Consider the following 72,089-nt stretch of genomic DNA (forward strand, 5'->3'; position numbering starts at 1 on the left):
TGGGTTTGCAAAAGGTGGCAACTGCAGATCGCCCCCTTTCTGTGCTAACCTCGTATCTACAAAATCATAATTTTCAGTAAATCGATAAAAATGTTTAGAGTTACTTAACTTCTATGAAAAGTTATAACTTATTTGATACGATACTTATTGTAGATACAAGGTTTTTGAATTCGTACATGTAGATACGAGAAAAATTGAAACGATCTGAAAAAAATTCTATAATCATTATGAACATTGGATGTTTTGTTTTCCGTAACAGGAGGGCTAAGGAGTGTTTTTCACTAAAAATCTCAATTTCGAACAAAATGAAGTTACGAGGTTAACACAGAAAGGGGACGAGATTCAATGTATCACTGTTTCATTTCGAGCTAGTAAACGTATGTTCACTTTGTTTATTAAAGGGTTAGGGGTAGTCAGAATAAAAAAAAAAAATTTTGATTTTTTTTGCATTTTCTTAATACCTTAAAAATATTGTGTGAAAATTTGAAGTGTATCCGAGAAATACTTTTCGAGTTATTCAACAATTAACAAAGGGCGTTCGGGCGCTCCGGAGCTCAATAGCAAAACTTTAAATGCGTTTTTCTCAAAACTATGTTTTTTTTAGACCGTTGATCACTGTAACTTAAAAACCGCTTGGTAGATTTCAATAAAATGTCTACTGCTTTTGAAAAACATAAAAAACTCGTGCCTAATCGAAGGATTTTTTTTTCAAAACTTGCAATTTTTTTTCAAAAATTTCGATTTTTTTTCAAATATTTAATTTTTTTCAAAAATTTCGATTTTTTTAAACAATTAATTGTCGGTTTTTTGAAAAATATTGCCTAAGGCCGCACTATTGTTAATTTTGAAAAAAAAGACTTCGATCAGGCACAAGATTATCTATAAATAAAAGTCGAAACATGACGTATTAATGCTATGTGTTTATTTTCGTAAAATAAAGCAGCTAATTAGCAAAGCAGAGGCTGATCGACTTCGCCGGGGCCCGAAACATGGTAGTCTGCAGCACCAAATTCCAGCATAAGAAGATTCACCAAGCCACCTGGCTGTCTCCTGATCGAAAAACACGAAACCCCATCTATCATGTTGTGATAGATGGAAGACACGCTTCTAGTGTATTAGATGTACGTACGATCCGAGGACCCAACATCGACTCGGGCGCAACGCGAGCCATGTGGGATCGCTACAGAGAGCTGAAAAAGGAAGAGAGACGTATTATCCGACAGAAGAAACGAGAGGCCGAAATACGTGAGTGCGAGGAGCTTGAGATGCTGGCCAATAGGAACAACGCCCGAAAATTCTACCAGAAAGTTTGGCGGCTTACAGAAGGTTTTAAGACCGGGGCGTTTTCCTGTAAGAACAAAGACGGCGATCTGGTGACTGACGTACAGAGCAATCTTAAATTATGGAGAGAACACTTCTCGAACCTGTTAAACAGTGACAGCTGCGCATGTCACCGAGAATGTGAAGACGACGGAATGGACGTTTCGCTGCCCGATCATGACGAGGTGAGAATAGCGATAACGCGGCTAAAGAACAACAAAGCCGCGGTCGCCGACGGACTGCCGTCTGAGCTATTCAAACATGGCGGCGAGGAGCTGGTAAGGTGCATGCATCAGCTCCTATGCAAAATATGATCGGATGAAAGCATGCCTGCCGATTGGAATTTAAGTGTGCTCTGCCCAATCCATAAGAAGGGGGATCCTGCAATTTGTGCCAATTACCGCGGGATTAGTCTTCTAAATATCGCCTATAAGGTTCTAGCGAGCGTATTGTGTGAAAGGCTGAAGCCCACCGTCAACCAACTGATTGGACCTTATCAGTGTGGCTTCAGACCTGGAAAGTCTACCATCGACCAAATATTCTCAATACGCCAAATCTTGGAAAAGACCCATGAAAGGAGAATCGACACACACCATCTTTTCGTCGACTTCAAAGCTGCATTCGACAGTACGGAAAGGAGTTACCTGTATGCCGGGATGTCTGAATTTGGTATCCCCGCAAAACTAATACGGCTATGTAAGATGACGTTGCTCAACACCAACAGCGCCGTCAGACAGGGTGACTCCCTGTCGTGTGACTTCTTTAACCTGATGTTGGAGAGCATCGTGCGAGCCGCAGAACTTAATCGCTCAGGCACAATTTTTTATAAGAGCGTACAATTGCTGGCGTATGCCGATGATATTGACATCATCGGCCTTAACAACCGCGCTGTTAGTTCTGCCTTCTTCAAACTGGATAAAGAGGCAAAGCGAATGGGTTTGGTGGTGAACGAGGACAAAACGAAGTACCTCCTGTCTTCAAACAAACAGTCGGCGCACTCGCGTATCGGCACCCACGTCACTGTAGACAGGAACCAGCATTAGCACCGATAACAATGTCAGCCTTGATATCCAACGTAGAATCTCTCTTGCCAACAAGTGCTACTTTGGACTAAGTAGGCAACTGAGCAGTAAAGTCCTCTCACGATGAACAAAACTAACACTCTACAAGGCTCTAACACTCTACAAGGCTCTCATCCTGCCCGTCCTAACGTATGGCGCAGAAGCTTGGACGATGACAACATACGATGAAGCGACGCTTGGAGTGTTTGAGAGAAAGATTCTGCGTAAGATTTTTGGACCTTTGCACGTTGGCAACGGCGAATACCGCAGGCGACGGAACGATGAGCTGTATGAGCTTTACGACGACATGGACATAGCGCAGCGAATAAAGATCCAGTGGTTACATTGGCTGAGTCATGTCGTCCGAATGTATACAAACGCTCCGGCTCCGACTCTGAAAGTATTCGATGCGGTACCAGCTGGTGGTAGCAGAGGAAGAGGGCGGCCTCCTATGCGTTGGAGAGATCAGGTGGAGAAGGACTTGGCTACACTTGGTGTGTCCAACTGGCACTGGTTAGCACGAGAAAGAAACGACTGGCGCTCTTTGTTAAACTCGGCCAAAATCGCGTAAGCGGTTATAGCGCCAATTAAGAAGAAGAAGAATTTGCAAAAAAAAAATTATTGAAAATCATCATTTTTTCGGACCTCTGACTACGCCTAACCCCTTAAAAAATATACGCATTTATAAGTATAAAAAAAATTTAAAAAGTACTTCTCCTTCATAAAAATTCTGCCACACTGAACACCCTTCAGCGAGTGTGTGACGTCACACTAGCCTAGACTACCCCTAATTCGTTAATAATTTGAAAACTAATCAACTAAGTGTTTATACTTCTGCACCTATTCTCCTCGCGCATCTCTTGCCTCCGATTTGCTACTCTAAACATAACAAAATAAATTTATCAACTAAATATAAATAAAAAGTCAAATTTTTGTTTTCTTGCGTGAGTTTTGAGATAAATCCAAAAAATCATATTTATTCAAAACCACTTTTATAATAATGTTTTTTTTTACATTTTCTTTAAATAAAAATTTATAATTGAAAAAATATATGTATGTAAAAATACAAAATATTTGTTTAGCATTAATTGTGGATGTATGTATATGTAATGGTATTTATTCGCTTGTAAATAAATGTATAAAATAAAAATGATTGCTTCAAAAGTGCAAAAAATTATAATAATTGTAAATGTATGTCTGTACATATGTATAAAAAACAAACAAAAAAAGTTTGTAACATAAAATGCAATATAAAAATATATGTACATATATGCAACGCCATCATATCTGTATATCATTTCACATGTATGTTTGTATGTATGCAATAATGTAATGATGATGAAAAAAATAAAGTAAAACTAAAAAAATGAGTAAAAAATATTTATGTATATGCAAATATGTGCCGTTTTTTATTGTAATTGTGTCTATGTATATATGTATGTATGTATGTATGTATGATCGCAATGTGACAACACAAAACATAAACAAATTCAAAAAATACGCACAACTCCGTACTTAATGCTAAAAAAATATTGTATTTTAAATTTATTGCGATGAAAATTTTTCTACTATGTAATTATGATCGTAAAACACGTAAAAGAGCTGTTGAATTGTTTACTTTTTATTGAAATGAAATTTTAATTAAAAAACAAAATATTCGTTTGAACACATTGCAACTGCAAAACAGAGTTGAATTTTAATTTAATTTTTTTTGCGTTTCTAAAGCTACTGTTTTGCCCTAATTTTCCCCCACTCACTCACTTTCTTTGTGTCATGCGTTTTCTTACATTTTTCTTACATGCGTTTTTCGCTCCACTTTTGACGACGCCATTTCGCCCGTGAGGGTGTGTATGCAAATATAATTACATATTAATCAGATTTAAGTTGAAAATTACAACGGTTGCATAAAATATTACTTCATTATTTTTTTATATATACATAGTAAATATATTAAATAAAAATTATCCTGAAGAAAGTGGTAAATGTTGCTTTACATTAATTAAAAAATCAGTCCAGTCTACTAACTGAAGGTATATATGTTTATGTGTATGTGTGTATATACGCACGTAAATATGTGCACACACACAAAATAATAACCCTACGATTTAAAACATAACTAAACAGAAATCTTTTAAACGTGTAAATATTTCAATAAATAAGCAAACGTACGATAATTGAATAGTTAATTAATTTAAATGAAAAATTCTAACCAAAACGAAGCAAGTTATTATTATGAGAAACGGTGGTAAGTTCAAAAAATTGCTTATTTGTTTGTTGTTATTACTGCTTTTCTCTCACCAACATACCGTTGTTGTTGCACTACAACTAATTAACGGCGGCACGCGCTCTTACTGTCTTTGCCGCCTTGCTTCCTGCTTTGTGCTCTACAAAGGTGGCGGTGGCGGCGGCTGTGCCGCTGATGGATGATGATGATGACGCAAGTGTTGATGATGATGATGATAACTAAAATGGGGCGCGTGTTGGTGCTGGTGCTGGTGCGCGTGCGCGTGTTGATGGTGTGGCAGCTGCTGCGATTGCGGCTGCTCCTCCACGGGCACCATTTCGGACTGCAGTTGTGGCTGCGGCTGCTGCTGCAGCGGACGTTGATATGAATGCGTATTCATTGCTGCTGTATTGTGATAGTGATGATGATGGCGATGGTGATGATGATGCATGCCAGACTGGCCGCTTGCACCGCCTGTTGCCGCACCACGCCCCGCATCACCGTTCGCTTGCGGCGTTGCTGCTGCCGCTGCGCCAACTCCGCTACCATTCGAACGCATACAATTCAGCGGGAAATTGCTGAATTCCACCACAATCGGCGCTGCTGAAATTACGTTAACATTTTGTGTTGCATTAACGGTGCTGACACTGGGTATCGCTGTGCCGCTGCTGCTATTGCCACTGCCGTAGGTGCCGGTTGGTGCCGCGGTGGCTATCGCCAGCATAGCTGTTGGAAAGAGATGCTGTTGCTGTGGCTGCTGTTGTGTCGTGGCAGCTGAAACGCCGGTCTGTTGCTGCGTGTACGAGTGCTGATGTGGCAACGCATGCGCCAGTCGCTGCTGCGGTTGCTGCGCCTTCGTTTGTGATGTGTTCGTTGTGTGTGCTTTAGACGCCACGTGCGACGTTTGTGTTTGTCTGCCTCGCACTGCATGCTGCGTTGTTGTTGTGGTTGTCGCTGCTGCTGGTGCTGGTGCTGCTGCTGCATGACAGTGTTGATGTTGGTACTGTGCAGTTGGCTGTGATGCCCCTTGTAGTTGTGGTTCATCTAGTTGTTGTTGTTGTTGTTGATGCTGATGCGAATGCGGATGCTGCTGATGGTGGTGGTGATAGTAGGCCGTTTGGAGCTGATAGTGTTGCTCATACTGTTGCTGTAATTGCAACTGCATCTGCTGGTGGTGGAAAGCATCCGACAACGGCGTCACTGTATTCGCCCCAGCATAGTGCGGATGATGTGCTTGTGTCTGCGGCTGATGCCGGTGGTGGTATTGCTCTGTCGACGACGACGACGACAGCGGCGGCGGTGGCGGCGGTGGTGGTGGTGGTGGCGGCGGCGGTGCATAGGGTTGTGTATGCCGTTGTGTTCCTGCGCCACCAGATGCTGCTGCTGCCGCCGAATCACTTGCGCTCGCATAGTAATTGAAATTGTTGCTGTTTGTTGCTTCTGCGCTACTCGGCGGCGTGCTGCTTATGGATTTTGTTGCTGCCATACTATTCGATTTCCCATGTCTGCCGCAGCCGCCGCTGTTGTGTGAATTACTGTTGTTGGCATTGCTGCTGCCGCTGGCATTGCCGCTAGTATGATTGCTATTGTTTTGGCTATTACTGCTAGCAGCTTCTTTACCAGCCGCGGTTGGTGCCGAAATGCCCTCAAATTTGCTTGCGTTCGTGCCAGCAGCTGACGCAGCAACGGCTGAGGAGGTATCCGCTGTGTTTTTTGTTGCTGCATTGTCTATGGCGTTAGCTGTAGTCGTTGCCGATGATGTTGTCGGAGTCGTTGAATTATTTGTAGAAAAATAGTTGTCGATTTTGGGAGCTGATGATGAATGCGGCAAACTGAATGAATCAAGTCTTTGTCATTTGGAATTGCTTTGCAAAGCTGCATTAATTTGCGTCCACAACTCTTTCTTGCACGATTTCGATCTGGAATACAGATAATAATTTTTCGTTCTACATATCTATGAAACTAATCCTTCTTACGCACCTTTTGATTGACTGCAACCAATCTTTGAACTGACCACTGCCTTCGGGTGTGATTTGAAATGCGGCACGCGCTGCCAAGATTATACTAGCGAAATCCTCGTAATCGGCCTGGGTCAGATGGTATAACTTCTGGTGTATGCACTGAATGTACCTGCATTATCATGGAAAGTACAGAAAATTAAACAGTGTTCAGAACTAGAAAATTACAGCTATGAAGCGTCACTTACATCTGTTGACACTTTTGCACCAAGGGAGTTAGCGCCGAGCGCAAGTGCTGCATTACCAACTGATGATTGTTGCGTCCCAGATAGTGCGCCGAATCTATAGCCACATCGTGCAGCACAAACGGACTAACAATGGAATTGACCGCGCATATGCAGAATTGATGCAGGTATTGCGTGCCAAGTTTCTTTGAGATGCGCAGTAGCCATTTGACGTCTTCGCCGTAGGGTGGATTGCGGGCATACTTCGCTTGAGGACGATCATCGTGTACACGTCGCGCCAATGTCTCCATGGCCAACATGCCGACGTTGTAGGCGGCGAGCAGATAACGCAATTGAGTTGAGCTGCAAGAAAAAAAGCTGGTTTTTAGTGAAACTCACTTGCAGAATTATTTCCTAAAAAGATGTTTTTTTTTCAACTTACGTGAACTGATGCGGATGTCGTTGGCGCACAGGCGGTTGTGGCGGCGCAGCATGAACTGACGGCTGCTGTATCGACGGCGCTTGCACAAACGGCGGATACACGCCTTGTTGTTGTTGCTGCCGCATCTGGTGCTGGGCCATGGCGACGCTAGCTGCAGCAGCCGCTTGTGAGGGATGTTGTGGCGGTCCTTGTTGGTGCGCTGATTGCGCATAGTATGCCGCGGCTGCTGCAACTTGTTGCATATTCTGTGGCGGGCCACCTTGACCGGGTTGCGGGGGAAAGCCGGGTTGTTGTGCGCCTGCCGCACCACATTGTATCGCCTGGTACGCTTGCGGTGGCAACTGTTGCGGCGGCATTTGAGGTGGAAATCCACTGCCAGGCGCAGACGCCTGGTGCACATACGGAGGGGGCGGTTGAGCAGCGCCACCTGGCTGTAAGGGTGGCGCATTCTGTGGCTGCGTTTGCGGCGGTGGGTAACCCGGATATGCTTGCGGTGGCGGTGGACCAGCGGAAATGTACATTTGCATTTGATTGCCGGGGTAAGTGGTGATGTTGTGATGGTAGAGATTTTGACAGAAACTATATGGCGGGTATGGTGGCAGCCCAATGGACGCTAGTGTGGCAACACCTTGTTGGAAGGGTTGCGGCGCTGTGGTAACAACCACCTGACCGGGTTGACCAGGCGCATTAGGGCCACCCGGGGGCCCTGTTGCCATAACTGGCGGTGGACCGACCATACCGCCTGGTGCTTGCTGCTGCTGCTGTGCTTGTACTTGTGCCTGCATTTGTTGTTGCATTTCGTGGTGCTGATGCGACTCGATCAGCGCACTTAGGCTCACCGCCGAATGATCCAGATGATCGTCGTGCTGTTCATGATCGTTGTTCGGTGTGGTGTGGCCGTACAACTCGTACCAGTAACGCGCCACTTGGAACAGCACTTCGGGATAAACACCGCCACCCTTGGCTGCATTCTCCACAGTGATGCAGGCGCGCTCAAGCATGTGATCGCTCTGTTCTTTACATTGCAGGATGGCGCGTTGAATTTCTTGGGGATTGAGTGCGGCAGCATGTGGCAACACGGAAAGCGCCAGCTCGGCCGCCGGATATACCATATTGTTGTCCCAGCCACGTGAGGCGCGGTCGGCCATACCAGCTGCTTCGGGCGGCGTTAAGTGACCTTCCCAAGTGTCAATCAGAAAACTTATAGCCGGTGCACCAATTTCCATTGCTTGGCCCAGGATCCACGACACATGCGAGGAATAGGTGCGCGACAGCCAGTTGGGGCTGACCCAGTTGTGTAAGCCGAGCGCGTACAGGCCTAGCTGAAAGGCGCACATATGCAGCGCGCGATGCGGTCCGTGGTGATTTTGATTGGTGGTGGCTTGTGTGAAAAGTGACGTGGATGAATTTCCACCAGCTTTAATCAGTAAATTCTTTGCTAGCTCGAACAAGAAATGCGCGCTGGCTTCCGACGGCTGATTCGGTATTGAGGGAAAGGCGCGTTTGCCCTTATAACGGCTATCCTTGGAACGGCTGTTAGCGCCACCAGCAACGCCTGCTTGACCGCTAGGTCCGCCCATGGCTTGACAACTGCCACCGGCGCCAGTCAGTGTACCACTGCCGCCGCCTAGCGAAGACGAGACGCTCAGTGCGCCCATGCCCAACTCTAGTTCTGCGCTGGTTGAACTATGTGGGCGACTATTGCCGCCCACAGAGCCATAGTCTGAGAGGAACATATCGTTGAAATTGGCATTGTGTGCGCCGCCATTGATGCCACTACTGTACTCGTGATCCTCACGGCGCGACATGAACGACGCGGCGGTGCGCACCGGCGGATTGCTCGAATAATAGGATGGTAATAACGGTGATTTTAGCAAAACATGTATCTCGCGGTCCAGTAATTTTTCCATGATCTTCGCGATCTTACGAGGCTCATCCTTGTAGTAGCAGAGAAGTGTAAGCGCTAATTCGCCACGTTGACGACGTGTGCCCTCGCACAGCAGCGGATGTTCTGCCTCCGATACGTTTGCTTTTAGTCCCAATGCGGCGACAGCTGCTTCGAATCCTAAATTCTCGTCGGAAGGAAGCCGATACATCATGCTCATTAAGCGATTGCGTTGTTCCTTAACAGTTACCAGCGTCATGGCCAGCGCATCGAAGATAAACGTAGCCAAGTTGATGGGTAGTAATGCCTCGCCGCGCATTTTGAATGTACCGCTGCGCAGACATTCTGCACGTTCGCGTATAACCTGCACCTCTGGTTCGTTAAGTGGAATCCTTTTCAGTAGCGTGAGGATATCTGCTTCCTGGTTGGCCAGTTTCACTTCTAGCGGCTTTGTGCTGGCTGGTGGACGTGGCATTTCCAACGCAAACAAACAAATTCTGAAGGCAATATGAAAGTGCTCAGAGTTCTCCGACAGTACAGTGCACAGGAATGCACACTTCGACAAAGTGGAGGATGCCAATACAGTGAGGTGATGCGAGATGGGGTTGACATTCTTATTTTTGCCTTTCCGTTTCGGGATCTGTGGTAGTTCCACCATCAAGTTAGGTGGGTTTGCTAACATCTCTTCAGCCAGACGTACTGCCAATATGCACGCCTCCCGTCCATGTCCATGTGCGTGCAGACCCTCAGCACGCGCCAAAAGTATATCCCATGCGTCCTCTGTGGGGCGAACATTCGAAAATATGTGCGGCTTTTCATTAACAGACGTCGTCGCATGTTGAACTGCGCTCGATGTGGATGCTACGGGTTGACTACCGAATGCTGCTACTTTTGCGTGAGAAATGTTGACGGCCGGCGTTTGCTTATTGAATGTTAATGGTGTAGAAGCGACTGTAGAAGCCGGTGTAGCCGCTGACGCTGACGCAGCCGCTGCCGCCGATGTGCTTGCCACGGGTGTCAGTTCGCTCGATTTTACCACAGTCGGCGAGTCTTGTGCAGTGAACTCATCGCTGGATGAGGAGAAAGACTCATCTTTCGACATACGTCTAACGGCCGGAACTGCCATTTTATTGCTATTACTTTTCGCTGTAAGTTCGGGAGTTGTATCTATGCCAGCTGCTCCCATTAGCATCGAAGAGGAGGATGAGTTCGATGAGGAGCTTGAGGTGGATGAGGATGTGTCAGATGATAACGAAGTTGTTGTTTGATATGAAGAGCCACCACTTTTCCCAACGGTCCCCATAGTCGGAACATCGGTGACAGCAATCGTACCCAGCGCTTCGAATCCACGTGGAACACCTGTCTCCTCCAAACGCATTGCCATACCCACAATTCCGCCACTGACACCTACAGCGCCCGGGTGGGATGGTTCCAATGTCTGGCCACCCTCAGCACAGAGATTGTTACTGCTGCTATCGCCGCCAAAGTCTTCATTCTCGCAAAATCCCTCACTGCTGGCGCTGGAACGGTTGCCATCGCCACCTCCCCCACCACCGCTACCGGAAACACTACTCATCGGCAATCGTGGCAAATCAGCAATAGCCGAAGGCCCTCTAATGCTGGTAATGGTGACGCCGCCACCGGGAACTCCCGCTCCATGTCCATTGCCACACCCACTTGTTCCAGCATCCATACGTAGACCGCTGGCTTCAAGACTACTCAAAGCATTGCCAACGCCAACATTGCTCAATAAACCATCTGCTACCGAGGGCATTAACCCACCGGGAGCTCCTACTACACCAACCGCACCAAGACCTTGATGTAGACGCGCATGCACGCTGTCACTTGATGAGTTGCTCGAGTTGTTGCTGGACGAAATATAGAAGCGCTCGCGGAATGGACGCTCGTGGCGTTGCTTAAACGCTGCATGCATGCCGTGATCTGTGGATGAGCTGATGTAGTTGTAGTGTTTGTTGTTTGCCATTACAGCCTGCGTGGCATTCACTTGACCGCTGTTCGTTTCGCTTTTCGAATCGGTGTGCTTGAAGCAGGTGAAGGGTGAATAATATATAGGATTGGTATCGTGTGTATGCGTGATGCCCGCAATGGGATACTCCTCCCAGTCCAAATAGCAAGCTTCAATGGCCGGCTTGAAGCCAACAAACAACTCAGCATCAGACCTGAAAAAGCCGTTCAAATTATTTATAAACATATGTACATATAAAGGGTGATCAGATTGGAGGTACTTTTCCAATAGAGTATTTTGACAGATCACGCGTGACTACTGTCATGTCATTAATATTTCACCATAGAAAGATCTACATATGTCCTAACACCGTTAACAATCGCGCGCTCGGGCCAACTTATGGTGTTCAGCGATGAGACCCATTTTTGGCTTAATGGCTACTTCAATAAGCAATATTTGGGCTGCATTACATCTATTGAAAACATATTTCCTCAAAGACGAGGCCGGTACCACTGTAAATGACGAACGCTATCGCGTAATGATAAACCACTTTTTGATGCCGACTGTCAGAAATTGAAGCCCGTGATCTCCACAACACAAACTCATTTGGCTCCAACAAGACGGCTACGGCGCTACTTGCCGCTTGCCGTGAAACAATGGATTTATTGCATTGTCGTTTCGATGAGCAAATTATCTCTCGACTCGGCCAGTGGATTAGGCACCAAGATCGTGTGATATCACACCTTTGGACTTTTAATTGTGGGGCTATGCAAAGTCTAAATGCTTTGTGGATAAACCAGCTTCGATTGAGGCATTGGAAGCCAACATTACTAAAGTTTTTCACGAGATGCCTCCAAAGTCCTCCAGCGAGTCGCCAGTCATTCAAAATTGGTATTTAGGGATGGCCGAATTATGGCGCAGTTAGGGCAATATTTGAAAGGGATTATCTCTAAAAAATAAATGTGATGAATGGTTCTACCCAAAACAAAAATAATAAAGACTGCCCAATCAATTTGAATTTTATTATTATTTTTTTTTTTTTTTTTTCAATTTAAAATCCGATACCTCTGAATTAATCACCCTTTATATGCATTTTTTGGCAAAACAATAAAAAACAGAATAAGATTAATGTTAAATACAGATCGGGAACGGTAACGAGTTTAGGATAGAAATAAATACTGCAGTTGCGAGAGGAAGAGGGATATACAGCCATGGACAGATAAATAGCACAAATGTGAACCTTACACATATGTTAAGTTAAGTTTTTAGTACGAACTCTGCTTTGATCAAATAAATTTGTCTGTTTACATTTATTGCCATTATTAAGCTTATATTTATGCGAGGAATTTACCATTTTTTTTCGATGGAATTTTTTCCGTTCTATATTCATACTTATTGTTGTTTTGAAGTGAATACAAACATAGCACATTTTAACTTGTGCAGCGGGGAGTAAAACTTGAATATTGTTTCCGCGATTTTTAGTATAATATTTTGTTTCTCAAATAAAATTTTAAATTACTAAAAATGGGGCGTGGAAAACATTGCACGCCAGAGAAAAGAGCTCTCATATACCGTATGAGTCAAAACGGAAAAAGCTATGCCGAAATAGCTGAAATGATGATGTGCTCTCGGAAAATGGTTTATAGTGATCTTAATTTAGTTGAGAAACATTCATCCTATCTAAGCAAAAAACGGAAAGAAAACCAAAGCCGCGAAAAACCGATGTTAATGTGGATAGAGCTACAATACGCAAGAGCAAAGCAGATCCTTTTAAGTCGGCACGGCAAATAATGCTTGAAATAAATCAAGAATCTGGTCTACAGATGTCCAGAAAGCTTGTAGGAAGGCGACTTAACGAAGCTCAGCTGTTTGGCCGCATAAGCAGAAAAAAACCACTCAAAAAGACATATCAAACACCGACTTGCCTTTGCAAAAGCCCACAAAGACAATCTATTTGGAAAAAAGTACTTTGGACCGACGACACCAAAATAAACAGGATGGAACCAAATGGGAAAACTATTGTACGGCGTCCAAAAAATCAAGCGCTAAATCCTAGGTGCACAAAAAAAGACGATTAAACACGGCGTCGGAAGCATCATGGTTTGGGGAGCTTTTTCCTGGCATAGTGTTGGGCCGATTGTTCGCGTGGTTGGTAAAATGGATAGATTTCAGTATCTGGATATACTCCAAAATAAAATGGAGCCATTTGTGTTTGAGCCATTAAATTGGACATTTATGCAGGATAATGATCCAAAGCATACTGCAAAGATAGTAAAGCAATGGCTCAGAAGAGAAAAAATTAATGTACTGCGCCGGCCAGAGCCCTGATCTCAATCCTATAGAAAATTTGTGGAATGACGTTGAGGTCAAAATCGCTAACAAAAATTTTAAAAATTTTGATGATTTGTGGACCGCAGTTGCGGCGGCCGCCGTAGCTGAATGGGTTGGTGCGTGATTACCATTCGGAATTCACAGAGAGAATGTTAGTTCGAATCTCGGTGAAACCAAAATTAATAAAAACATTTTTCTAATAGCGGCCGCCCCTCGACAGGCAATGGCAAACCTCCGAGTGTATTTCTGCCATGAAAAAGCTCCTCATAAAAATATCTGCCGTTCGGAGTCGGCTTGAAACTGTAGGTCCCTCCATTTGTGGAATAACGTCAAAACGCACACCACAAATAGTAGGAGGAGCTCGGCCAAACACCCAAAAAGGGTGTACGCGCCAATTATATATATATATATAGTTGAGGAGGCTTGGTACTCGATTCCAAAGTAAAGATGCCACAAGCTTGTAGAAAGCATGGAGCGACGGGGTGAAGAAGTAATCAAAAACGGTGGATATAGTACAGGGTTGCCCACATTCGACGGACCCATGTGTTTTTTAGGCAGGCAACAGTCTTTGCGTCAATTGAATCTTATACGGGAATAAATGCAAATCAATGCGGATAATTCGTTCTAAAGTGGTCCGAGCAATGCCCAACTGCTGAGAACGGCGATTTTGAGATGTCCTTGGCGACGTCTCAACACTGGCCCGTACAAGAGCAATATTCTCATCCGATCGCCTTGGTCGTACCTTTCGTACAAACGTTTAATGGTGTTCTTAGAAGGCACACTTTTCACATTATTTAATTTTTTATACGCACGTTGAGTTTTCACAATTGACTTCTTTTGTTGTGTAAATGTAAATTTCAACAATTTGGGAGCGCTCGCGTGGCGTGTACTATTCCATAGTAAAAATCTGCTTGAACTGCCGTTTCCAACGCGCTATATCATTAAGCGATCTGACGTCTCTGTCAAAAGATACAGGGTTGCCAGATGGGCCCCTCGAATATTAACAACCCTGTACAAAATACTAATCTGGTAAAACAAACTATCTCATTTGTTTACTATTTTCGCTTTTATTTGGATTTTTTTAGGATGTTCTATTTATGTGTCCAGGAGGTTTCGTGAGTTATCAACGTTCTCGTAAATTGAATCAGCGCTGAACTTTTTTTTGACCATTTTTTTGTTTTAAAGTGGAAGTAAAGAAGTTTTTTATTTTTTATGTTGCTTTTTTCCCAATAAAAAAATAAATATTTAAAACCATATTCAACTCTTTGCTTTCAAAGTCTAAATGTGCTATTTATATGACCATGAATGTATGTATGTAGGTTTAAGGATACAGAGATAACGAGGGTAGAACAACGAACAGGGATAGGTTAGGTATAGATATCGGAACAGCAATAGAGATAAGTAAAGGAACAGGGGTAAGGATCGGGATAGGGTTAAGAATTTTTGTTAAGTATATCAATTTGTTTACCTTGAATTCTGTTGATGTTTGTTGCTGTACGATTGTGGCATCATGCGACACTTCACTACACGATCGAGTATCTTCAGATGCCACGCCGTGAATTGTGCGTGCAACATGTCACGCTCATCGGGCGCCAAGCCGGGATTCAGCGCTGCCAAACGCCACAACACCACAATCTCGTCACACAGTGAACTACATGCGTGTTGGAGGGCCGTCGAATTCGAATGTGTATTCGAGTGTTTGCCGCCGCCATGCCCATTGGAACCCATCATCAGCGACAATTTCGTTTGGAACCACCATATCAATATTTGATCGCACATCATGCATTCCTCGGTGATGATCTCCAGCAGCCGCACTGCATTGCGATCACAACGTCTATACATTTCACGTACAATCGACAATAGATTCCACATGCCTTCCGGCTCACGACCACGCAACGGACGCAACAATGAACTCCATTCGGAAGCAGCCGGTGGAGCAGAGTTTGTTAAATAATTTACATCACTGTAAAATAAATACAGAATACAGAATTTTAATATAAAACATAATAAAAAAAAAGTGGCTAACGCCGTTTGCCTTACCTAAAAACTATGGGTGCCGGTAGGCAAAATTTAATTAAAATACGCTTAATATTAGCATGCAACGTCTTCTCGTCCAAATACCAACTGGTCTGATCATGCACAGAAGCACCAGCTGTGGGATCAGGCGCGCCACACACTGTATTGATGGCAGTGGGCTGTGAGCTGAGCAGCTCATCGAGCAAACGTTGCGCTGTCGGTAGAATTTGTTGCGGCAATTCGCTGATTAAATATTGCGCGAATTTCTGCAATTGATCGCGTTGTAGGCGCGTCAATGATTCGGACACCGGTGCACGTAAACATACTTCTAGGGGCTGTGGACAAAAAAAGGAAATTATTAAACAAATTATAGTGAAGATAAAGGTACATTTGTGTATTGAATCAGTTGACTTACATTATGAATTCTATGCAAACAGACGGCGACCACATGCGAGCACCAGTAGGCGGGCGAGGTGCAGGTGCAATTGCACGACGATATGCGCCTACGATCGAAGGTAACAGCCACATTGAAGTGGGCACGTGGTGTTTGACCAACTACAGTGGCTGATAAATGAAAGCCTATGATAAAAGTTCGAGAATTAGTATTTTTTAAAGGCCATATATAAAAGGGCGATTCAAGTTCGAGTTTCCTTTTTAAATTCAAATAATTGGAAACCGCGTGCACGCCTGCAAATGTTGATTTTTTTTTGTTTTGTAAAATCTTGGCGTCTGTCTCGGTGAATGTTATATATATCTCAATAGGCGACAAATGATGCGTGACGACATTCGGAGGTGCACAGGTTCGAAACCCCAGGCACAAAACAGCAATCGATATAAAAAATTCTTTCTCAAAGCAGTCGCTCTTCGGCAGACAATGGCAAACCTCCGAGTGTATTTCATAAAAAACCATCTACCATTCGGACGCGACGTAAAATTGTAGCTACCTCGATTTGTGGGAAAAAACAACCAGACGCACACAACAAATATGAGGAGAGGCTCGGTCAAACACTCAAAAAAAGGTCTGAGCGGCAATTATATAACTAGATATAGCATATAGATACAGTTTCGGTTATAATCTTAGTAGTGCGTATGGCATTTTATTTAAGTGGCCACGTTTTTTTAACACAATAATTTTGCGCCATCCACTGTAAAATCCGTTAGATTAAGAAGTCGGCTTCAAATTATGCGATCACTTGTTAAACTTAACCTATTGGTTTCGTTAATTTTACATGAAATTTTAGTTGCAACGGCTTTTTAGTCAGTCAAAATCTTAGTAGTCTTAATATTATCGAGATTATCTCTGTGAGAATTAAAAAAAAACAGTGAGATAAGTTTATTTAATTGATATTCTGTAGCTAATGGCCAAATTTTTATTATTCCTCATTCAGTAATATCCAGAAGGAAAAATTGCACACCCGAGAAACGCGCCCTCATAAAAAAACTGATTGCTGATGTGGAAAAACTAATGTGAAAGTGCAAAATATCATTGGTTGCTCACCAACAATGGTACGTAATGCCATCAAGTACAAACCAAGTGGCAAAAAGCGTGGAAGAAAGCTAGCGATGTCGGCTAGAGAAGTTAAGTCTATCGTCAGATACTCAAAGCAGTTTCCATTTGCGGCTGCTACTGAGATAAAAGATGCCTTAAAAGTGTCTTCGAGCATTCAGACTGTTCGTCGGCGTTTGCGTGAGCACAACCTGGGTGCCCACAGTCCAAGTACGGGTGTTGACAAAACGCATGTAGAAAAGAGACTTCGATTCGCCAAAGAACATATAAATTGGCCTTCGACCAAATGGTGCAACGTTTTATGGTCGGACGCGTCGAAGATTGTCTTGTATGGTGTAAAGGGATAGCGCCAATATGTAAGACGACCACCTAATACCGAATACCAGCCAAAGTGTACAACAAAAACAATAAAGCCTGGTGGTTCTAGCATTATGGTCTGGGCATGCTTTTCTTGGCTAGGCGTGGAACCCATTTATTGGGTTAAGGAAATGATGACTGGCGCTTCATATGTTGATATACTCAAGGACATCATGCTGTCATATGCCAGAGACGAAATGCCACTTGTTTGGATGTTACAGAACCACGACAACGACCCCAAACACTCGTGCAAAGTTGCTAAAAGATGGTTTGAGGAGAGTCAGATCAACATAAGGGAATGGCCGCCGCAGTCACCAGACATAAACCCCATTGAAAATTTGTGGGTTGTTGTCAAGGAGGCAGTAGGCCAACGCAAGCCAACATCTAATACGCAACTATGGGAAACTGTAAAGAGCGTATGGGAGTCGATTTCGATTGAAAGATGCCAAAAACTTGTTGACTCAATGCAACGCCGTTGTGCTGCAATTCTAAAGAATAAGGGTCATGCAACAAAATACTAATTTAAATACTAAACAAAACCCCATGTAAAAATAAAAATAAAATCGCCATCATATAAAAGTGTTGTCAAAATTTTTCTTACAATTAGTTACACTACTAAGTTTTTGACCGCTCAAAATTCGCTGCAGTTTTTCTAAATATAATTTTACCTTACTGAAATAGAACAAATATTGGATTTTTCTGGGGACTTGTTTTCTTTTACATTTGGGCTATAAGAGGGAAAAAATAAATTTTTTTATGAAAGCGATTATACGCACTTTTTTAACGCATTCCATTTTACGTATGTGCACTACTAAGATTTTGACCGAAGCTGTATGTATATTAGTTTGGGGAAAAAGAAATCCACTATTTTCTCGCTAGATGGCTCAAACAATTTAAAGTTTATGCTCGTTGTCAAGGTGGCATTTCACACTAATTCTTTACCTGTTTCTTGTTCCTTCCATTCAGTTGTGAGTTACAATGGAAGACAACAAAGAGAAAATTCGGTACTTTTTACAGTTTTTCTTTGATAACGGCGAAAATGCGAAAATGCAAGCCCGGCCGCTGAAATTGTGAATGGTGTTTATGGTGCCCATACTGTAATAGTTGACTGTAATGTGCAATTTTTTTTACGCAAAAATAATGGATTTCTTTTTTCTAGTATATTTCATTGAGAGTGTGACGTCATCGAACCTTCTTAACATTGATGGTAATGACAAGTTTTGATCTTATTCAATGCTTTCCCTCATAGCAGCGACATTTTCAAATGAACGGCCGAGACGAACGTGCCACGCAGAAAATTTTTAATTCACTTTTTATTACCAGCAACATCAACCACAGATCCACCATTTTCGTTGTAAATTTTAATTATCTTTATGCGCTTATTTATATTTTAGCAAAGTATCATTTTCTTTGCAATATCTGTCAAAAGAGCCATCGGAATATAAAAAAAAAACTTGCTCAAAAAAGAAACTCCAACTTGAAAGACCCTGTAGAAAAAAGCAATTGCTTTTGTTGGTGTAATTTGTAAACAAACCAATTTGCAGTGTGTCTTTGACGGCGCGAGTCTTGAATAGTTGGTCGCCGCGATTAAATTCATCCGCTGAACTGTTAGCCAAACACGAGTAGAGACGTATGTCCTCTTCATTATCCGGGAAACTCCAAAACGCTATACGTAATTGCAGTTGCTCTGGCACGGGAGGAAACACGTGTTCAACCAATTCGAAGGGGATATATGAGGCGACACAGTGCGCAGCGAGCTCGGTGAGTGAAGGAACCTCTGGAAAGATAAAAAAGAAAAAAATGTATCATTATATTTATCGAGGTAAACATACAAACACTATAAACAATTGTTGGCGGGTGGACAAATAAAAAAACACTTGTTTTCAGCCGTGTTACGTTTATTTGTTGCTGCTAAGTGAATTTCATATAAATTTTCTGGCAATTTCACTGAAATCCACTCGAAAGTGAATTACAGAATCTGTCCACATTTTCAAATTTTACCAAAGTTTATATACAAGTATAATTTCCTAAAACTCCGCGAGTGAACAAAGGGCTACCAAAGTTTGTTAGGCATACTATCGTTGTTGTAGTAGCACAATCATTGCCCATGGATGCACGGGGAATGCTGCTGGATATAAATCCGAGTCGTTCCCGTAACGTAGAATCGACTGTCGTGGGAGCGGTAGGCATATTATCATATATTGGGTTGGGGAAAAAGAAATGTCGTATTTGTGATCAAAATTTGACGCTTTATTTAACGTACTTAGAATTATCCGATTCAAGTCAAATATGACCCGTTTTGCTCGCAAACTTGTTGCCATTTAGAAGGCAACTTCAGTATCCCCCCTTTATAAAACCCCCCTCCTTATTTGCAAAAAACTCAGACAACCAGTTTTCGCAAGCCTCTTTTGAGGCCAACTTGGTATCACCAAGGGACTATATGGTGGGTGCGATAGGACATCCCATCCGAGCTAGCTTCTGGCGGGTCATCAAAGATGTGTGAGGACGAGCGTTGTCCTGGTGGAACATAACACCATTCCTATTGACCAATTCTGGCCGCTTCTGGTCAATCGCCTGCTTCAAACGGTCAAGTTGCTCACAGTAGAGGACCGAATTAAGGGTCTGGCCATAGTTGAGCAGCTCATAGTGGATAATTCCCTTCCAATCCCACCAAACACACAGCAAAACCTTCCTGGCGGTCAATCCGGGCTTGGCGATGGTTTGGGCCGGCTCGCCGCTTCTCGACCACGATCTTTTTTGCTTGGCGTTGTCGTGCGTGATCCACTTTTCATCGCCAGTCACCATCCGCTTCAAAAATGGGTCAAGTCCGTTCCGTTTTAGCAGAGAATCGCAAGCGTTGATTCGGTCCAAGAGATTTTTTTGCGTCAACACGTGTGGCACCCAAACATCCAGCTTTTTTTGGAATCCAATCTTCTGCAAATGGTTTTGTGGTCTACACCTAGTTCCTGACTAATCGAGCGAATGATCACATGCCGGTATCTTTGGATAATTTCAACGATTTTATCAGTCTCTACGACGATTGGCCTACCAAACGGGGTGCATCTTCGACATCTACTACACCAGAACGAAATCGATCGAACCAACGCTGTGCTATGCGAATCGTTACAGTATCAGGCCCATAAACTTCACAAATTTTTTCCGCCGCCTTCGTTGCATTTTTACCTCTAAGGTAGTAAAAACGCAAAACATGACGAATTTCTTGCTTGGTGGACTCCATCTTTGAGGCGCTATAACTTCCTCATCGTACGATCACAACAGTGTCAAAGGGACACTTGTAGTACAGATTGTCGTCTTCAAATCGCCGTTTAGTGTGACCCGATGCAATAAGTACAACGCAAGATATGTTTAAATGTCTCGCTCAATTGACAAAATACGACATTACTTTTTCCCCCAACCCAATATTACTTTTTTGCTCACAAAGCGTGGTTTTGAAATTTTATGAAATCATACAGGACGGTAAGAGCCGTCCATGTAAACAAAATTTTGAGTTCTGTGCTGTTCCCACAACTGTTAGGTCTGCATTACAGGAGCAGCTCATATTTATATTCACCCAAGGACTGTTACTTCAGCAAAAATCGCCAAAGTAACATGGGTATATTTTATGATACTACAAGAATAACAAATACAACTAAATTGAAATACAGTGGTCACACAATTTTTTCATACACCCTGCGTAGTACGTAAAAAACCTTAGCTTTGCGCAAAATATTTGCTGTGACAATATATTTCTTTTGGGTCATTGTAAGAATGCTATATTCCTGATGAATTGCCGCAAGCAATCACACTGAGGCGTCCAAGGAAAGCAGGTAGACATAGGAAAATACTGCAAAACATTTATTCGTACACTTTCAGCTCATGATACTTTTGTTGCAAAACTCGTTTGTGTTTTTACTAATATTGTTGAAATCGGAATAAGATTGGTTTTTCTTAGTTTTTATCGCCCATTCAGTTTCAGTTGCGCGTAATATCTCGATTAAAAGTTACAAAATGTGACGAAGTGCAGATTTAGCATTAGAAATGCGTAAAATTGTTCTTGGAAAACAAGTCTCTGCGCGAAATTGACAAAAAATTGGCAAATCGCATTATACAGTGCAAAGTGTTATTGCTGATTACGTTAATACTGGTAAATTGGAAGCTAATCCCCCCCAAACAAGAAGGTGAAAAAATTGACTCCACGTGAGGAACGCAACAAAGTAGCATCAATCGCGCAAAATCCAAAAATAACCTCCACGATACTATGCCGAAATATTCAAGATACTATGCCAAAAAAGTAAGCCCACAAACAGTCCGTAATCGCCTGCACAACGCTGGTCATCATAGCAGAGTGGCACGCCGCAAGCCTCACATTCCAGATAATAACAGAAAGAAGAGATTGAGATTTAATGTTTCCGGATCAGATGGACTTCCAAAAGTTTGGCGAAAAGAAAATACAGAACAGCATGAAAAAAATCGTATTCCTACCATAAAGCATGGAGGAAGAAATGCAGTGGTTTGGGGGGCATAGTTGCGTCTGGAGTATGAAAAATGGTTTTTATTGATGATAAAATAGACAAACATCTGTATTTAAACATTTTGAAGTATAATTTGCATGATAGTGCCGTTAAACTTGGACTGGATGCTAGAGCGTTCTTGTTCCAACAAGACAATGACTCAAAACACTCATCTTATCTCGTGTAAAAATGGCTTACGTACCACTGTAAGCAGCTTAAATATTCACCTCAATCACCTGATCTGAACCCAATTCAGCATGTCTAAGCACAAAATAACATCAAAGGCATCATTAAAGACAGCTTTAAGTATTGAGTGGGGGAAAATTGTAGCTAATTAAACCAAGGTATTGCTAAAAATATGCATCGACCTTTTGGTGGCCCAAAAAAGTACAGAATACTCGTTTTTTCTATTATTTTTTAATAAAAGATTTTTTATATGGCTATGTACGAATAATATTTTTGCATAAAATTGTGCCTTATCTCGTTATTGCCTTAAATTCTCTAATTCCAGAAATGAATTTGCAAGTTTTTGTTCCTTAAATATTGAATAAATATGTTATTCTATACGAATATATCAAAATTTTGTTCTTTTGTAGTAAAAAGGAAATCAGCTCATTACGGTTTATTTAAGAGTGATAGAAATACAAGCAGGGCGAATCCGCACAAGGTGATTTCGGTAGAGCAACAACATTTACATGCAAGCAAGAATGATAGAGAAATAGATTACGCCTTCCGAATTCGCCGTGTCGTAAGATTCCAAAAGGATGGGGAATTATTTGTTTATGAAGAAGAAGAGTAGACGAAAGCAATGGAAACAACCAAACACAAGAAATTATACGCACGCATGCACAACACACATGCTTTCTTGCCACGGCGTCTTCGGCGTAAAAACGCAAACTGCATTTGCAGGCTTTATATTAATTTTTGCTTTTACAATTTAACACGCGGCACTTCGTTTTCATTAGTTTAAATCTCACAAAGCACAATAGTACCAAGCCATTCACTGAATTTTCACAACCATGTAATTTTTTTGACGTCAGTCTTGTCGAAATCGCGAAAAATAAAGTAACTGTTTTGGGAATACGCCACCTTCGGTACTCAATTCACTCTGTTCCAGCGGTGCCAAGATATGTTTATCATACCACTGGCTTCATCTATTCGCCACTTGCATACGCTCGTATCAGCTGACACGATGAAACTAATGAGAGACCCATGTAAATGAATTCTCACAACCCTTCCGTTCCGTAGTATCGTAGATTTTATGGCAGGATTTTTGCTGAAAACAGTGCACGACGTAAACGCAATCCCCTGTCAGCTGTTATGATCAAAGTAATGAGAACCCCATTTAAATGAAAAATTCCTTCTTCCGTATCGTAGTACCGTAGATTTTATTTCACGTTATTTAAAAATTCCCGTAATACCCTGTCAGCTGATTGCTCTCTCACCACACAGTGTTGCCAAACAGTGCATTTCGAAATCATTTACAAAATAAACTTAGAAAAATTCTAATTTTTATTAAAATAAGTGGAAAACAATGTTAATTATAGATAAATGAACTATTTGCATTTGTTGGTTTTGGCTTTGGTTTATTAAACAATGAAAAATTGTAACTGATAACGCGGATGTGTGTAAAAGTGTACAGGGTTTGATTGAAAAGTAATGAGCCTTATTTTTTTTAAGCAGTTTTATTAAACCTTTTGGCTTATACAACTAATATTCTTCAAAATAGGACCCTTGAGCGTTAATACACCCCCATCTTGGCCAATTCAGAGGTGCATCAATTGTTGATGAGGTCGGGCCGAACCCGGGCGACGCAGTTTTTCAGCCGAAGGAACACTTCTTTGTAAAATACCGCGTTTACAGTGCTTTCTGGAGGTACAAACTCCTTGTGGACGATGCCTCGAGAGTCGAAAAAGATGATCAGCATGGTTCGCCTTCGACGTCCTCCCGGCCTTCCTTGAACGACTTGTGCCACCGTTTTGCCTGGACACTGGACAGAATTTCGGTAGTTGTTTTGTTTAGTTTTACGCAAAATTTGATCGAGTAACGTTGCTCCAACGATCGCTGCATTTTCGCCACTGCAAAATCCTAAAAAAACATCTTTCAAGCGCGGAGCGATGTTGACTGCACCGCTGTTGCCAGCGAACTGGGACCGGTTTCTAGTGAAAGAGGAAGATCCAACGATCATTTTCCCCCACCAGCCGATTCGGTTGATCGCTTTGCAGACTCTCCGCGCGGGAAGGCTCATTACTTTTCAATCAAACCCTGTATAGGCAAAAATATCAATGGCAACATTGTCGATACCACGAAACACAAACACGCACAAATCTATGAATTGTGTAAATCTGTAAGCAGCTGTTTTCTCCGATCACAAGTGTTGCTCAATTTTGTGTATCCTACGGGTAACGGAAAGGGACTACGATAACGTCGGTGAGTGTTGGCACCATAACGCTTGGCAAAGAGGCCTAGAGAGAGGAGAGCTTCGGCTGCCGCGACACGGATGATTCGGGAGCCGAGTTCTGCACGATCACTTCACGTGTATTGCCACACTTGTCCAAACACATATTCACACATTCGTTCAATCAGACGTTGTTCAGACGGCAACGAAGTGTTATTGGTTAATTCTATTCGTAAATCACTAACACAATCTTAGTATTTTCGTGAACAAACCGCTCCGTGACCCCCGTTTACGACAGCCTGTTATTGGCCACACCTTCCCAATTCTTTTCACCATTATTTACATGTACATATTTTGTTTTTTCCATTTGGTGGTTTGAATGCAAAAATTCCAATGAGTATGTAAAGAAACAAGGCAACAATAAAGAAACAGTGCCACTTTGAAATTCAAACCACCAAATCTCAAAAAAAAAAATAAAACCAAGCCAGCTGCAATACCGAAGTCCCCTTGTGAGGATTTGCATTGAATTGCGCCCCATCATAAAGGCACGTATGGGAAGAGGCAACAGAGAAAAAGTGTAAGGATCACTTACAAATTGTAAACAAACACGTAAACGTTGGTGTTAGATTGTAAAATAAACTATAATAAAGTTTTCTTATTGAAACCTATAAATAAATACATAGTAAAGATATTTGAATCAAATTTTTGTAAACATAAACGACAGAAATAAGAGAAGTTTTCGTGAGGCAGTTGCGGGCAATAGAATTCATCAAATATAATTTTCTCCCCCCGGTGGTTTACTGTGTTATTTATAGGAATATGTTTTTTTTTTTTTTATTAAAGAGTACGGTTACAAGTGCAAAAGTCCACACAAGTAGGGAAAGTCCCTGATCGCCATTTACTTGAGAGAGTGGCTAGCACAATTCTTCTGCATACGGTTCAAGCAGCTCACAACTTCCGGGCATCGCCCAAGTATCCTCTGTGTAGCTTCCAAACATCAGTTCGGGAGCGGGCCTAGTGAGAAGACGCCGGGTTTGGAACTCGCCACGTAAATTTAGCATGCAAATTATTGCGAATATTGTAGAAAAATAAAGAGACTTCATTTTCTGCGTGACTTAATTTTTTAGTCGAACAGTATACGAAATACAGGCTTGCGGCAGATCACCAAGCAAGATCCAATCTAAAAAGTGATAAGAGGTCGTAAATGGCACTGGATGGAATGGCAGTTAACCAAACGTGGAATGTCGTACAGAGAACAGCGGTTAATAGAATAAGATTTAAATGTTTTGTTGAAGTCCTATGTTCCCCAGTGGAATAACACCGATCCTTAGGTGTAACGAGAAACTGAATATGTTAGCAACGCACAATCGCATGCGGTTAATTTGGGTCCCAGGACACAGGGATATAACGCGGAACGAAGTAGCGAACGCATTGGCAGTAGAGACTACGACCTCGTCATTAACTATGGTGCTACGCCAAACCAAATCCTTACTGGGAGGGTACAACCAAAAGAGGTTTAAAAAACTCATAACTCTTCTCAAGGATAAACTGTGATTACTCACGGGCATTCTCACAGGCCACTGCAGACTGAGTAGTCATCCGCACATTATTGGATATGGTCTACTAATTCTTGTCGTTTCTACAGCCAATCCCCGGAGACTCCAATGCGCCCTCTGCTTGAATACAGCGCTATAGCGCGGAGAAGGTTGCGACATCTCGGCCATTTTCAGCCCGAATAAAGGCGCATACGTTCAGTTCAACCCAGTTTTAGCTTAAGTTTACTAAGGAAACTGGATCTGTATGAGGTGCTGTAACGAGTAAAGGGCACAAAAGACCACGAGGCCGAAGTGCAAACCTCAACTAAATGTAAATCTAATCTACCATGAAATTTAGTATTACGTATTCAACCAAAGAACCCAATCATGGGTTGGCAAGGGATGCTGGGAAGGGAATTACTACTTAGTTCAAAGCTTTTACTTTTTCCAACGACGTTGCGTCGGTTTTCTTACTCACATAAATTTCAAAATATAAATATTTATATTGAGTTCGATGGCGTGGCAATGTAAACAACACACTGCCAATCAAAATATGTGAAAAGTGCAAACGTACATTTTGCATATCTTGTAAATATTTTGTTATTTTTTTAAGCAACAAGCAGCTGGGAAGATATTAGACTAGCTTGCACCAACAAAACACCGCAACGGCAACGGTAAACAAAAAAGGGTAATTGCACTTCACATGCACAGCCATGTAGGTACATCAAATTTTAAGTTCTCCGCGGTCAAAGGCTCATTCGTGCCAATGACTTATTTGCAAAAATTTACAACAAGCGTTCATACCAGTGAACCTGTGGACAAAGAGTATTCGTGTCATATGTCGGTATTTCTATAGGAGCAAAAGCAAACTATGTAACAGGTGTTTATTTGAACGTATAGGTCATTTCTTTTCAATATAATCATACGTACAAAGACAACAAATTCTTTTTAAGAATCAAACTGGACACTTGGCCATCTAAACAGCATATACGCAATACGATGGATCGAATCATGTTATAGATATGTGAAGTCTTATGAAGATTAACCATCAATCCGAGTTGATACTGCACGTATCGTAGAACCCATCGCCAAAGTTTAAGTGATTGTGAGTAACCACAAAGATTTAATGATTATACGCCATTTTTAGCAACTCACCTCTATTATCCCCTTCTATTACTTGGAAGATTTTGAGAAAGTAAGTCATCGGCCTTACAGCCCTAACTTGGCTGATGATGATGACTTTTTTTGTTCCCGAACAGCAAAAATAAAATGCACGGTCAACGGGTTTGAACGCCCGAAGAAGTTATTAAAACCATTTTAAACAGCTCGCTTTGGTGGTATCCACTTCTGAGTAGCAAAAGGGCTTTGAAAATGAGCTATTTCAGAAGTGTACTGACGTCCAAGGAGAATATTTTGAAAAAACAATAAAGTAATTTTCATATTATTTTATTGTATTTTCATAAATTGGCGGAAAATATAAAAGGCAACACTTGTAAAAATGCCGCCTTTGGTGCGAGAAAAATTCCCACTGGATTGTCGAGGTTCCATTAGAATAAATAAAAGAAATATAATAATAGGAGGTTTGCACTTCGACCTAAAGACCTTTTGTGCCCTCTACTCATCACACTACTTCACCCAAATCCAGTGTCATTAATAGCCCTAGAATATAGATGGGTTGGACTAAGCGCATGTGCTTTTCTTCTGAACCTACCAGACAGAGACATGTAGATTTCGCAGCCGCATCGCACATAGAGACAGCAATGCCACTTAGACCACGAAATGAGTCCGTTGTGAGTTTAGGTTAAGTTGGGCAAATGTAAGGCTATTTATATATAATTGGCGCTTACACCTTTTGCGACCTACAGTTTTACGTCACCTCCAAACAGCAGATGCTTTTTATGAGAAGCATTTTCATGGCAGAATACAATCGGAGGTTTGTCATTGCCTGCCAAGGAGGTAAGCGCTATTAGAAAAATTATTTTCTATCATAGCGGATCTCGAACCAGGGCACTACTGAACGGTAGTATCAACCCATTCAGCTACGGCGGCCGCGAGGCGCCATTACACTCCGAAATGTTCACTGTTTGGTGTGATTTAGATGTTGTAGGCTCCAATAGCCTATATACCAATGTCAGTGGTAGATGGTACTGGCAAATTCTTCATGACTTTTTGGTTCATCTTCAGGTTGAATGCTTTTAGCAAACTAGTGGAGTAGGCTATATAGCGAGAAATAACAACATTTCACGAAGGGAGTTCTCAATTAGCCTCCCATCCTAGCTCAGGTAATTTATATATTTTATCATTTTATTCCTGTATGGAACATTTGGTCTCAATAAATTCTTTAAACTGGCCCCGATTTTGAGCTAATATTTTAACTTCACTCCATGTTTTGTTCGTATTTTCCATCACCGCCTCAATAATCCTTCTCCAAATGTTAGACGGTCTTCCTCTACGACGGCTGACTTGGTTTTCGTTCAACTGCAGTTCTGGTGATGTCGTTGTTAGGTCGGCGTAGTGGGTGACCAAGCCAGTTCCATTTCCGTTTGGTCATTTCCAATAGGGCTCTGCTTGTGGATTGTTTTCAATGCTATTCGGCCAGAATATGCGCCTGATTTTACGCAGACAGTGGTTAACAAAAGTTTGAAGTGCCTGCGCATCTTCTTGCGACAGATTCCACGTCTCACAGGCGTAAATGAGAACCGAATTAACGTTAGACTCAAATATCCATAGTTTGGTATTTCTAGATATCTGAGGGTCATAGGCAGCTAAGCTGGCTACTGAATGCTGTCCGTGCTTTCTCTATTCGTTCTTTCGCTCAGGTGATTTGACCGACTTAAAATACTCTTAGTGGGCGTGTCTCATGTAATTGATTCATTCAGATAAATACTTATTTGAAAATTTTAACGGCGTTTGATTTTAATAGGACGCAGCCAAGGCAGCTATAGTAAAAGCGGGAAATTAAAATGTGCACGTCAACAGAGCCGAAATTTCATTCTTTGATTTTCTTGCATTTTAATTTAAAAAAACCTTCTACCTATATTACTTATACCATAAAAGTAAAACACCCGTTATATAAGTGAACACAATTCGGCGTTTCCCCGTCAGCGCCTGTCTTTTCAACTTTTTTCTTTTCGTTAATATTTTTGTATTGCTCATACAGCATAAAAATATACAGATATGTTTGTTGATGTAATTCGTTTATTTGGGTTTCAGTTTTTGGTTATGTTGACACGACAAGTTCTGAAGATAACAAACGCGCGACAGCAACAACACACAAACGACAGCCAACAAGTATAACAACAGCGATAGCCAATCGTCCAGTTAACCAGTCAACTAGTCAACTGGCCAAAACGTCAAAAGACAACAACCACCTAACAACCTTAAAGTGGCATGCAATGTCGTTGTCTGTCTGCCAGTCAACAGAAAGAAACCAACAAGTCGAAAGATAACCAGTGGGGCAGGCGATTCGAAGAACTGCAACAAAATAGAGATGGAACGGAACAAAGACAGCAACCAATACAACCAATGCAATGTTATAGTAGTTGGCCAACAGGATTGCCAATGCGAAGATGACGTATCAAAAGCACGGGAAACGGGGAACGGGTAACGGTGGAAGAAAAATAAAAGGAGGGTCGAAGTGAACAACGAGGAAGGAAATAGCATACAGATCGGCATAGCCAAGGGGAACCCAAAGGAAATGGGGCAGGAAAGGCACTACGACTTGCTCGCAAGTAAGTGATACTCGCATACAAGCAATTGCTTGCGTTTTATGAATGTAGGGTCAGCCAGTCAGACAACAAGCGCTGGTCTTGACTTGCATTCTGATGGTGAACTTAACGATACGTCTGGCAACAGTTGTCGATTGAGTTCAAAGCGACCGGAAAAGAGGTTTTTAGTTTGAAAGTAATTTTTTAAAGTTTTGCGCTTTTTTTTTTTGCTACTTCTGCCTTACTTTGAAATTAATAATGGAGTACTTTGTTCACAAGTGTCCTTAACGTTCGTGGTAGGATTGGATGACGTTGAAAACATATCGGTTATGGCAGGATAAAATAAGTGTATTTAGATGAATACATTTACATTTATAGCGCACATACAAAAAATTTTAAATAAATATCGATATATTTGTATGATTTTAAATAACCCTTTAAATGAAAACATCATTTTTTATATATAATCGTATAAAAAAATATAAAAAAGATAAATTAAAAATATTTGAATTATATAATTTTATTTGAAAGGAGAAGCTCGGCCAAACACCTAACAGAAGTATACGCGCCAATTATTTAAATATTTTTTATATTTTTTTTTTTTTAATTTTAATCAAACCTATAAACAAAAAACTATTATTATTTTTTCTAAAATGCAGGGTTTCCCAAAACAAGTAAAGTTATTTCTTTAAATATAAGTATAAAAATATAGTTTTAGTACTTGATCTTTGAGAAGTTAAGTAATTGTAGAGATTACAAAAAAAGTTTTCTTTCCAATTACGTACTAGAAAAAATCATTAAATACTTTCGTTTAAATTTTGAACTTTGGCGGAGCCTCTCTCAGTCCGATGGGTATCGTAACGAAAATTTTACACGCGGAAATACATTTTTCAAGTCGGTCGAGCTCATAGTTCGAAAATACCTGAAGCGGTTGACTTGCAAGGATGTTTTTATTTCCAATATATCAAAACATATTTTTTTATAAACAACTAGCTCGTGTGCGCGGCTTTGTTTGCGTATAAAATGAAGTACTTAATGTGTTTAACACTTAAAAAATTACATTTTTTGTAAGAGAGAGGCAAACAATTTCAGTTTTTAATTGACATTTTATTTAATTACTAGCTTTAACCCGCGGCCCCGCTAGCGTAGGAGTAGTTTTGAGGGATTTAGGATATGCATATAAAAGAATTGCAAACAATAATTTCATAGAAAATAATTTTTTATTAATAACCATAATACTACAATACCCGGCATCCTTTGCTATGCCTCGTTGAATAAAATCAAAACAACCAATCAGAAAAATATCAAGCAAAATTATTTTTATTATTGTAATTTTCTATCTCAAACTGTTTTTGAACTTTGAATTTGGGTCATATTTGAACAGCTTATGCGGATTATGAAGTCTATAGTGTGCTATAAATAGTGGGAAATACGAAAAACTAAGATTTTTTAGATTAAATTTAAGCAAATATTCGATTAATAGTGACGAATGAGAGTGGTGGCGCGGCCTGGGGGCTGTGGGAAGGGAGTTCCATCATAAAAACATGCCTATAACCTTCATTGGGTGAAAATACGAATGTATAAAAATTTTTACGTCGTTTGGTCGTTTCGTAGTGATGCGCGGGCAACGTACAGACATTATAGTATAGAAGATTTTGAAATAATTTGAGTGAGGAAGAATAAATCATCAAAAAAACATAACGCTTGCTTTTAAAGAGCGCAATGATTTGTTCGCTTATTCGGAGATTAACGAATGTTCACTCGTTGGTTTTACAACAGCAATGAGAGAAACAAAAAGAAATGTTTTGTATTGAGGTGGGAGAGAGAAATTTCATTCCTCAAAGATTTGCGTATTTGCGAAGTCTGGTGTAAACACTTATAAAGGGTATTTAAAGTGCATCAGCATCATCTCGTTGTCGCAATGCTTTGAAGGTAAACGCTGCATTTTTGAGAAACAATAGCCCAATGGTGCCGCCCGCATTATTTCCAGTTGGACGCCCAGTACGTGACCTTGAAGGCGTACATTATACGGAGACAATCGACGCAAATCTTTCGATTAACGTTTTTATTCCGAGCTCTGTTGAATGAATATAACCACCGAAAATATTATTTTCGAATCGAACAAATTACATAACTATTGCCGCTTTGTAATGCACTCGACCCATTTTAAAAAGCTGCAATTGCTTTATCAATGCTCCAGGTGATCCTCAATTCTGGGTGTTTACTGATCTAAAAACCATTCGGAATTTTATATACTGGATAAGATAACAAAGTGGCAATTCCCGACGAAGCCCCACCAATAGTTTTCCTAGTATTTACATCACCGCTTGATTATAAGGAAAAGGAAGCTATAACTAATAAGTGTTCTACTTATTTTCTTTGCAGGGTTGCATTCTCCAAACATGCATGCATATGTATATAGTATATAGTATGTATGTGTGGACGTAACATAACCGTTTGCATGCGTACGTACTCGTTATACAAAAACAAAAGCCATGCAGGACCGCCAAAGACAAAGACGTTGGCTAATTAAATGCGTGCATGGTGGTGCTCGATATGAAATTTGCAATCCTTTAAATTAAAGCAGACAAATTCCACTTAAAATTCGCGTCGCCAGCTTCGCAAGCGCAACACAACAACAACAAAAGTGTCAAGGGATAATAGGCTGATGGGGTATACACTAGGGAAGGATAGAGGGTGTAATGACAGGGTTAAATGGCGAAAAACTACGCATATGTGTATGTATGTGTTTGCTTTTGTATGGACGTGCTTTTGTAAGCTTTCGTTTTTCTCTTTGTATTTGTGCAGCACAATAACAATAAAAGCAACAGTGAGCAAGCAACGAAAACAAACACATGTTGTTTCGGTTAAGTCCAGACATAGTGGCACCATTATTCATCGTCGTCTTCGTCGTCTTCTTCTCATTTGTTCGTCGAGTTATGGCATATCTACGCACATATGTATGGATGTTTGAATGTATGTACGTATACATACATGTACGTATGTGTATGTGTGTGTATGGCGATAATGACGATGACGATATCAACGACGTCGCTGTCGCTGCATCGTTAGCAACGTAAGCGTCTACAGTGTTGCTATCACCATCACCACCAACACCACACCAACAGCAACAGCGCTAGCAACACTGACATTAGCAAGCATTTCCAGCGCTACAGTAATAATAAAACAAAACAAAAAAAAACAAGTAAAAACATATTGAAGTGCAGCAACAATACTACGAATGCTGCATACATATGTATATCAAAACCTTTGCAACAACATGTCAGAGTATAAGACGTAAAATAAAATACCCCAATTGACTGCAACAAAACGCGTTGTGTCATTGTTGTTGCGGCACCATTGCAAGCCATGGTAGTTACGATGACAGTGACATCGGACAACGACAGCAACGAGAGCAAAATGTCAGTTGTTATTGTTTGTGTTTTTGTTTTTGTTTCTACATTGGCTTTGCTGTTGGAGGCAGCGAACCTTTTATGTACCCCAAATACAACAATTTGAACTTTCGCTTATACGTATTTGTTGATGCAATTTTTGTTGTTCTTTTTATGTTAAAAGTTTTTTCTGCCGCTATTGCTTCGACATCATAGTCTTTATTTTATTCTACAATCGGCATTGCTCGTTCGCTGTCGTGACCACGTGCTTGTCGTTGTCGTGCGTTTGCTCGCGTACGGACATTTGATTGTCGCTGAAACGCCTACCCATTCTTCCTCTAACTGAGCAGCAGCTACTGGTCGTACGCTTTTGCCAGCTGATTTTGTTGCTGTTTATTACTCATGGCCTTACCACCGTTGTTGGTGCTGCCTTTTTGCACAAATTCGACAATTAATCATAACAACAACAACTCAGCGAGGCACAGCAACAACTGGTGCAAGCAATAAAAAAATATTGTAAAAAAATGTAGTACATAAGGCGGTGCAAATTGTTCTTGTCCATTTTAATTTTGCGTGTTCGTTAACTTCGCTGTTTGCCATTCTTGCAGCCATAAACAATAAATTGTGCCATAAATAAAAGCTTTATAAGAATTTCTTTGAACCAAACTTTTTAATGCCATATACATACATATGGTCATACGAGGGTGGACGTGTATATATTGGATACAACCGGCAAAATCATTAAAAATTCAAATATCTGTTAGAAGACTGCATTAACGAATCCTTAACAAAGCAACTGCCTAGGATAGGATTATGAGCTGGGTTTGAAAGTCGTATAAAACCAAGAGAAAATATATATTTACACAATATATGTCCCAAATGAGATCTATTTTGACACGATCGTATACCCGGTCCTTGATCAGCTCAACTAACTGTGTGACGCAGGAAAAAAAAAGCTGGCAGCATTGCGCTGAACGAGTAAACACAGCTTCCCAAAGGGTTTCACAATAGCTCATATAGCTTTCAAAACAATGAGCGTGGCATCCGTCTACTTGAAAAATGTCAAAAATTAATAAAACCTACTACTGAGTACTTCCATCTAGATGTCACTTTTGAAACACTCTTTAGATAACTTTAGAAGCATTCAAGGAAAATGGCAAAGATGACCATAGACAATTGTATTCCCACGAAAGTCGGTTCTACATTACTGGAACGACCCGGATTTAAAACCGGCCACTTTAGAAAAAGCGAACTAAATACATTTCTGGTGCAGGTATCCTGAAAGTCTTTCTATAATATAGTAAAGTTTCAAGTGACTACCGTTGATTGCCCGTCCTAACTGCTTGGAAGATGATAACACCCGATGAGACGTCCCTTGAGTATTTGAGAGAAATATTCTGCGGAAGAATTTTGGGCATTTGCACGTTAACGACATCGAGTATCGTAAGCGATGGAACAATCAGCTGTATCAGCTTTAAGACGACAGAAACATAGAACAGCGAAAAAAGATGCAGAGGCTTCATTGGCTGGGTCATATCGTCCAAATGGATACAAACGCTCCGGCTTGAAAGTAGAAGAGGAAGGCCTACTCTGCGTTGAAAAGATCAGGGTGATAAGGACTTGATTTCACTTGGTGTGTCCAACTGGGAGGCTTAGAATAGGAGAACAAAGAAAAACAATGGGAGAGAATCATCCAAGGATGATAGATTACAAGTTTGGTCATCGAAAGCAAAACTGTAAGAGTAATTTCGCCTGCCACGTCATAGTGGACTCGACAGCAGAATGGTGCCCGCTCATTTCACACGTATACTTACGTTTTTAGTATATCACCAACACAATCTCGGTTTTTTTCCTAAACAAATCACCGCCACAACCCAAGCAAGTCAGCAGATTCCATCCAAATCGTGTAGAGCCGATTAGCGGTTTGATGTTGGCCACACATTTAGAGTCTTTCCACTGTGGTTATCATCCAACAAACTTAGGACGCTAGTTTGAGGATTCGCGATGTACATAATGCAATGTATTCTATCATCCTTGGAAGGATTAACGAGCTGGTCTCATATTTTACTCTGAGGAGTGACAGCGGCAGCGGATGAGAAGCAACAGTTGGAGATGAAGCTGGAAGCGGTAGCAGGAGATGAGTTGACAACAGTGCTTTTAAAAGCATTTAATTCAGCAGTTAGCAATTCATTCAATATTAACAATAATTCTCGTGCATGAATCACAGAAGAAATTTGTGTTTAGGAAGCCTATTTACGTCTATTTAAATCTTTGAATTATATGTCAAAAGCACTTAAAAACGATGTCATTCCAAGCTTTGGATCAAAAGAACAGTGTCAAAAGGTTAGCGAAATTGTGCGCCAAGTTAACAGCGCTTTGGCCAAAACTGAATTTTAATCTGCATCTTAAGGGCAAAATGTCTGCCTTGATTCAACAGAGCAACTACCAGCGTCCTTATATATGTTATAACAAGTCACTGTACTACTGGTACCCAGTAGAATGACTTCTGCAGGAGTTGCGGAGATGAAGAAGAAATTGTGTCGGCACAACCCCTCCTCTGTGAATGCCCCGCACTTCAAAAGAGCCGTACCAAATATCTTGGCGATTATTTCTTTGAAGACCTGGGAAATTTGCTAAATGTCTCACTGGAGAGACTAGTTACCTTCTTACAAAGATCAAATGGTTTAAGCAACTTAGTTAGGGAGATCAAATACACGTATCACAATGGGCCTTAGGATCAACGAGTGTCTTGTGTTAGACAAGTAATCTGGCTAACCTAACCTAACACAATCTTGGCAGAAAAAAATTAAGTGGCAATAGGGCCTTCACATCAAGCGCCATGATCCATGAGGCAACAACTATTGCACGGCAATAAATTAGCCCCATCTGTTGAGAGTTATTTATTGAACTTTCCACAAAAAGCAACCATTGCAAAAGAAGCAGGAAAAAAAGTCACACTGAAGTAAAACACGTCTATACACAGAAACCGGGAAGGCTTTGAGATAGTGTATCGAAAATAATGAATAGTCCGATAGAGACAACCTCACGGCAATAAGACACGGAATGAACAGCCATTTGAACAATACCTACAATTTTTTCTCGCAGACAGACGTTATTTGGTACGCCCTTAGCTCAATGTTTTATTTTGGAAATACGCGACATTAGGAGCAAAATTTAAGCCCGCTTTAAAAAATAGTAGGTTTCCTACATTTGCGTGACCTACAATGGAAAATTATTTATTTTATTTTTTTACACAATCTAATCATATAATCGATTGAAAACGCAGCTTAAGACACAGCAGGCAGGCAATTCTCATCAGACTTATGAAAAACGTTGACTTATTATGTACTAAAACACTAAATGTGCTCATCTCTGAGCCCTGCATTACTATAAACCATGAGGAAATGCTAATCTGGGTGATTAGTAATAGCTTTACATGTAATAGACCATCTGGTTCATGGCAACTAGAACCCACTTGGGCTTGCAAGCTCAAATAAGCTCATTTAGCCTCAATGCTTCATAAATAGTAATAAAAAAAATAGTAGTAAAAAAATAATATTTAACTTGCCAGATCTCCCTCATTATTACCTATTCACTTCGACTCTCTTCCTAAAATGAACATAACTTTTAATCGAATTAAATTCCTAAAGTTACCGTAAACGGCACAAAAATTATATCCTTATGAAGGGTAAATGAAATAAAAACAAGCAACAGGAATCCACCATAAATGCATTATGTAGTCAATATAACTAATCCAAAATACGTAAGTATCAACCCTCGTAACTACCAGCACCGCTTACAAGAGCCCTTTTGCTGCACTTCATTGCACTTTTTGCTTTATCGCCTGTTTTATTTGCTTGAGGTGTTCACCTCGTCATCCGTCGGCTATGCACGAGCCTGAATCGCTACGGTGACAACCTCAATTAAAATGATTGCAACGCCAACAACAATGGCAACAGCAAAAGATTGCCATCGAAGCGGGTCAGGTCAATTCGGTATTCAATGTTCGCTGTTCAGCGCGAACACGGAAGTGCCGATATTAAATTTAGATAAGCAAAGATATTTATTAAATAAAAAAATATAAACATCGTAAAAAAGCCATTTCAAAATTATAATAAGTACGCATTAAAAAAATTACGAATATTGGAAATGTAGTCCAATTCATTTCTCTAAGTCATTTTCTCCCGAGTTATTTCTCTAACGTAAAACCGGCAGTCATGGATATGTAGGGGAGAATGGGGAGTTGTGAGACATAGGGAGTTGTGAGACATAGGGAGTTGTGAGACATTGTTACCGTTCGGCATTATTCATTTGTTTACATTCGATTTTAAGTGTCAACAAGTGTTCTCGATGCGATCTCACTTTTCAGCTAGCATTGGTCGTATTTACACGCATTCGACGCGTCTCTCCAGTTACTGTGTTTTGGAATTTCTTGGTAAGTTTTTTTCATCATTTGTTTTGCGGTACATTCGATCAGTTGTTGAAGCAAATTGCAAATGTTAATATATACAAGTTACTAATTGTCCTATTAGCTTTGAATTTACACATTCACTTGGGCATGAACGTTCGATGTGTTAATGACTACGCGGCCATTTATAAAAAAACGATTTGGGGAGTTGTAAGACAACAAATGTGGGGAGTTGCGAGACACCGGTTTTTTCGACGTTTTAACGCATCTTTCATAAGTACCTCGCAATATTCATGCATTGTTTGTATATATATCATGAAATTTTTGGTTAAATTTGAGTTTTTATTGTTTTAAGTTAAGCAGAAACAACTCCATTCATTGCAATGTATGCGATCGAGCTGTGCACCTAAAGTGTGCCAATTTACGAACTGGTTATTATACATGTTCTCACTGCGAATCATCAGATTGATGGCATTGCATTTTTTATACACTTTTTTATAACAATTGTCTTTTCTTTTTTATTTTTCATCTTAATAAAGAACTAACAACTAAAATAAGTCATTTTTATTGATTTAAACCATGGTGTCTCACAACTCCCCACATTTTTGTATTTCGTATTATATTTTCTATTATTATATACAATTTTAATTTTAAGGAAAATTGTAGTTTTGTTAAATAGGCCATACCAATAGCTTCCAGTATTCATTGACTAAAGATTCCATCGTTGACATATGCAGAATATTGAGATTTTGAGTAATACGGGTCCAAAAACAAAACCCGTCTCACAACTCCCCATTCTCCCTACAGACAATCATTAAACGACACTCATCGAGAGACCCTTGCCACCTTTCTAAACACCCGACCCCCGAATGCCGTTCAACCACCACCTATCGCGGAGGAAGATATTTAGCTGCTTCGCGAGATCCGGGTAACTTCACCCAATCACATTCTGAATATTGAAATAGGTTAAACTTCTACTTATCCAGAATCGAACCCGACAGAATCGAAACGCGAAAAAGGAAAATCAGTAATAGATAGCAAACGTAAGAGTGTGATTGCATTATATTTGGCTGAAACATCACAGCCAGCGATTGTTCGTGAGCTCGAGCACTTTAAAGTAAATACACTTTTTATATCGCACCATTACTCCTTACAACGATACTGGTAGCTTCGCGAAGCGTCATGGAAGTGGTCATCAAAAGACTGCAACGTCACGTGAATGTTCAAAAAGTGAAGAAGCGACTCGAGCGAAATCCCCGGCGAAGTGCCAGTCAAATGGCGAAAGAACTGAAAATATCTGACCGTAGCATCCGCCGCATACTGAAAAATTATCTCAAAGTCAAGCCTTACAATATCCTAAAGGCGCACGATCTCACACCAAAGCAGTAACAAGTCAGACTTGAGAGAGCGAAGGAGTTGCTTCGCTTGCACAAAAGCGGTTAATTTCCAAACATTGTGTTTTGTGACGAGAAAATTTTTCAAATTGAGCAATTCGTAACTCGTAACTCCTAAAACGATAAGGTTTATTTGATCGACCATTCATACGAGAATTTGAGTCACCGATTGGCCACCAGGAGGCAGCATCCGCCACAGATAATGATTTGGGCCGCTGTAACCGCAGATGGGCGCTCTCCAATCGTTTTCATCGAGTCTGGCGTCAGGGTAAATGCGAAATATTATCAGGAAATTATTCTGGAGGTTGCTTCGAAGCCGTTGGCAGTCAAACATTTCGGTGGCATATCATGGACGTTTCAACAGGATTCGGCACCGTCTTACAAAGTTCGAGTGAACCAAGAATGGCTAAAAAACAACGTTCCGAACTTCATAACGTCCACACAATGGCTCTCAAATTCACCAGACGCGAATCCGATGAATTATTCTCTTTGGGACATTTTGGAGAGCAAGGTCCAAAATAAAAGATGCACCAGTCTCGAGGCGCTGAAAACCGTTATTGTCCGCGAGTGGGCCAAAATACCTGCAAATGACATTCGGGCAGCTTGCGATTCGTTTCTGGACCGTCTCAAAGCCATAGTCAAGGCAAAAGATGGTCGTATCGAGCAAAAGTAAATTGATTATTAATTTTGTATTATTTTCACACATGAATAAAAATAATTTTCCAAACTAAATTTGTGGATTTTTTAATTGGTCACACTTCGAATGGCATACCCAATGTATGTGCAACTTGTGAAGGCACATCAAACCTACTCACCTAACACACCTCTCCCTCTGAACCCAACCTGTCAAAACTGCACGTTTTCTGGGTCTACCGTTAGATGAAGACGATTGGTGAATACACCGCACTGACAGGGCTTAGTAAGCTACTACAACAATAACAACAACAACCTAACATTCAACGTTCCCACGACAATAGGTTGCTACCGGAACTTTTGCATTTTGGAGGAGGGTGAATTTTGCCTTCCTTTGTAGTAACCCTTTTGATTGATACACATGACAAGTTTAGGGTTATAACTAGTATTTTATTATTGAAGGGTAGACCAACGGACAAGTTGCCCATCAAAACTGATCAAAAAGAATTTCAATGATTTTTGCTTTATTGTTATGTGAAATCCTTCCGATTAATTGTTGTATATAACAGAAGCCGGTATTATCAATCTAATATTCCAAGACCATATGAAACGTTTTGTTGCGCGCTCTCTCTCTCTCTCTCTCTCTCTCTTTCTCTCTGGATCGAGAACGTTTAAGAGTTATTTACATCACATCGGTTATTAGCGACGCCCACAAACACAGTCTGACGTGCCTAACTTGGTTAGCACGTAAGGCGATTATCGGACTTAGTGCGCATAAGATCGATTGTTCGACGGATTGTTGGATACGATACACCAATCATGTTGATCATCACAATTCTTCTCATCAATTGCACCCTACAAAAAGTCGGTAATTATAATGCCATAACCAAAATGGCGTTTCCGGCAGCAAGGTCAAGGCGTGCGGGTCCGTCCACATGCATATGTACCTGCTTAGACGAAATCATACCCGTCCTTTCGTATGAATTGGCCAACTGTGGATCAGCGGTTACCCCACAAGGACCAGAGCCAATAATCGGAATCAATTATGCGGGAATCATGAATTGGATCAGGGATTATGCATACAATTTACATAAAGGGCGATGGTCCAGTCAAGAACGCTGCAGAACTGCAAAGTGTTTTGTGGCAAGCACGAACAGAAAATTGTCGGACTTTCTTCGAAAACTTGGAAGAAAATAAGCTCGGTTGATGGTCGGTATTATTACAGGACACCATCCATGGGGTCAGGATATGACCACATTGGAATCATTGAGTACTTGAATTGCCTGTTGTGCTTTGTGGAGCCATACAGCACTAAACATTTTCTCTGTGAGTGTCCTGCCTTTGCTAGAGTAAGGCTGGGTTTCGATATCTTGAGACTGTGTACATAATATTCGTTCTCTCAAACTGGACGATATTTTCAGATTTGCCAAATAATCCGGAAAATTCCCACAAGTCTAGCCATCTCTATGTCTTTATTCTATTCTATCTCTTTCCTTCTTTTACTTCCTTTTCCCCTTCCAGACCTTTAAATACAATGGGCTTTGTAGCCTGAGAATTTTAGGAGTTAACAAATATCTCGGTGCTTCTCGGCTGCACTTTTTCAAATTCCATTTTAGCCTGGACGATGACAACATCCGATGGAGCGTCCCTTGGAGTGTTTAAGAGAAATTATCTGCGGACAATTTTTAGACATTTGTACGATAGCGACGGTGAGTATCGCAAGCGATGGAACTATGAGCTATATGAGCTTTACGACGACATAGACATAGCGCAGCAAATAGATCCAGCGGCTTCGTTGGCTGGGTCATGTCGACCGAATGGATGCAAACGCGCCGACTCTGAAAGAATTCAATGCGGTAGCAGCTAGTGGTAGCAGAAGACGAGAAAGGCCTCCTCTGCGTTGGAAAGTTCAAGTAGATAAGGACTTGGCTTCACTTGGTGTCTCCAAATGTCGCCTGTTAGCACGAGAAAGCAAACCTTGATTAAACTCGGCCAAAATCGCTAAAGCGGTTATCGCACCAATCAAAAAGAAGAAGACGAAAAAAAGCCCGTCCAAAACTTATTTTCAATAAACCCAGTGTTTGGACAGTACAACGCTCACTTTGGAAGTAATTTTTCAATATGTTGATAAATTGTGCAAGCCTGAGGCGAACAAATTTCATACGGCAGTTATGATATGGAGTTGCTCTCACTTTTCTGAACATGAAATAACTGTCTGTAGCAACCGACTAACGACCCGCCCTTTATACCCTTATACACTTTAAGACAATGAAATGAACACTTGACCAGATACACGTTTAGAAAAAAAATCATCAAAATAAAAAGGGTAATTACATTGCAACTAACCAAGCAGCAACCGATCAGTGAACAACCACTTAAATTTTTTTAAATAGCTACAAGAATAGTACGGCAATGGGACGAACGAAGTAAACACAGGTTGAAAAAATGGAAATCGTGTCATCATTTTAATTTCATTTAAAACAACAGCGCGAAAGTCCTTGAAATGGTTTTTTGACATCAGCAAATGAACGGCAGGCTAGGCTGTTGCGAAGTGGCATATACGAGTAACCATCACAGCAGGCAACAAAAGATGCAGATATCTACTTCTGCGTAAGGGCTACAAGGGAAAGAAAGAGCAGCACGGATAGCCGCAGATAAAGAAAACATAAGGAGAATGGCAGAAACGATGGCAGGAAGACAGGCAGTCAAAGCCCAACCAGCGTTAAACATGGATATCTTTATCTTAAGAGCTGAAAAACGGTAATAATGGCAAGACTGTGTAGCTGCCACGAACTTCACAATCACCACCACCAGCAGCAGCAACAAACAAGCCAGGCAAGACAGCAAAGAAATGAAGCAAGAGTACACAAAAAATAAAATAAATAAACAACGAGGGCAAGAGAAGCGAACAGACAAACAGCAACAGGACAAGGCACAGGTGATGTTGAGCAGGCCGTTTAACACACACACAAACACAGAAAAGAGCATACAATGAAGCACAAGTGTGCAACTATTCTGAAAAATCTAAAATGCTCGCGGCGACATACAGGAAAGATACATAGATATGCGGTATGCTTGACTCTGCATACATACATACACACACATACGTACATATACACATATATGTTACCCTATTCCAATTGAACACAAAGCATTCGTAGACTCATCGAGTACTCCAAATACCCAGACCCGCAAACAAACTTCCCAAATGCTACGCATTTCAAGTCGTGATTTTTGTAATGCGTTCCAAACAAAACATCAAATGCAAGGAAGGTTGCAGAAGTTGCCATCACTGGAGACAACAGCAAAACATGGAGTCAACTGAGAGCAAAAAAAAAGAAACAAAACAGAAACAAATGAGTAAAATAAAAACTATGCAACTTGTTATTTTTAGACAATTCGATGCAATGTTGCTGCAAACAAAAAGATAAAACACTGCAGCAATTGCGAGAACTCAACAACGCAGCAGATGGACTAGGAAAGAGCTCAGTGTTGCACCAACATTAGCCCTGCAACAAAGAAGCATTTCAGCTGTGCTTTCAAAATAAACTAGCTGAAGAACGCGTATAATTGTGTGATGCGTTCGCTGCAATTGCTAGTTTGTAGTTGGAGAGCTGAAGCTGAAGCTGGAGCTGCGGGCGTTCTATGGATTCATCACGAGAAAAACTGCAACTAGGCAGGAATCAGTAGTGTAGCATAATAGCGGTGCAGCAATTTTGCATTTGCATCGGCTGTGGCGATGCATGGCAGTGGTGTAATACAAGGTGGGTCAAATATAAGAATCTTTTTGCATCAGACACAGGCAGATATTTCTCAATTTTAATCATGACTAGACAACGAGTATAAGGGGTTAGCGGTAGTCAGAGGCCCGAAAAAATTATGATTTTCAATCAATTTTTTTTTCCTAGTCAATTGCTTTATTTTACAAAAATAATAATATAGCATTAATACATCACTCGACTTTAGCAAAAATAAAAAAAAAATTAGTAATTGTAAAAGTTATCGCTGTTTGTGGGGAGCCCGTTTCTTCAGAAGTCCATTGCGATGACCATCACAAGACCTTGGAGATTCTCCTAAAATCAATCGGACAAGAGAAATTAGTTTTATTAATACATAATCTTGTGCCTGATCGAAGCTTTTTTGTTCGAAATTAACAATATGGTGGCCTCAGGAAATATTTTTTAGATTTTCGAGAAAAAAAAACGACAATAATTGGTTAAAAAAAAAATTGAAATTTTTGAAAAAAAATTGAAATATTTGAAAAAAAATTGAAATTTTTGAAAAAAAAAATTTTAATTTTGAAAAAAAAAAAAAACCAAATCCTTTGATCAGGCAAAAGCAGTATACATTTTGCCGCCGTAGCCGAATGGGTTGGTGCGTGACTACCATTTGGAATTCACAGAGAGAACGTAGGTTCGAATCTCGGTGAAACACCAAAAATTAAGAAAAAAATGTTTCTAATAGCGCTCGCCCTCGGCAGGCAATGGCAAACCTCCGAGTGTATTTCTGCCATGAAAAAGTTCCTCATAAAAAAATATCTGCCGTTCGGAGTCGGCTTGAAACTGTAGATCCCTCCATTTGTGCAACAACATCAAGACGCACGCCACAAATAGGAGGGGGAGCTCAGCCAAACACCCAAAAAGGGTGTACGCGCCAATTATATATATATATATAATATATATATATATATACATTTTATTGAAATCTACCAAGCGGTTTTTAAGTTACAGTGATCACCGGTTCAAAAAACATAGTTTTGAGAAAAACGCATTTAAAGTTTGGCAGCTGCTGCTCCGGAGCGCCCGAGGGCCCTTTGTTAATTGTTGAATAACTCAAAAAGTATTTCTCGGATTGACATCAAATTTTCACAAAATAGTTTTAAGATATTATACTTTAAGAAAATGCAATCCAATTGTTTGAAAATTCTGACTTCTCCTAACCCTCTACAATCAGAACCACGTTGAGAAATACCCAAAATTTATGGGGTACAAAATTTTGGCATGCGCTTGGACATTCTGTGGTTTTAGCAAAATTCCGCGCTATGCAAAACCCACAACCTTTTGCGTTTAGGTTGCGAAGTGTCCTGAAAGATTGACAATCCAAAATATGGTTCACAGATTTAACGCGAATTTTGACTTTTTCGTGATGATTATTATAATCTATAAGATACCTTCTGCTCAAATATGAACGAGACGTTATCAATAAAACGGTCCGCGGATGACATATGGCAAAAATAAATTTTTTGTTTTTTGGTAGGACTGTTTGTTATAAGCTTACATGGCAAATTTCAGCGTGATATGTCACATAGTTTGTTTTCTGTGCTACTGAAACAAGTCAAGCTCGAGTGTTCCGGGTCGTTTCGGTAGCGTAGAACCGACTGTCGTGGAAACGCTTATTCTCTCAGTAGGCGGCGGTAGTGATCGATATCTCCTAAAGTATCGAACAATTCTTTACCTGGTTTTTGTTCGTTCCACTCAGTTGTGAGTTACAATGGAAGTCAACAAAGAGAAAATTCTTTGATAAAGGCGAAAATACGAAAATGTAAGCCAGACCGCTGAAATTATGAATGGTGTTTATGGTGCCGATATTGTAACAGCTGATTATGTGCAATTTTGGTTCCGCCGATTCAGTGGTTCAGGAATCCTTTTGATGGCAAAGGAAATGTCGATAATGTCGAAAATGTCAATGAAGTCACGGGAATAATCGAAGTTGACAGCCATGTTACGAATATGTTAGTAGTCTTCGCAACGCGCAGATGCTAAATATCGACCATAAAAACAGTTAAAGTATTTTCCCTCAAACTAATATTTAAGAACTTAGTCTAGTCAGAACTTAAGAACATAGTCTAGAGAGCAATCGTGAGGTAAAACCAAAAACCATCAAAAATATGTTATTAAATTTAATTGAAAGAATGCAGGCAGTTGCTGAACGAAAAGTTAAATTTTTGCGCCAATGAACGGATATTTGGGCTGCACTGTATACGCGTATGGTTGTTATTGTTGTTGTAGCAGCATAAACATTCCCCATACATATATATGGCACAATCCTTGGCCGAATATAAATCCGGGTCGTTCCGGTTAACGCGTATGGTGCGGTCAACCCCACTGAAGACTTTTCTCTTAATTTCCTTGCAGTTTTCTTTGTTTCTCATCAATTCGAATTTTGTACTCTTTAAGTAGAAAATTTCGCTACAGCCTTAACAGCATCGAATTTTACAGCGCAATAAACTCAACATCCACTTTTGTTGTGACACTGGCAGAGCTGGCCATGAAATAAATTAATGAGAAGCAAATCGAAGACACCGACGGACAACTAACCGAGTGATGGCCGTAATTTAAGGTAATTGACATTAAACGCCAAGATTTACGAGCTGTTGTTTACATATGTTAACATTGCTATTATTATTGCTGCTGTTGTAAACACTGCTGTAAAGGATGATGTTGCTTTTGCTGGAATCGTCAGAGATTTCCAGTAAATAGAGAGTAAACATGATCGTCCTTGGGTTTGCCATTCCGTTTTCGAGAGAAAGCAATACCTTTTTCACTGTAAACTGCTCAGGAGCAAATTATGATTACGGTAAATGCAAAGAATGTGGCAATCGACATTGATTTAGGTTTACAGAGCAGCGTATCACATTCCCGACGAGCACAAAAGTACCGCGAACAGTTTTTTTTCTACTTTGGGCTAGTTACATTCCGGATATTGTAGCAGGTTAAACTTCTGCCTATCCGGGATCGACCACGACATACTCAACAAATGTCCGACATGTACCACCCCGCGCGACACTAACCACCTAGAAGTGTGACGGAGCTGTAATAAATTCGGCAGTGTAACTTTTGTGAGATAGCATCGCCTTCTGTCACATAAATTCTGCAACGTCATCACGAACTAATTCACTACGGAGTTGAAATCGAAGAAGAAGAAAAGTATGTTTTTATTCAATAAATGCTACTTTAAAGTTTGATATTGTTTAGTTATTGTTGTTAGCGCAAAATTAAGTTCAAATTAAACGAAATTATTGGTGATATTTTCAAATAATACGTTCGGAGCGAAATGACTTGCGCTAGATTTAAATCTCTTTGAGGTTTGCACTTCGCCTCATGATCTTTTGTGCCCTCTACTCATTACAGTACCTTATACAGATCCACTTCACTTATTAAACTCAGGGTAGAGCTGAGTTGGATTGAGCTTATGTGCCCTTCTTGTGGCTGCAGTTAGCCGAGATATCTCAACCTTCTCCGCGCTGTAGCGTCACATTCAAGGAAAATGTGCATTGGAGTTTCTTGCGATTGGTCCCAAAACGCCAAGAATTAGTGGACCATATCCGATAATGTGCGGATGACTACTCAGTCTGCAATGGCCTGTAGGAATGCCCGTGAGCATTGTCATGCCTTCCTTTGGGACGGCTATGAGTTTTTAAATCTTTTATTTGTACTCTCCAGTACGGATTTCCCATGGCGTAGGCCCATAGTTTGATGCCAGCTACGCTTTGCACCATCTCCTTGATGGTGTGTTGTCCCATAGCAAGGAAGGGCTCGGGTTCTATTAATAGTGATGCCGCGGCCACTCTTGCCAATGCATACCCACCCCAGTGTCCTGGGACCCAAATTAGACGGATGCGATTATGCGCTCCTAACAGATTCAATTCTATACACTCAAAGACCAGTGAGGACTTAGCCACACAGGATGACAAAACCTTGAGAGCTGCCTGACTGCAGCTCAGAGTGGCAATTCGCTCTTTCCGGAAGTTCATGTCTAACTTAATCTCTGGACATAGACAGTTGGCATACACCACCGCTTGGAAGATGATTGGAAAACTGCCCTTCGGCATAGAACGCTTGGTTCCGGGGCCATATATTCCGGCGCCTTTGCCTTCTGGTGCAGCCATTTGTGTACCAGTGCAGGATACACACCTGGAGTTTCCTTTCAAACACAGGTTTACTCTAGATTACTTTCTGACCCATTTCAATTTGAACTTCTTTTCGAATTGGATGTGTTTAGTTTGTCTGCAGTTTTTAGATTTTTTTCTGCAAAATTGCGGCAACTAATTAGCCGAGTAACAAGGAACAGGCCGTCATGAAAGTAACTGGGTCGCAATATTGATGTAATTATAGTAAAGTACTGTGTCGGCTGTTTTGGCAAAATAAACGTCCACATATACCGAATCCGACTGTTTTATTCAGGTGTTTTTTTTTTAAATAACTGTCGTCGATGTTAACTCGATAACGCCCGCCATTCACCATAACAGCAGGTCTTTCCTCATTTCGAAAGAAATAAGCACCGATGACGCCGACAGGACTCTATGAACTTCGCGAACAGCTTTTTTTTTTTCAAAGTATATTTACAAAAGTTTGTTTACCTTGGAACCTACTTAGTATAATAATAATTTCTACTAAATTATGCTTTTGTAAATACATATGTATATATATATATATATATATAACATAAAACTTGTATGCTGCTTGGTGGACTTACCGCCTTCCACTTCACTTCTACGCGGGGCACAGCTGGCTGGCGTTGAACTAGCTATAGGATTGATCAAGCCGAAACTCGAGGGTTTCTTCCAACCACGCCAATTGTTGCATAGCGATTCTGGCTCGGAACTCCAACTGCAAAGCGAGTCTTCCTCGAAACGATCCGAATCATCGAAACTAAAACGGTCAATTTCCTCTGGATTCCACTCAGCTGCTCCGGCACCACCCGCAACGTTAGCCGCTGCGCCGCCGCCACCGCCAGCGCCATTCCGTCGTGAACCCTCACCTCCATTTCCACCACCAGCAGCGTTACTGCCGCCGCCGCTGCCACCACCACCACTACCGTTTCCGTTATTACCGTTGCGGTTCGCCAGGATGCTGCTTCTTATACACCAAGGGTTATGGTAATATTATGCTTATAAATGTATGTCCAAGAATATTTTCTCGAAATTGTGCGGGTTGCGAACGTGATTAATTATATTTTTCTAGTTTTACACGCGACGAGACGGATGATTTAACCTTTTCGTACGAATATGTTACTTGATGATGTGTTGCTTGGATGTGTATGCATATATATGTGTGTGTGTGTGCGCGTATGTGTCTTCGCTTTAGTCCATTAGTAGTGGAATTCTACTTTTTTAATTAAGTTTGCTTATTATTATTTATGTACAATTATTTTACAATATCCAACTTGTGTGAAATTCAGTCCGTAATTTATTTAAATAACTACAGACAGGAATTCCCGTACCACTTCGACGACGAGCACGGCGATTCTACTATTCATTTAGTCTTTCTATACTTTTGTTATTCTTTTGTCTCAAGCTTCTTGCGATGAGCTCTGTAAACGAGTCGGTTGTTGATGCCTACAAACACGTCCTCGATGTCTGCGCGGCCTTTTACGAATGTTGGGGATATTTGATTTACTTTTTGGTTGTTCGTTATTTCACTTGGCCCCCACCAGAACACTTTGCAACGACAATAACACGAAGACTACTGTAAAACAAATCGAGAACCGACCAAGCGGGATTGCAGGCAGCAAATAACTGCGACAGCATAACACACACTACAAACGTACAAACCAACAATATGGATGAGTTCGACAACGTCGACGTCAACGTCTCTGCCTATGTCGACGAAGTCGCAAAGCAGTGCTGCTATAGGCTATTCAGTTAAAGTTACGCACAATTCAACGGCGGAACAGCGGAACCAGCAGCGAACGCTGAGCGACCAGCTGCTCGTCTTTTCTATTCTTTTTTAACTCCTTATTCGTGTGTTGTTCTTCTTCTTCACTTTATCCTACATCATTGCTATTGTTCCTCAAAATCTTATTATATTTTGCCTTAAACTAACTTTGTTCTTGTTTACGTTGTGATTGTGTTGTTGCCACTGCAGCCACTCGTTCTTTGCCTTTTGTTGTTTTTTCGCTGCATAGTCAATCTTTTTTTCTGATTTTTATATGCTTCCACCACTTTTGCTTTCCTTCACGTTAATATTCACTTCTGAGTTCCCCTTCCTCTTTTCATTCGAGTCTTTTGACAAAAATATACAATTTCGCTAGATTACACCACTTTTGGACAATTACGAATTATAGAAATGTTACACTTTTCTTTCCGAAAAAATTTACTAATTTTAGAGTTTTCAGTTAGTTTTTTACATACATATTTCATGCAGAGAAAATTCGATTCTACTGTCGAAAGGAATACGAACGAGTGCCCCTGACAATCGTAGCAGAAACAGTCGAGTCAATCACTCGAATTATTTTACACTTTTTTCACCATTTCGCACTTCTCTTTAACATATTCATGTTCTTTAAACTTAATGTTTTAGTTTTCTACACATTTTCCCGTTTTTCGAGGCGAAAATTTATTAAAAATCCAAATTTTTCGTCGCCAAATTTTCACACACAAATTTCTTTTGGAACACAAAACGCACACACACACTTGCAGGGATGTCCAGTGCTACCAGCTTGGAAAAACGTTGTATAAAATACCATTGAGAAAAATTCCATGAATCCATAGTTAAAATTGTCTATATCAAGTATAGTATAAATCTGCTGTGAAATTTCCGACAAAAAATTAGGATGCAGGTCATTGTTTTATTCTGGTTAAAGTCGAGGTAACACAATACTTAAATTATTTATTTAATGGTGGGAAAATCTAATATCATCCCAGTGGTAAGACTGTTGATTATCGATGCAATTGTGGAGAAGGAGAATCAGCTTCTCCCTCTAGCTTTGACTCCGCGAGTGTGACTGCAATGGACTATGACTGATAACAGATATGGCGAGAGGGAAAACTAATAAGTTGCCAACTTCGTGCTTTAAGCAAGTGATTTAGATTAAATTAAAACACTAAGAAAAAATGGTTTAGTGCTTAATACCCTTTTAAAGCTTTTTTTCAGAGCACACATGCATTTCTCATAGACAGTTAAAACAGTTAATTTGAAATATTTAAAGCTGTGACAGCACTGAATTTATAAGAACCAGCAATTTCAAATGCACTAAAAAGGGTTCAAGTTAAGACATTTAAAGACTCAGCTGGCCTGAATGCATTTGAAAATATAGCAAATGTGGCAATATTAGCAATTCGACTCTTGTCATTGCTATACTTAAATGAAGATGTTGAACGCGTCAAGAATAATTTTATGTGTAATTTTTTTTAATTTGATATGAACGAATAAATTTTATAGTCCTTTAAAAGTTTATTATATACTTTTGTTAAACACAAAGTGTTGTAGAAAAGTAATAATTGATTAAAAAAATGCAGTTCCTTTAGAACCGTAGAACGCGTTGTTATCAGCTTTAAACTCTACTTTTTAAAATTTAAAAGGTTAACAGCACTGATACCTGGCGAGACTTTACAGCGAATTCAAAAATACATAGCTGTAATCAGTGTTGTCGTTTTGATCCAAATGGGCCAAACTAAATCCTTTTTGTTCGAATAGATAGAAATGCAGTCGGCATTAGAGTAAAACATATTAAAGCAAATATTAAATGTAAGAAAAATATTCTTAAGTTTTGTATAGAGCTGTGTGGGCAAATAAATAAGCACTTTGATTTGAAAAACGACATTTGATGTTGTTTAGATAATTTTACTACAAAGAGAGTGTAAAACCTTATTTTCATTCTCTTCTACGGCAGTTTACGAATTTGTATGACGGAGATTTAAGGAAAATATCTATGGGAAATGGCGTCGATTGAAATTGAGCAACAAAACTGAAGTTGCAGAAAATGTATATAAATTTAATGGAAAATACTTTATATCAACTTTTTTATGGTACATTGAGCTGCTTAATTTTGAAAACCTACGGCGGCAAGCCGTAGCCAAAGAACTGCCGACCGAAATATGCAATATAAATTTGCCGGCTAAAATAACGCGCACATCTGCTCATGTCCGACGAAAAGCAACCACCAAAAGTGATTGGTATCCTATCAGCAAGGAACTTACGGTGAGCCATAGCTACTCCATCGCAGAGGTGGAGGTTTCACGTAATAAGAGCTGTAATTCGCGAAAATAAAATCGGCGGGTTTTTCAATCGAGACGATAATGGGTAAATAGTGTAATGCAAGAGATAGCGTAGGCCGCCATTGTAGCAAATCGAGAAATTTGAAAACTGGCAACAATATCGATCGTACGAGGTGCCAAAACAAAAAAATTAATTCGTCTTGAGGCGAGACATTACGAAACATGCAAAATGAGAAATGTTGGCAATATATGAATTAAAATATTTCATAGCATGAATTGCTTATTTCATTCAATTGCTGTCTCGATTGGATGTTTCATTGAAAGTCATCAAAAATAAAATGTGTTAATTGACGCGAAATGCAACCCTGGCAGCTGGTCCCTTTTGCTAGGAATATTTAATTTACGATTTCTGCCTTTCAGCACTTTAAGATGAATTAATTGAAACATTTTGTTCAATAAATTTTCGAATGCACTATGTTTTTAGAGCAAAACAGCCGACAAAAGTTGATGCAATTAGTCACCTAGGTGCATTCATGTAATATTGCGGAAAAACTAATAAATTTAAGCAATTTATCCCACACTGACACATTCTACTAAATTCTTCTTATATGTGAAAAAGTCCCGTTGGTGTCTTAGCATATCATTTTCAGAATGCCACCAAGCAAATCGGCATTCACTCATGTAAATGGGATGGTAAAATGAAAATTTAGTTGTCAAACTACGAAATGATAGCTGATTTTAAAACAGTAATGGCAGGGACTTAATTGTTATTTCTCTCTTAACAGATATTTCTTAACTTAATCAATATAAGGTGGTGAAAGAACCAAGACGAATCTATTCGAGGTGATAAAATTCGAGCAGTAACAATATTTTTTAGATTAGAGCTGTCAAGGGTTGAAAAATACAAGAGAAAGGAATGAAATGAATGACAAATAGATTAAATTAGTTAACAGCACGTTTACAACACAACAGGAACATTCCGAAATTCCATTTTACTGACATTTCAAATCAAAGGCGAATTCTAATCACACCGTCTTCTATGGATACGCCTTGGTAAAAACTTTATTTGTTTCGATGAATACCCAAGAATGATAGAGAAGTACATTGCGCCTTCCGAATTCGCTTGTCGTAAGAGTCCATGAATAAAAAAACAAAAGGAAGAAGAATTACTTGTTTGAAAAGAAAAGAGTAGGCGAAAGCCATGGAAACATAATTTTCTCCCACGGCGTGTTCCGCATAAAAACGCAAACAAACTGCATTTATATTAATTTGTGTTTTGAGAATTTAACATACGGCACTTCGTTTGCATTAATTTGATTAGTTTAAACCTCACAAATCCCAATATTATCAAACCATTCACTGAATTTTCGCAGCCATATACTTTCTTTGACGTCAGGTTTGTCAAAATCGCGAAAAATAAAGTCTGTTTTTTAAAGGCGCCACGTAAGGTACTCAATTCGCCTGCGTTCTATAGACACGCCTTTGCAAGAACTTTATTTGTTTCTATGAATACCACTAATAATTTTATATAGTAGCGAATGAATTCGGCAACTCAATGCAACCCTGTGTCGTTCTAGCAGTGTTGACAATTTTGACGTCTGAAATTTCTTTTTCAATATCCGCTTAACGCAATTGGTCTGTATCTTGTGCAAATTTTTGTAATTTTATTAATTATTTACAAAAGTGGTGAATTTGTTTATGAAATAAATGTGCTTACAGTTAAAAACGATGTTTTTAAACCATATAGGGCAGAAAGTTTTTAGTAAATCTGTCTGTGGTTAAGGATGTACATGAATAAAAATAAGGCTCAATCGTAGGCTAAAATATGCCTTAAGTTATTTAGTTTGAAAGAAATAAATTCACCGACAAATATGTGTTGTTCAAAAATTGTTTTTTTAAAATTGACAGTTTGTTGTTTTCTTCCCTACTTGCAGTTGATCCAATAAAAAACAATGGCTCCCCGAAAGGCAAAAGCCCAGAAAGAAGAAGTCCAAGTGTCGTTGGGCCCACAAGTGCGCGAAGGCGAATATGTGTTTGGCGTTGCACACATCTATGCCAGTTTCAATGACACCTTCGTACATGTTACCGATTTGTCAGGCCGTGAAACCATTGCTCGCGTCACTGGTGGCATGAAAGTAAAAGCTGATCGTGATGAAGCTTCACCCTATGCTGCTATGTTGGCTGCTCAAGTAAGTTTTACTGCATTCGGTTGTTTAATGTAATTAATAAAACGTTATTCGTTTCTAGGATGTCGCTGAGAAATGCAAGACTCTTGGCATCACCGCTCTTCATATTAAATTGCGTGCCACCGGAGGTAATAAGACCAAAACACCTGGACCAGGTGCTCAATCTGCGCTGCGCGCTTTGGCTCGTTCTTCAATGAAAATTGGTCGTATTGAAGATGTGACACCCATCCCATCTGATTCTACACGCAGGAAAGGTGGTCGTCGTGGTCGCCGTTTGTAATTTGCAACGCTTTCTGTTTTTGTGCGCATATTATTTCATGTATGCATTTCTCATGCGTATACCAGAAAAGTGGAAACCGTAGATAAAATACAGTTTTTTAAATATAAGTGGTGAAAACTTAAAATTCGTCATTCTTTTGCTTAACGAAATATCAGTGGAAGTCAGGACGGATTTATTCCAACAAATGGGGATAGAAACAGGTTGTGTGTTGTTGCTTAAATGAATTAGGACGACTAGAAAAGGCACTGACTGCTATAGAGCTTTGTTTACATTGCATTTGAAATGGATTGGTTTAGTATTAAACTTGTAAAGAAATGTTGTGACCTTGTTGTATTTTCGTTAAACTAGATACTTTTTGATTACCGGTAGTTCATAAAATTTTGGATGCCTGTTCTTAAGTAGTGGAACACAGCGAATACAAGAATATATTAAGGGGAGAAGGCATCTCCAACGAGAAAGAGCAAAACCTCTTTCTGGAGCATGGAACATCATAGAAAGCAACTCGGCAACCGCTTAAGGTAGCTACCAAAGATAGCGAACGTCAACGATTTCTGGGAATTTGTGATCCACAGAAAATCCTTTGGGGGAAAAGCTCAATGTAACTAAAGAGGACGTCCAAAACGCTCAATGTAACAGAGATGTCCAATATTGCAAAGAACCATAGTCAGTACACCACTTCCGAGGCAAAGAAGACTAAACTCCTTAATTTCATAGGAACAGCAAAACTCATTTAAATTATTCTAGCGATGAAGTCCTAGAATCTGCTAAAAAACTCGAAAATAGTGAGTCACTACTTTCTGCGGAGTCAGCTTTGAAACTGGTTATCTTTCACTGGACATCATCGTTTCTGAACCAATTCAACATATGCCCAGCTGAGGAAATTTACCCATTAATTTGGGACAGACAATCGCTGGTTTTGCTGCCAAAAACCTGAAGATTTCCCGCGGAACCTTCCAGCTACAGGCCATTTCACCTGTTAGAGTCAGCGGGGAAACTTTTAGAGCGAGTTATGTGCAACCGCCTCTATGTGGAGGTTCCAGCTAAAGGAAGCATATTCGAAAACCAGTTTGGCTTTAGAAAAGGAAGATTGACTATTCCTGGATATCAGAAATCCCTTCAACATGGCAAATCGAGCTAAGATATGTACACATTGCATCATATAGGTGTATCCTTCTACCTGAGAAAACTCGTACGGAGGTATTTTCAAGACCGTTTGTTGGAATATAAAATCTCGTCAAGGCTCTGTACTAGGCGTTACTTGCGACAAAATCAGAAAGACCCTTGAAATTGTATACAAACGTGGTTTCTGCGTGGTGGCTGCGTTATCGCGGAAAACGTGTTTAAGTTGAATGAAAACTGCATTAAGTTGAACGTATCGACTACGTGTGACCCATTCCCATGACAGCCGGTTCTACGTTACCGGGATGACTCGCGTTCCAGGGCTGCCGCCCCGTAAACTAGCCCTGTCTAGTGTCCCGTATCCCCACTACGTGCGTTTAGGTTATTCAACGCATTTAAGACAGTTTTTTTCCAGATGAAATATCATTACTAGTCAGCCCGAGGCGAGTCGATATTTTGGCAGAAGAGTCAGCAAGGCTTTTTGAGAGCAAAATCGAACGCTTTGCTGCAAGTCTGGCAACAAATATGAGATATTCCGATTAACGATCGGCATATCGTTGCATTCTGGACTTAAAGAAATAGTTCAAGACATCAAGCGGTGAAGTAGATGTCTACTTAACCCAGTTCTTAAGTGAGCACGGATGCTTTAAGTCCTATATGCATCGGCTCAAATTCGATCCTGATCCTGTATACGACCACTGCGGAGGGGACGCCATTTTCGCTAGCACAAGACTAGAGCTTCGCTGCGTAAGAAACTAGTAGCAAGTGGAGATTGGCTGCGTCGAAATAAAATCTCTATACAAAGAAGGATAAAGCAAGGTGTGCGTCTTCAGACCTTAAGTCGTAGCCAGTAGCATTTGGGTTAAAGGCAAAGAAACGTTGGTGATAACATTTACGGCGATCGGCCGGTGGATTGTAAACTATTCAGCGCCCATCACGTCGGCTGAAATTAGTGATAAGGAGAGGACGAAGCTGCAGAGCTACCAAAATACCCTAGTTACTATTACAAAATTAGGCCTTTAGATTTCCCAAGAATACCGCTTAAAATGCCTCAGTTAAGGAGTAGCACATCAAAGATCAGAAGCCATATCTTAGAACGTACTGACGGCCCATAATTACATCTGACAACTAATTGCCATGACAGACGGTCCAGGACAAAACGCAACTACAACTACTGGACCAGACAGTATCCAATTAATTCATCGGGAGACCCTTACCATCTTTCTGAACTCCCAAACCCCGAATGCCGTTATCGGAGTCCAATCACCACCCATTGCAGACGGAGAGTTTCAGCTGCCTCGCGAGACCCGCCTAAATTTGGCCCGATTGCATTCTGAATACTGTAACAGGTTAAATTCCTACTTATCCAGAATCGACCTCGACACACTGCACAACACTAACCAATTATTTGCTCGCCCTATCTAACCTACTCACCTAACACCACTCTCCCTCAGGACCCAACCTGTCGAAACAGCACTTTTTCTGGGTCTCTCGTTAGACTACACCGCACTGACCGGGTTTTGTAAGTTGGATTTATATCCGGTCAAGGCATGCCACTCCAGCAGCATTCCCCTCACATGTATGCGGAATGCTTATGCTGTTACAACAACAACGGCGATATTTATTAACGGGCTATATTTATAAAAAAAATTTAAATTATGACATTCTTCTAGGAGTGGACTCATCTGACAAAATAACTAATAGGACTATGAATAAGTTCGTGCGGTTTTACAACAGATGGCGTAACTTGATTATTATTCCATCGATCCACATTTCCAAACATTCATTGGAGAGCTACTGTCGTAAGGCACAAACGTCAGTATAAGTTTTTTATTTGAAGCGTAAACAACAATATTTTTACCACACTTGAAAATGTCGAATTTCGTGCCAAATAATGTGTTTTTGCGGGGAATTCTTCTTCATTATTTTAATATGAAGAAAAAAGCAGCCGAAAGTCATCGTATCTTGGTGGAAGTTTATGGTGAGCATGCTCTATCTGAGCGAACGTGCCAGAAGTGGTTTGCACGCTTTAAAAGTGGTGATTTTGGCTTGGAAGACGAAGAACGCGAGGGTGCGCCGCCAAAGTTCATGGATACCGAATTGGAGGAATTGCTCGATCAAGATCCGGCTCAAACGCAAGAAGAGGTTGCAAAAACTTTGGGAGTTGATCAATCAACCATTTCCAAACGTTTAAAAGCCATGGGAATGATCCGAAAGGTAGGCCATTGGGTGCCGTATGAATTGAAGCCAAGAGACGTTGAACGCCGTTTTATGGCATGCGAACAACTGCTTCAACGGCACAAAAGAAAGGGTTTTTTGCATCGAATTGTGACTGGCGATGAAAAGTGGGTCCATTACGACAATCCAAAACGTCGGGCAACGTATGGATACCCTGGCCATGCTTCAACATCGACGTCGGCGCAGAATATTCATGGCCTGAAGGTTATGCTGTGTATCTGGTGGGACCAGCTGGGTGTTGTGTATTATGAGCTACTGAAACCGAATGAAACGATTACGGGGGATGTCTACCGACGACAATTGATGCGTTTGAGCCGAGCACTGCGAGAAAAACGGCCGCAATACGCCGATAGACACGACAAAGTTATTTTGCAACATGACAATGCTCGGCCACATGTTGCACAAGTGGTCAAAACATACTTAGAAACGCTCAAATGGGATGTCCTACCCCACCCGCCGTATAGTCCAGACCTTGCGCCATCCGATTACTATCTCTTCCGATCGATGCAACATGGCCTGGCTGACCAGCACTTCCGTAATTACGATGAAGTCAAAAAATGGATCGATTCGTGGATTGCGGCAAAACCGACCGAATTTTTCACAAAGGGAATCCGTGAATTGCCAGAAAGATGGGAAAAAGTAGTAGTAAGCGATGGACAATATTTTGAATATTAAATTTGTAACCATTTTACGTCAATAAAGTTTCAAATTTCGAAAAAAACCGCACGAACTTATTCATAGTCCTATTAAAATCAATGCAAAATAAATATTAACTGTGGTATTTAGTCCACTGGAGCCGTTTTTGGAGAATTCTCGTACAAATTTCAGTGCCACTGACTTCAATTTTTCAATTGAGCTACCTCGTATTAAATTAAAAAAGGAAGTAAAATGCAAAATAACAAGCTTCGGAATCGCATGATTTCATTTTGTCCACAATAATTTTTCCCATTTCATCATCGCTGTCAGATGAAGAACATTCCATTAGCAATTGCAACTCGCAAATTTTAATTCGTGTTTATTTTTCGCGATCAGCTGTTTTTCTCACTTGCAAATTCTTACATGTAAAAATTTATCCAGTAAAAACTTGCAGTTTCCCCTTAGGGTGGAATTGCCATTTTGTTCTCTTACTTCCCCTATTTTGCAAGTTTTTTGGGTACATGAACACCAAAACGTGATAATTTGTAACAATTGTTACCAACTATTTGCTTCATGAACAGATCTACATACATACATACATATGTATATTCGGTACGTTTATGACTGTTTTATAAGTTCAATCAACCGGAACCTTCTCCACTCATATTCCGCCAAGGGAAGAGTGGACGGAGGGCTACACTTTGGGGCAGGGCCTGGTGAACTTGTTCACGGATGGATCGAAGTTGGAAGGAAAGGTTTGCGGAGGAGTATTTTGCGATGAGCTCCCCATCAGACTCAAATTCAGGTTACCGGCAGTGTATTCCAGGCAGAGGTAGCCGCAATGAAGGAGGGACCTGATTGGCTGCACACACGCGTACTAACAGTCAAGAAAGTAAATATTTACTCTGACAGCCAAGCGGCAATAAGGGCCCTCGGGTCTATGACGGTGCATTCGGAACTGGTCAAGGAATGCTTGACCTCACTTTCGACAGAGTCCGAATTCTTTGACATCAGCCTAATCTGGGTTCCTGGTCACAGCGACATTGCGGGAAACTGTGAGGCGGATGAGCTGGCCAGACAAGGGACATGTGAGGTGATTTCCCCGCGAAGGGAGAGAATTGGGATCCCCCTAACTATCTGCGGTCTGCTCCTAGAAAGATGGGCATCGCACCAACTCAACGAGCGCTGGACAAGTACACAAACGTGTAAGGTCGCGAAATCCTTCTGGCCACGTGTGGATCGGAGGCACTCGGGCGAGCTTTTGAGGCTGACAAAATATAAGCTCTCTAATCTCGTGGGTTCTCTCACAGGACACAATGCGCGAGGAATGCATGCTGTGAGTCTTGGAATCACCTCGAGGCCGTTTTGAGCTGGATGTATGGAGGATGAGGTGGAATCACCTCAGCATCTTCTCCTTAGCTGTCCTGCTCTGGCAGGGCTAAGCTCCAGGCATCTTGACTCTTACTTCTTTGCCACGCCTGCTGATATAGCTGGCGTTGACATTAAAAATCTGATGAATTTCATCAGCAGCACAAAGCGTTTGACGCAAACATAGTCAACGTTCGTAATCCGCACGCTCCTAACCATCCCAGCACCACCTCTCCCCGCCCTCTCCCTGCATCCCATCGGTCTTTCTCTCTCACCTCACCTCCTTCATAAAGGTATCACAAAGGACGAGTCTTTCTTCGTCCAAGTGTGCTCATCCCTTGGGCAACTATACCAACCTAACCTAACCTATGTACCGGAAAACGACACCCTGCCCACGATTTGTTAAAATGATTAGTTCAAGTCATTTTAACAAATCGTGGGCAGGGTCTTATATTCTTCACATGCCCGGTACTCCGATAATTTTTTCAAGAAATATCCGATGGCGGACGTACTAAGTTCTAACTTTTCACTTATTTTTAGGAAAATACTTTTTTGTTGCATAACCAAATTTTACACGCAAGACCTTCGTCAATTTTCTTTTTGCGAATGCTGAAATTGCAAATTCTTTATGATGTAGAAAGCCATACATTCTATATATTTATACCATACCATATTTGTGCCTTATAGCTAAAATGCAATCGTAGATTTGTTATGGCATGTCGAGGGGCGATCCTCTCTATTATTTCATATTTCATGTCCACATTGGGTTTCGAACTGGTGGTCAACCGAATGTTAGTCACGCACAAAGCATTCGCCAATCGGAAGCCATTTATTTGTTGCACACTGTACAAGCTGATAGGGGAAATTGAAATGCCCCTTGAAGTGACAGTCACCTCATTAACCCCATCTGACTTTCAAACAGCAAGTGCACCCAGCATCTTAGATTTTTTACCTTCAAATAACTGCGCTTTACCTACCGCGTCATCGACTGTAATTGACCTTATAACTTGTGACAAAATCCTAGCATTTGTCACTTCAAGCTGCTTTAATTGCCATGCCTTATAATTAGATCATTGTAATCCGAAATGGGGGTGAAGGTTTAGCGCTTATGGTTACACTAACGTAAAGTTGGCGCGAGAGTTTCGCAATGGGAATTTTAAAGTGTGCCATAGGATGATTTTTTCTACGTACATACATATTAAACACGTATGCACTCACATATGTACATATGTCTGTCGTTATGTATCAACTTAAATGACGTTCTGAAGTAAGCTGCATGAACTTTCATATGCTATATTGGCGCTATAAAATAGTAAAAACCGACTTGGCATTCACCCAACCACCAGCCAAGTATGTTCGCTTCATCCTTCCTCCTTCGTTCCTCTTTCCTTGCCATAACCAACTACAAGCAGCTGGATCGTCTCGTGTTCATCATGTACATACATACATATATAAATATGTATTGCAGAAGATGTATTTAATGTGCTAGCATTATCATCAACTGAAACGCCATCGCCGCAATCGCACAACACTTAGTTTCCTTTGTACCTTCTGTCCACTCCCCGGCACTAACTGCAATACTTTCCGCGTAATTGGCAGAATTGTGATTGTTAGTGGCGCACAGAAGCAGTGAAGACGACCGGCGGACGTTGGGCGGTACTCATAACGAGTAAATTCAAGGGTGCACTCAAGCAGTATTGACTGGGCTTATACAAGTGTATGCACACTTGCGTTCACAATAATAGCAGCGCGTTATACAACAAAGTTTTTACTATTTATTTATTTTTTATTTAATTTTTTTAAATTTATTTTATAAAAATATGGTTTATATTACAACAGAACCTATGTATCTTAAATTTGAGGAATCATCAACAAATTTTCATACTTTGTAGTCAAAATTTTTAGAAAAATTCTAGGCATGCAGTTTGTAGCCCTTTCAATTTTGGTATTGTAAAGTACAATCGCGTTGATTTTTGGACATTTTTTTCCTGGTGGTTTTGTGTATTTTCTCCACATAAAAATATCATAAAAACGCATTCGTTATACATATGGAAGAAAATGCACACCACCGCCAACAAAAATATTGATGAAAAGGGCGAATTTTTAGGATGCTGTTGTTGTTGTAGCAGCTTCCTAAACCCTTTCAGTACTGTTTCGATGTGTTGGACATATACTGGGTATGTCGGGGTCGATTCTGATAAGTAATTAATAATTACGCGGGTCTCGCGAGGCAGCTGAAGCTTTCCGCCTGCAATGGGTATTGGTTGGACTCCGATAACGGCATTCGGGGATCGGGAGCTTAAGAAGGTTGTAAGTGTCTCCCGATGAATTCCGATTATTGTCTGTCTGTACATTGCCTGCTTCAGGCCTACGGTAGCACCCTAAGAGAAACTGCTTGATGAGCAGTTTATTATGCTCCTTCACAGGGAACATCTGAGCCTCGTCGTGAAGGCATTGAAGTGGGGACATCAGTAGACATCCCGTCGCTGTGTTTTGACAAGTCTGAAGCTTCGTCCACTGCAAATCACTAGTTCCAGGCGACTAGACAGGCGCAGCTTAGTTCAGAATCCGTCGGCCGATTGCTTAAATGTCGATAGCCACATTTTTTTGTCTTTGCCTTAAGTGCTGCCGGCAAGCGATTTGAGGACCTTGTTGCGATTTTGGACTTTAGTTGCGATATCGGTTGTATGCGCAGAGGAGCAAAGCAAACTGTCGAAGGTAAATACAGATATTTGGGGTATAACAGTCGGTATTGGTGTGTCGTCGACTTTTACCTTAAGTTGCAGTTTGGCCTCCTTTATCCAGGTGCTAAAGAGGGTCGCTGTGGACTTCATGGCAGAAAGTTGTAGATTCCTCGCAGTGAAGAAGCGAGAAAGGCAGGCGAGGTAGTCGTTCACTTTGGTGCACAGGCCATCAATGTCACTGCCCGACGCCATTATCGTGCATGTCGGCGTGTGAGGCCAGGGAGACTCTCTCTGGTGGCTGGGGGAGTTTCCAGATGTAGAAATTGAAAAGCAAGGGTGAAAAGACACTACTCTGCGGAACTCCTTGCTTTACCTTGCTCTGTTGAGATATTCGGTCTCGAGATATCACCGACGAATGTCGACTACTCAGACTGCGGTTTATCTGCAGGTTTATGGCGGTGAGTGCTGTGATGGTACTGTACACTCGTCGGAAGCCATGCTGATGTGTGACTGGGGCCAGGTGTTTCGTGTAGAGTGGGAATAGAAGGGCTTCAAGAGTCTTCACTACTGGAGAAAGGAGAGTTATCGGCCGACAAGAATCTCCTTGGTTGGCGGGCTTCCCAGGTTTCAGTAGAGGGACCATCCTCGCTAATTTTCACTTATCAGGAATTACAAGAGTGGCCATGGACATATTGAAAACCCTTGTGAGGTACTCTACTCCCAATGAACCCAGCTTTTCCAACATCAGCATGTTTGGTCTGTCAGGACCAATGGCTTTGGATGATTTAATTTTGTTGATGGCCTCCTGAACCTCCTCGCTGCGGAAAGTAAGTGGCGCACCGTTGTTCGGCAGTTTGTGCGGACGTCTGGTGGCGCCAAGCTTGGACCTGTCAATCTGAGGATGTAATACGAATTTCTGGCTCAAAAGGCTACAAAGCTTACTACACCGATTTTTTTTTAAATTCTGACTTAAAAGTTTGTAATTTGAAGGAAATTCGTTGCATAAAAAATAAATAAATAGTAAAAACTTTGTAGTATAAGGCACTGCTATTATTGTACACACAGGTGTATCTCGACATATGTATGAATGCATCTGTGTGAAAGTGTTGATAATGTGCAGTGAGCGCAACAGTAGCCGCCTGCATCAGTGTGTGCTCATATCCAGTTGCTTCTTCTTCCAAGGATATAATGGAGAAAAGTTGATATATTTGCTGGTAATGAACATGTTGCAAAAGTTGATTGCAATTTGAAGATTTCACACGCTCTGATTACACGTTGGTAATAAAATGCTGTATAGAATTATGAAACGCTTAACTGGAAACTGAAAGAATGAGGAAAATAAATAAAATTGCCAGGCCTGCAAAGAAAGTTGGTAGATTGGTGCGTGCTCGATTCGCAAGCAGCACTTGGAAGGTTATTACTTTTTGCTGAAATCACAGTTTTTAGTTTTAATCACTTCAATAATAAAAATAATTTCTAAGGAAGTTATACAAAAAATTTCATTCCAGAAGGTGCTCGTATTGGAAGTCTCGTTAAAGGCGCGAATAAATTTTTTTTTAATATTTGTTTCAATTTGTTTGTATTCATGGCCATTTTTGTTATTGTAGTTTACAAAATGGGATGTTAGATGAGCAAGTTTAATCCCATATTATGAAGAGGTGGTTAGTGTCATAGCCTTGTATGTTTGGGAGTGTCATGATCCTGATAGGTCCTATAATAGATTCCTCTTGCGATTTTAGTCGAGTGAAACAAAGCGTAAGAGTCGTTTCTTCTTAATCGGCGATATTTAGAAATTTCAAATGAAGCCAAGTCCTTCTCCATTTGAGCTTTACTATGTAAAGCAGGCTGAGCTCTTCCCTTGCTACCAGTAGCAGATACCGCACTGAATACTCTCAAGACTGGAGCGTCTGTTCGTTTGGCTTTCACTGTTCAATTGCCTAATTAGTCCAAAATAGGACTTGTTAGCAAAGAGATCTTTCCGTTGGGTTTCAAGACTGACATTGTTATCGGTGTTAATGTTGGTTCCTAGATAAACGGAGCCTCTTAAAACCTCGAAATCATAACTGCCAAAAGTGACGTGGGTGCCGATATGCGAGTGCACCGACTGTTTGACAGGATGTACTTCGTTTTGTCCCCGTTTCCCACCAGACCCATTCGCTTTGCTTCTTTATGCAGTTTGGAAAAGGCAGAACTAACAGCGCGGTTGTTAAGGCCGATGATGCCAATATCATCGGCATACGCTCTTACGCTCTTATAAAATATTGTGCCTAAGCTATTAAGTTCTGCGGCTCGTACGTTCTTTTCCAACATCAGGTTAAAGAAGTTACATGGCTGCGAGTCACTCTATCTGAAATCTATGTCTGAAGAAGTCCCTCTCAATTCTGACGGCTCTGCAGCATTTTGCGTAGCCGCATTGGTTTTGCGGGGATACCAAATTCAGACATCGCGGCATACAGGAAACTCCTTTTCGTGCTGCGGGATGCAGCTTTGAAGTCGACGAAAAGATGGCGTGGGGTCTTTTCATGGGTCTTTCCAAGAGTTGGCGTATTGTGAATATCTGGCCGATGGAAGACCTGGCAACCTAAAGGTTAGGTCCAATCAGTTGGTTGATGGTGGGCTTCAGCCTTCCACACAATACGCTCGCTAAAACCCTATACGGGATATTTAGAAGAATAATCTCGCGGTAACTGGCACAGATTGCGGTGTATTAGCCTTCTCGCGGTAAGTGGGCAGAGCATATTTAATTTTCAATCGGCAGGCAAGCTATCATCCCACCATATTTCGCACAGGAGCTGATGCATGCACCTTAGCAGCTCCCCGTTAGAATAGCTCAGTCCGTGGTAGAATCACCATTTGTTAATTGGGTAGAGCATTCTTGATATCTAATCGTTAGGCATTTATTCTTCCGACTGTATACCAGCTTCTCAGCATCGCATTTCAATAGCCCAGCTGTCAGTTTGTCACCTTCCACATCTTTATTGTTCTTTGGCGGCGCTATTGCTATACGTAAAGAGGGCTGCTGTAGTCGGGTGAGGCAACCTTAAATACATTGTCAACGATGGGCCATCTTCTCTGTGATCGTTTTAATAACACAATCCTCTTTGGTTTTGGTAGTTGAGCTTCCAGGCGTGCTATTCTTTACGGTCACTTCGTTGTGTCTAGACAGAAAAGAAGATACCTCAGTTCTAAGGCTGAATTTCGTCAATATTGTTGATTGCCAAAAGCACTCTTGATAAACCCGGACATTTGAAAAGATAGTGAACAGGCATTTGGTTCTCCTCCACTCCTCTACAATTGCGGTATATACGAGTATATTTGTGTTAATATGATTAACCTCGCCGCGTGCTCTCCTAACTTGCAGTGTTCTGTGAGAACCGCGTTGGGTCTGGCGATGTCTTTGCTCTTTGATACTTTTTTTTGGGCCCATATCTTCCTATACATGGCACAATTTTGTAGTTCCTGCGATTGTTTATTTGCATTGCGGGAGTAGTGAGACTCCAGTTCCGCTTTAATCCGGCTGAAGGGCAACTTCTACTGGTTTCGCTTCGGTTGAACTTAAGCTGGATCCTATCACAGCAAGTTTTATCCGCTTATCCGTTACCCTCGATATTCCAGTAGTCTGGAACGCATATTAGAGTGATATCGAGCTATTGACTGAGCGAGTTGGGACCCTCTGTATACTGCATTACACGTTTGGAAGTTATGTTGTTTGAGTTTACCGCCTTCATAGCAACCTGACTATCCGTGAAGAGAGCTAATTTGGCGCCAGCTTGCAAGATGTCAGAAATGGCCTAGTAATCAGGGAAGCTAGCGATTGTGCTATTACATGCTAGCTTTGTCTGGGATGCTTTGTCTGACGCATTGACTTCGACAGCTGTAGGGATCCAGAATATACACCTACCCCAACGCCACAATCCATCTTTGACCCGTCGGTGTAGATTTTTGAAAGATGCATCTCCTCCCCGATCTGATGGAAATACTAAAGAGAAATCTTAGAAGTGAAGGCTTGGTGAGGGGTAGTTAGTGGTGGTGTTAGCAAATGATGGACTTCGCAGAAGGACACTTACGTGGGTTCGAGGTAAGACGTACTACTACTACTACGTTGCTACTACCAAAATTTTTTATTGTTATGTTGATACACTCTTCATATGGACGTTTGTGAAGTTTCATTTCAATCTGTCAATTCATTCTTTGTTTACAAGCCATTTAGTATCGACGTGTCACTGTATTTTCTACAATGGAAAAATTAAGTTTCGTGCAGGGATTGAATTTTTATTTTTTGAAAGTTTAAAAGAAAAATAATTATGAAACTTATGAGTGAATGTTGAAAGTGTTTAAAGACTTTTCGTCATCAATTAGTGCAGTAAAGATGGGTTGCTGAATTTAAGTGAATTCGTACAAAACTTGAAGAGGACCCACGCCAATGACGTCGAAAAACTGCAACAATACCAGAAAAAATACAAAATATCGTATTGGAAAATCGTCGAGTGACTGAAAGAGATTTAGTAGAAGCCCTAGGCATCTCATTGAGTAGTGTAAGCAATATTTTGACTGAAGTATTGGGTTTCAGAAAGCTGTGTGCACAATGGGTACGGCATTCACTTACATTAGAACAAAAACACATTTGAATGCGACTTTCTCAGCAACCTTTAGAGCGTTTTCGAAAGGATAAAGTGGGTTTTGTGCGTCGATTCATCACTATAAGACTTGGGTCCATCACCCTCATCTTAAATCAAAACAGGAGGTTAAAGAGTGGTGTGGACCTGGTACTTCGGTTCCGAAACGAGTTCGTGTCCAGAAATCGGCCAAGAATGTGTTAGCACCAGTTTTTTCGGGTGCGAGCGAAATTTTGTTTGTTGATTACCTTCAAACTAGTAAAACTATAAATTCTGAATATTATTATAATCTTTTAGACCAACTGAAGGAAAAAATTCCTGAAAAATACACAGTTTCCAAAAGGAAAAAATTCTTTTTCAACAGTACAATGCAACGTGTCACAAAAGCATTTTAATTAAAATTCGAATTGTTAGAGCATCCACCGTATTCACCAGATTTGGACCCTAACGACTTCCTTCTGTTTCCAGACCTAAAAAAATGCATGCGTGGAAAGCGTTTTTCATCAAGTGATGAGGTCATAACGGCGGTGCAAGCGTATTTTGCAGCCCTTCTAGATTCTCACTTCCGAGATGGAATTCATAAATTTGAATCGCGTTGGAACAAGTGTAGTGATGTTCAGGGAGACTATGGCTGGTTGGTTGGCTAAAGAGGTGATTCTTTCAGAATCCAACTAGCGCTTCCGCACCATTTTGTTGCCAAATCCTCCTTATTTACAGCATGACTATATCCAGTCTGTGCGGTTTAAGAACCTTATTAGGTTATTAGGTCTAAGCCAGAGAGTTGTTCGAGACTCTCGAACAGCGGTTTGCCCAGGGTTAAAATTCTGTCCTTCCAAAGCGCAGGGTATTCACAGAGGAAATGGAAGATTTTGTTTATCTCCGGTTGCTTGCAACTGTGACAGGATGTGTTGTGAGGGATGCCCATTTTGGCGGCTTGTCCTCCGACCGATCAAAAGCCGGTTATCACGGCCGTGAGGCTCCACGCGTCCCGTCGTTTCAAGTTTTTCAATGTTGATAATTGCTTGAGGTTGTAGGTGGGCCATAACGTTCTGCTAATTTTGTGCACTTCGCCTGATCTCTCCATCTCCAATCCGCGAATCGGAGGTATTTTAGAGAAATTGTATTCTTGACTGCACCTAACTATACGATACTGAATAATAAAGTTTATTTCAAACCATAAACCTGTGTTTTACTTATCGAACCGCAAAACTTGTTGAACAACCCAGTATGCCCACATTTTTAATATTATGCCCACGGCCATATTATTTACAGAGTCGTTTAAATTAATTGTTTGTCATTGAATTATAGTACACTTTATATATTTGTTTTTTATTTTGTTAAAGCCAAACGAGTATGAAAAAACATTTCTTTCAATTAAACAAAATTTTAGTGCTTTTTGTATGGTAGAACGCTTTTTTTCAAGTTTTGGTGCTTTTTGAAATTTGAAGGTTGGTAACCCTGTGATTGGTAACACTATAAACAAAAGAAAGCATATGTTTAACTTATTACTTCCGCTCTCTTTGACATTTATAGCAATTGCAGTTTTACTGCCAACCAACAGACATCAAAATTTAAGTATTTCTCGTGCCATCAACCAAGGCGACGAAAGTTTTACTCCTTACCAACAATCTTCCGATTCGTCTCTCATCTTCAACCACAAAAGTGGTGGAAAAGCAGCAGAACTTTATTCGAATGAGTGACAGCGGAAGGGTAAATTGGAATGTTATGCTGGAATGCATATGACAATTTGAATAAAGTAAAATAGAGTGGTGAAAGTGTATGATGGAATAAATAAAAAACGAAATACATATACACATACATTTATGTACAACTGTGTTCAAAATAATAGGAGAGCAACGACTTATTATGATTTAACTATGGCGGCCTCCGTAGCCGAGTGGGTTGGTGCGTGACTACCATTCGGAATTCAGAGAAAACTTAGTTTCGAATCTCGGTGAAACACGAAAAAATGAAGAAAAAGTTGTTTCTAATATCGGTCGCAACTCGGCAGGCAATGGCAAACCTCCGAGTGTATTTCTGGCATGAAAAACCTCCTCATAAAAATATCTTCCGTTCGGAGACGGCTTGAAACTGTAGGTTCCTCCATTTGTGGAAGAACATCAAGACGCACGCCAAAAATTGGTAGAGGAAGAGCTCGGCCAAACACCAAAAAAAAGGTGTACGCGCCAATTATATATAAAGGGTTTTCCAATAACAGGTGTTACAGCTGAATGGATTGCGCTATCGAGAGATGATTAACGATTTTTTATGGCCGGAATTGGATGGTATTAATCTGGATAACGTTTATTTTCAACAAGACGGCGCTTCGTGCCACACAAGCAACGAAACCATTGATCTTTTACGGGAAAAGTTTTCGGACTTTTTTATCTCTCGAGGAGGAGATCATAATTGGCCACCTAGATCTTGTGATTTATCATCTTGTCACTTTTTTTCTTTAGGGGTACGTGAAAGAGAAGGTCTACGCCAATGGAACTCGTGAGGCTATCGGGGACATAGGGCAGCCACTTTGCAATCCGGTTATGGAAAATTTCATGAAAAGGATATTGTCTTGTAAGCGTGGTCGTGGTGGTCATTTACCTGATGTTATTTTCCACTATTAACGGCATACCTTCCTTTTTATAATGAAATAAACATCCGATCATTTATATTATTTATATCTAAAAATAGCATTTTTCTTTGAATATCAAAATAACACCTCATAAAAAATTAAAAACCTCGTTATATATATATATATACATACATAATTTTTTTCATATTTTTATTAAATTATAGTTCATTTCACTACAAAAACCACATAACTCAAGACTCTAAACTTTGTACAAAATTTAAAAAATTTATAGCAAATTCTCAAAAATTGTCAACTAAGTTTTCCACTTTTTAAATAGAATCTATTGAATATTTCAAATTACGTATTTTATAATCCCTTAAATTTGAACATAAAACTCAAGCCTCCAAACTTTCTACAAATTTTACGAAGATTTAGAGAAATTCTAAATATTTATAGCTAATTAAATATTTACGGTGACCTTCTTCACAAAATAAAATAGCGGTTACCAACTCAATATTACAATATTTTAAAATCGCATTTATCCGATTGCTTCTTTCGAATTAAGTACGGCGACACATATTCTGACTTGAACTTGAAATTAAAGCTGGTGTCCCAGCGGATAGCATCCCATCCTTTACCTTATTTGTAAATGCGATTTGCCTGTCAATCAGAATTGCGTCTCAGTAACGTTTGCAGACGACACCGCGATCTTCTCAGGTGGAAACACATAGATTGAGTCAATTGCAAATCTTCAAAAACATTTAAACAGAATCTACAAGTGGGGACGGTTACTTGGCGCATAAAATTAATTGCATCAAAATCCGTTCACAATGACTTCACTACAATAAAACGAGATATCTTCCCCTATACATAGTCTCTTCTTAGAAAGAAACACATCTCCCAATGCTCCGGCCATGTTTTAACCCCTATAAAAATAGTATTTGTCGAACTTTCCAAAATACGCCTCTATCTCGATGATGACGTCCTCGTTTGAACAATATTTTTTTCCCCGAGAGTCATTTCTTCATGCTAGGGACAAAAAAAAATCACAGGGAGTCAGATCGGATGAATACGGGTGTGGTAGCAATTCCTAGCGCGTTTCACAGTGGCGATAACTCCAGATGAAAGTGCGGGTGCGTTATCGTGGTGAAACAGCAGCTTCTTTTTCGCCAAATTTGGCCGAGTTTCCTTAAATTTTCTGTGAAAGCGGTTCAAAAACTCACTGTAGTATTGTCCAGTGAACGTTCTTCCTTTCCTAAAAGACCCATGAGGATGACGGCATTCGCATCCCAAAAAGTCGGCCGATGGGACTGTCTTCGTCTTATTTGGAGCCGATTTACCAAGAAAAATCCATTGTTTTGATTATTCCTTAGTTTTTTCCAGCTTTCATCAACGGCGATAACTCGACGCAAAATTTCCTTCAGATTTCCAAACACTGCTTCGAAGTTAGCAGCCGCATTCGGTTGTTGTCCTCATGCAGTAATCAACTCCATTGTAAGTCTTGTGCATGCATTAATTGTATTATACAAATCCGAGGAAAATTGTTTTGTAGTTTATTTATTGTTAACTGGCTACAATGCAAATGGAATGAAACAATTTTTTTTAGTTAAATATTTTCTTCCATGTAAAGCATGTGTTCGGAAGCCTTTTATATGACAGTAAATGCTCAGCACCCCATGGGGAAAATCGTCAAAAATCAACGAGAATTTTACGCCACCCGAAACTTAAGCTTTTTTATACTAAAACTGAATTAGCTATAAAACTCGAATTTAAGAATTTCTCTAAAAATTCCTAATAAATAGTTGATAGTTTCATTGGATTTTTTTTAAATTTGTTTGTAAAATTTATGGAAAGCTTGTAGGATTGAGTTTTATGGTTGTTGTTGTAGAATACGCTAGGTTTCTGTAGGTGTTTGCCCGAGCTCCTCCTCTTATTTGTGGTGTACGTTTTGATGCTCCACAAATGGAGGGACCCTAAGTTTTTAAGTCAACTCCGAATGGTAAGTGGTGTTTCTGAGGAGCTTTTTCAGGGCAGAAATGCACTTGGAGATTTGTCATTGCCTGCCGAGGGGCGACCGCTATTAGAAAAAAAAGTTACTATTTGCTGAGGCTCATGCACGGAGATTCAAACCGATGTACTCCCGAATATTTTTATAGCAACATAAAAAATGTTTCATACAAAATGTATAAACTTGGTAGCTCATCGCGCTTCTATTAATTTGTATACAGGTGTGGATATATATATTTTATATAAAAATTTATGAATCTGCTGTATACAAAAATGCAATTAAAAGTTAAATTGCATCAAACGCAATTTACATGCAAAACTATTTAAGTATGCATGCGACATTCTTCTGCTTCCTGCCTGCGTCTTCCTTCGCCTCTTTTTAGCCACCCCGTCTAGATATCTACTAACCACACATCCCTACGCACAGCATTTTCTACTCAAGCCTTTTACCACGGCGACACGCTGTTCATGTTGTTGGTGGCACTGCTTGCATGCGTTGCATTGTTACCGCGTAGATTGAGTATCTACGTGTTGCATAAACGTATAGAATTGTTGCATGGTTCACTACCATTCACATTGTTAATGTGCTAGTACTGAGAGTAACCTCGTGGTTGGTGTTGTTGCTGGTATTTTTATACAAGTTTCTAGCATTTCCTACATGTTGACGTGTCGGTTTGTCATCGTTAAAATGCCGTCTCTGAGTGATGGGTGCTTGTGAGCGACTGTGGTGCTGCTGGCAGATGGCGCCATCAACACTGAATGGGATGAGGTGCATAGCTGCACCGGTTGATGCTGGCGCAGGCGAGTGGATGACGTGTGTGGGGAGGAGAAGGATTGCATATTCATACGAGCACACATTTCTAACTACGTTATTATGTTTATTACTTAGTGTTAGTATGCGCATTTTTCGTGATGAATTTGCGTACGAATTGGGACAACCGCCAATGCGACGCTGTTACAAGTGTCACAATCACAATTCATATTTATATTTAGCAGTTTTTGCTCACTTCGAAATTCACTTATCACCGGATGGGAATGTTGTGCTACTTCCGTTTGCCGCACACATTAATAGCATACCAACACACACTGTGTATGTATATCAGTGTAGGATAGTTCGGAATTTTAAAAGTGTTTCAAACAAATATCAGTCAAAGACAGGTGAAAATACTAACTACTCTA

At 40.6% G+C, this 72,089-nt stretch overlaps 3 protein-coding genes across 3 annotated transcripts; 1 reads left to right on the forward strand and 2 right to left on the reverse strand.

Moving 5' to 3' along the window:
• Window positions 1-3,610: 3,610 nt before the first annotated feature.
• On the reverse strand, window positions 3,611-6,457 carry LOC128857944 (transcription factor mef2A-like; the record flags this gene model as incomplete). Its single annotated transcript, XM_054093801.1, has 1 exon — window positions 3,611-6,457. A coding segment is annotated over one exon (1,692 nt), but the record flags the coding sequence as incomplete, so codon positions are not given.
• On the reverse strand, window positions 6,359-48,141 carry LOC128857503 (zinc finger SWIM domain-containing protein 8 homolog; the record flags this gene model as incomplete). Its single annotated transcript, XM_054093255.1, has 9 exons — window positions 6,359-6,524; window positions 6,586-6,735; window positions 6,812-7,150; window positions 7,230-11,294; window positions 14,880-15,374; window positions 15,452-15,762; window positions 15,843-16,006; window positions 18,826-19,068; window positions 47,745-48,141. Coding segments are annotated over 9 exons (6,231 nt in total), but the record flags the coding sequence as incomplete, so codon positions are not given.
• Window positions 48,142-52,738: 4,597 nt separating this feature from the next.
• On the forward strand, window positions 52,739-53,797 carry LOC128856439 (40S ribosomal protein S14a). The gene is made up of 3 exons (XM_054091742.1): window positions 52,739-52,842; window positions 53,142-53,396; window positions 53,455-53,797. The coding sequence occupies exons 2-3, from the start codon at window positions 53,160-53,162 to the stop codon at window positions 53,671-53,673; spliced, it is 456 nt and encodes a 151-aa protein (XP_053947717.1). The 5' UTR covers window positions 52,739-52,842; window positions 53,142-53,159; the 3' UTR covers window positions 53,674-53,797.
• The last annotated feature ends 18,292 nt before the right edge of the window (window positions 53,798-72,089 follow it).

The sequence above is a fragment of the Anastrepha ludens genome, chromosome 3 (assembly GCF_028408465.1).
Source record: "Anastrepha ludens isolate Willacy chromosome 3, idAnaLude1.1, whole genome shotgun sequence".
Classification (NCBI taxonomy): domain Eukaryota; kingdom Metazoa; phylum Arthropoda; class Insecta; order Diptera; family Tephritidae; genus Anastrepha; species Anastrepha ludens.

Bases quoted from the DNA above. Each gene is read 5' to 3' on its own strand.
- LOC128856439 (XM_054091742.1), top strand. From the start codon at position 53,160: ATGGCTCCCCGAAAGGCAAAAGCCCAGAAAGAAGAAGTCCAAGTGTCG. The intron at 53,397-53,454 runs GTAAGTTTTACT...ATTCGTTTCTAG, and splicing joins CTGCTATGTTGGCTGCTCAA to GATGTCGCTGAGAAATGCAA.